This window comes from Cyclopterus lumpus, chromosome 3 (genome assembly GCF_009769545.1).
Source record: "Cyclopterus lumpus isolate fCycLum1 chromosome 3, fCycLum1.pri, whole genome shotgun sequence".
Lineage (NCBI taxonomy): Eukaryota > Metazoa > Chordata > Actinopteri > Perciformes > Cyclopteridae > Cyclopterus > Cyclopterus lumpus.
In genome coordinates this window covers 16,931,415-16,982,474 of record NC_046968.1, presented here as the reverse complement: position 1 = coordinate 16,982,474, position 51,060 = coordinate 16,931,415, and the positions used below count along the sequence as shown (strand labels likewise).

The following is a 51,060-nucleotide window of genomic DNA, read 5'->3' as shown; positions in this document are numbered from 1 at the left end:
GACTTGATTTGAATGTGTCAGAAACATTTTGGGGTTTAATTGTCAATCCCTTTGTTTATAAAATCTCAGAAAATCCCCCCCCAAAATGTTGACATTATACAGATGGCAGCTATGAATTATAGACTGTTAAAATGTGCAAACCTCACATTTGTAAAAGGGGAAAGTGGAACCATTTTTGTTTGAATAAATATTGTGACGATTAATTGATCAACAAACTTGTGGATTCATTTTCTGCCAATCAAATAATGGAGCAATTTACTCAGCATGTATGCTTCACAGAAAAATATATAACAATTTTAACATTTTTATGCCACAACTTAATTTCAACCGTGCAAACCACATTGGCTGATACCTATTTTTTGATAGGACCTCAAGAACCGCTGCTTTAACTGACAACTTCTCAATTGAATAAGATGGATGATTTATAGCCCGCAGTGTCCACCAAAAAGACTTCTTGTCAAATGGGGGTTGTCTTGTTTTCTACATCGCCACAAACTTATGAGCCCACTCCCGGCCCGCAGCGCTGTTTCCGAGTCAGTGCTGCCATCTTGTGGCGGAAAGGAGGAGGTAGCCTACAATAGTCCCGCTCTCCACAGTAGCAGGTTCGCTACACAAGCAGATGTGCGTGCAGCGGTGCAGCACCGGACACATCGTCGGCCTCAGTGGAGGGGAACCCGACTCTAAATTGTCCCTTCTGAATACAGGGCCGAGGCTGAATCCACCGTGTGCGGGAAGAAGGAATATGTAGCCGGCTTCACATGGAGGTCTGCCCGGCTTCATTCACCCAGCAGAGGTCGTCCTACAGACTGCTCGCCTCTGCTCTCCCGACAATTAACAGCAGAGAGGATCATTCTCTCAGTTTGACCAGAGGGGTGTTTGACTGTAAATCAAAAGACTGCAGCTTCCATATCCTTTAGATCTGTGGTGAAAGGTCCCCCCAGCAGACCCACATGTCTGTCATCCATCTTGAGCAGGTCTGTGCGAGGCGCTTTACCGCCAGCAGCTGAATGTCAAACCTTTGGCAAAGTGTGCGCGCCTCCCTGCGCCACTCGGTGATGATGGGTGGACCGAGCGGAGCGGAGCGGAGCGATAGGGCGGATTTCTAAATTTCCTTTCCACGCCGCTTCCCAACCCCCCCTCACACACACACACACACAGCCCCCCTCCAGCCCCGGACACAACGGCGAGACCGTGGGACCGCTGCGTTTCCCGTTCGCGCACGAGGATTGATCCGATGTATTATTTACGAGCGAAACTTCAGCAACTTATCCACAGGATATGGCTCCCGGTTTGAAGGGTCACCTCGGAGCCGGCCGAGCGGACCCCCGCGGGCGTCCGGCGCGGAGGACGCACGCCGGACGAGAAGTGATGTGCTCGGGCACCGGGAGGCGAGCCGCAACGGCGGGGATGCTCGCCCACTGTCTGCTGTCTGCGGGGATGCTTTCGCTTCTTGTCCGGGGCGCTGTGGCCGCAGAGGGTGAGCACGCACGCACGCACGCACACGCACGCACACCGAGCTATCCGCTGCAACGAAACACACGCCGATGTGTTGCAGCAGCGTTTGTCACAAGCACATTGCGAGTGATGAGTTGGGAACAGATAGGGTGGGAAATGGGTCTTTTGTTTCAAACAGACAGCGTTTTGTATTCTGCACATTTAACGCTGCTGTGTGCACGAGTCACGTACATGCTGTGTGCACGGCTCAGCAGCTGGCTACGTTTTTAGAAAAGCCCAAAAACGTGATCCGGCATCTTTAAGCCGTGTTGCGTTCGCTGTGACATGCAGAAGCTGTTATTGCGTTGGAATGTGCGCAGTCGGGGATCGTGTCTAACCGGCTATTATTCAGGATCCATTCCCTCCGCTGGCCGCTCTGAGAGAGATGGTGCTGATGCTGGACTGGGCAGGGTTTGCGTGTATTTGATGTCACTCCGTTACCTACTCATCTTTTCACCTGAGCCTGCCGCTAGTCAACTCTTGTGTCTCTCTCGTCACATTGCACTGCACATAGCTTGAACCAGCTGTTTCTCCTCCGCAGCTGGACTCATTATGAGCGGTCTTGACCTCAACTTTGTCTCCCATCTAAACTTCACTTCCCATTTGCAATGGGCATTTCATTTTGGTTGCATTTCCACGAGAGAGGTTACTAAACGTTGCTATTCGGTGTAATAAGCTTCAGGGAGTTTTATTCTGGGAGTGCAATGCAGTCACAGGACAGTCCGTGTTTCAGAGCATCTGGGTCAGCACTAATGACACACACACACACACACACACACACACACACTGGAGCCCACTGGAGGTCTGTGTGAGAGGCAGCTGGGGTAAGATTGGCCGACATAGCTGCCCTTCAACCGTGGGCGCTTGAACGAGGCTCTGCTTGTGCACTGCTTTGGCCTTTCTTTCTCCTTTATGTGACTCTTTACACCACCTCAGTGTGGATGGCTTTAAACCACTCAGGCGTTGGAATCAGAACAAAACAAGATGTGTAATGCAAGTGTTAAGTGTGTGTATCTAACAGTAGTCCCATCACCTCCCTCCAGTCTGCAAACTGTGATGTAGTGGCTGAAGTCTCACCTCTGCTGATGCACTGCTACAGTAGCAGCGTCTCCTCCTCCCTCCCACCTCCCTCTTCACAGTCAGCACATCCATTCTTAAACACATGATCCCAGCAGCAACGGCAGCACCACCTGTGCTGTATGTTACATATTCGTGACAGGCATAGGAGTACTTTTAGTATTTACCTATGCAGAGACAAGACGCAAGAAGCTGTGCATGATGTTGTCTTTTGTATAGCTATATACTATCTGTGGCCTTTTCGCCTGGTTGTCTGAATGTTTACATTGATCTGTATGCTGTCTTTCAGTGGTCTTACTGGTTTGAAACATGGAGTATGTAGTTTGTCGCAATGTGGCTCTTTTTTTGCATCTGGTAAGGTATAGCTGCTCTTGACTGAGCACACATGGACATTTTCTTTGAATTAAATTGTGTATACAGTTCAGTTATTATTTTAATTTTATTTAAAATCTTTGGTTTATGCCAAATCTCCACCTTCCATGGTTCCTTATGGATCTTTAATGGGATACATTATTCATTGAATTAAGGATGCACCCATTCCAATGCACCGGATTGGTATTGCTGCAGATACTGACCTTATTAAGTGGATCAAATATTGATTATGATGTAACTGATGCACATTAATAACTCTTTCTCTGTCACCGCTTATGTTTGACATTCAGTGACGGTGGGCCATGCAGTGAGTTATACATATTTCACATTTGGGAAAAAAGAGAGCAGGAGTATTGGATTGATACTTAGGGATAAGAATAAACATAATGATGACCAGAAGGTCTTCTTCTAATATTGATCACATCAACATATGCCTTTGGTGGGGAAAGTTTCATTTCAGGCTGTCCAGTTGATGTCCATCATATTGGATTTAAGGGCTTCAGGCTTAACAAAATGACCACAGTAGACAATACATCAGAAATGATGAATAATACATTACAAAGTTTAAGTTTACACTGCTCATCCATGTCTCTTCACAATGTTATTAAAATACAGTCAGGCATTGGCTTTTAATCTCACGTCGGCTGCTCCTGAACTACTAAATACTAGTAGGCCTACCGGCCTCGAAAAGTGTGTGTGTGTGTGTGTGTGTGTGTGTGTGTGTGTGTGTGTGTGTGTGTGTGTGTGTGTGTGTGTGTGTGTGTGTGTGTGTGTGTGTGTGTGTGTGTGTGTGTGTGTGTGTGTGTGTGTGTGTGTGTGTGTGTACGGTTTTAGTGAATGAAAAACATCCTCAGTCACATGAGCTGGTAATATCCTGACTAACAGCTTCCTCCCCTTAATGTGTAAAGCCAGTACAACATGTCGTTACTATGGGAACGCCAATCTTTTGTCCAACAAAAAACATTTCCCGCCATTAAACCCTTCGACAGCCAGTAAAGTAGAGGGCAGTGCAGGGTGCCGAGTGTCCTGAGTAATGTGGCTGCTAAAGATGAGGCCTTTTCATGCAGATTGATCTTGATTGTGCTTGCAGGATTTCTTGTCTCGGTTATGGCTTTCTTATTAACACAGCTGGTTAAATTATGCTCAGCAGCAGCACGAGGGCACGCAGAAGAGCGATCCAAGCAAAGGCCCCGTTGGTCCTTCCACAACCATTTGACTTTCTTTTGATGTCAGCTGTGTTTACTCCTACTACCACAGCCCATCCATTGCTTATGAATGCTGACAGCTCGGTTTTGACAGGGGTTAACCTTGCAGACCTCTTGCTGTATGAGATTTAATCCCTGAGCTGTTGCCAGTCATCACTTTCTGCTAAAAAATTCATTGAAAAGAGACATAACATTCAAAGTCATTTCCTATTTGCAATGCCGTGTGGTGCTTTTAGCCATAAAATGACTGATAACTATTTAACAAGGAGCTGCACATCACACGTTACCTCCGTTTCTTGTTTTGTGTGGTTCAGCATCTTGTTGTTTTCTGTCCCTTTGCCTAGATTAGCCTTTTAAAAGGCTGTCACAATGTTTAATGTTAAAATGACTTCCGAGAAATTGGTTTTAAAAACCACAACAATGTCTCACCATTGGTCTGATGACCTGTCTGCGTGAGTGCTGAGTTTTCAGAAGCAAATAGAGGACACGATTTCACTGTTTATTTCCCTCGTTTCACCTCATTGCAGTGATTTAATGGACAGCAGTTAATTATGTTGTGGGTAAAGCATGTCAGGAGGGCTTAAGATGTGTGTGTGTGTGTGTGTGTGTGTGTGTGTACAATCAAGACAGATGATGTCTATTCGGCTGAGTCTTTCATTTGATTTGTATTCAGTTGTGGTGCAAACATTTGTCTTTGTAAACAAACACTAAGATATCAAATTGAAAAGGAAAGTTACAAAAGAGAATTGTTTGTATTCCACTTACAGACATCCATCTGATTTATTTTGTATGTTATGCTGATGTTTTGACTGGGAAACCATGTGAGTTTTGTTCAACATTATATTATAGAATATATATCATTTTCTCACAGGGCTATTTTGTGTCTGTTCGCGTCAGATCTTGAAGAAAGTCAAAAGGTTTGCAGTCTTTTCTCCTTCACTGCTGTAAACAAAGCAGGAATCACTAATAAAACACACAGATGTAATGAAATGACAGCACTGAACTATACACGGGATAATGCTAGGCAGATGGTCCAAGATACTAATTAGAAGCCTGTTTGGCAATCAGGGAATTGTGTGTGTGTGTGTGTGTTTCCCTCTAGTATCTCTCTGTACCTTTGCGCCTCTCAGTTTCTTTCATCTGTCTCTCTCTGTTTTGGCTGTTTGGTGCAGGTTGATGGCAGACAAAGACTTGGCTGTGCTGCTGCTTGAGAAGGGAAAGCAGGCAATTTACGGGGACACACTGGATAATACACCACACTGCTCCTCACAAGGCCGTCGTTCATCACGCCACAGCACATGGTACCATGGCAGAAGACGGCCTTAAAGGCCCGATTTTCTGTGCAATTTAGGATTGACCTCATCTTTTTGGATGAATACATAACACATTTTGCGTCTATACTGAATCTCTCAAGAAGGCGGACCGAAGTAACCAATATATAAAGGCAGTAATTATAAAATTGCTATCTGTCTGTTTGGAAGTGTAAATCCACTAAAATAAAACTATATCAAAAAACAAACCCAAACCTTAGAATAAATTGGGATCATTGTCAGTAGCCTTAAGGGACTTCCCTCCCGAGAATATCATTCAGTACAGTTATGGGACTAGCTCTATTAACGGTTTACTTTGTGCAAAGAGATACAACAATAACAAGGAACATAAGGACAAAACTGGTACATTTGGTTAATAGCACTGTCTTAACTCCAGGCTGACTATATTTCTGTTCAGGTGGAAGGTGGGCAGAGCTACACTGGATGTCACCAGACTTCATGTAGCAGTAAGGTTGATAACAGTGTTATTTGTCTCATCATAAGGGTCAGGTTATGCTCCAACAGGGGTGTGTAGCGCATATAAAAGTTATTTAACATTGTATTTAAAGTGTAATTCATAGGACATGGCCCTATCTAGTGTCATCCTCTGTAACTTTGAGTGATTCTATTGGGAAAGTGAAAGATGTGCATGTTAAAAATTGAAGAACATTTTTACGAGTGGTGGATGAGGATCAGACCAGGAATTAGGTCTATGGTGAGAGAGAGAGACATTGTATCATATTGAGTTTTTATTATTGTTATAGATTGAAATGATAAGTGTAATGTAGCTGTAGGCTTTGCATTGCCTCTGTGGACTGTGACATTCCAGCTAATCCCTTTGAACCGCTGGAGGAGGGAATTTGAGACCACTGACACATACAAACTCATTTATTACACTGAGCCTCCAAATTGTTACATGCTTAGCAGCAATGTGTGCACTCGTGCACTCAAAAGAAATAACACTGACAGCATGATAACGTTAAAATGGTGCAGAAGTTTACACGCCTGCTAGCTTGTTTTACCTGCAAAGATTTAACGTTTTTGATTCAAATCTGACGAGCAGCAATGGTTTCAAATGTGTGGTTGGCATTGTTGAGAGATTTAAGGTAGATAGTAATGAATGGGAAGTTGGGGGCTTTGTTAGAGGCAGTTAATTATACTAGCAATCTTGACTATATTTCAAACGTAAATTTTGGTTTGTAAAGTTTAGTCTAGATTTGTATGTAGGAAACATTGTGAACCAGTCCCACAAAAGCTAAATCATCAGTGAACATTTTCTGGAAAACTCCTGGATCTTATTAATGCCTACAAACAGCATTTGTCTCTTTATACACTAATATACACTGTAAAACAAACAAAAAAACCTTTAGCTAAACTAAGCTAAAAAGCTGTCAGAGGTTGTACGTTTTTATCTGCAGCTAACTCCTACACATTTCATGTAGTCATCTGTAGAAAATACCAATGAATGGTACATTGTTAGTCTGTGAACCCTTTTTTCAGCGTCAGAATTCTCATGGCCACAACTTTCAGAGCATTTTTTATATTGTCATGTAAATATGAGTATGCCCCTCTTTTGTGTGCTCTAATTGGATTGTATAGAAATTGGTAATTGCCGGCAAAGAATTAATTATCCATCGACCTACAAGAGTTTGTGTGTAACATGTAAAATGTTTTGTTGTTCTGATTTAATGTAACAGTGTACATTTTATTATCACACTTTATATGCAATATTACATGCAATGCCATATAGTTTATTCACAACTATTAATATCAGATACATTTTCAATATTGTAAAATTAGTTTCAGAATGTATTCATAACAACCAACAACATCAGTCTGGGACACAACTGATTCAGCAGTGACCCCATGTCGTGCCCCCCAGCCCCAGGCAGAGAGCGGTATCTGTAGTATATTATGTCTCTGAAACATCAGAGTTCCACCAGCAGCACATAGAGAAGCCTCTGATTTTAAATCCCAGTGACATCACAGATTCAGGGACTCGCTCTGTGATTTCTAGCTTCAGTGAGGCAAGTTTAGAGTGGAGGCAAAGATGACAGCGTCAGTGAAGCATCAAGAGTACTGAGGAGGGCTAAGCTGAACTCTGAGAGCATTAAACAGTTTTAGAAGCCTATCTGATTAATCAGTAATCAAGCTGTCTTAGGAATTTACTGTACTGACAGAGGACAGAAGTGGTTTTAGTGATTACTTATCACATTTGGGGTAATTAGAATGACTTGCACAAACTAATTTAGGGTATCTTGTCAAACTTATATTTTAATAAAGATAATTCCTTATAATGCGTCATCAATTTTCAAACACGCCCAGTTCAAAACAGGTTTTAAGAGGAAGAGGAGAAGAGGAAAATGTTTGTGTAGCCCTACAATGACACACACATACACACACATTCACTCACACACACACACACACACACACACACACACACACACACACACACACGCACACACACACACACACACACTTAGTAATGCACTCACTTTTCAGCACATTTATAAATCTATACCATGAAGCATTTGGATGATTTATGCCCTTTAATGTGCTGAAGTCACCCCTCTTTAAATAAGACATGCGGTTCCCCACAGGCTAATTTATTACTGGGATAATCCAAGTTTGTGGTTCCACTACCGCTGGAAGGCCAACCCTTTGCATTCACAAAAACAAGTCCTTTGCACACGCACATGGTCCTGCTCGTAGCCATTTGTAGCAAATGTCTATGAAAGCCTTTGAGTTTGGATACCTTATCTGTCCTCAGAGACTGTCCCTGCAAGTGCAAATTCATGTGTATGTTTGTAGAATTTGTGTCACAACTTGTCACTCATCACTTTATATACTGCTGCAGAGAGGGAGCATTACTTTTGTTGCAATATTCAACATTTAAAGATGATTGCGGCATAAATATAGTGGACGTTCAATTTGTCTAATAACTTCTGCATTTCCCAACCTGGACCACATTTTCCCATGTTCTTGTGTCTAAGTGACTATTAGGGACAACAATTGTTATAATTGGTCGAGGATTGAGGGAGAACATTACAGAACGCAGCCGCTCTCCCTCAATACCGTCCAATTCAAAAACAGTTGTCCCGATTAGTCACATTGACATGGGAAAATAGGGTCCAGGTTAAAAACTGCCAGTTACCCTTTAACATCAATTGTAGTGTGTCAATATATTTGAAGCTGGAATACAGTACGGCACAATATCTGATTTATTGCAGAGGAGCCCTAGAAATCAATAATTAAATTACAAAACGTAATGTTTCTCATCTATCAAGCAAACATGCAAACCAAATTTACAATTTTACTCCAGAGACTGTGTGTGTTTCTGACGGGGTGGCACTATGTGCCCCGTGAAGGTCAAGGGCGTGTCTGTAGGATTGGATCATGGCACCTCATGGTCGTATACATACATCTCATTAATGGTATTACCTAGGAGACGGGCCTCTCCTTGACAGTGGACGACATTTCGAGTCATGGATGGCACCCATTATGTCATGTGTGCTTAACATTGTCATAGCAAGAATTTAGATTGCAAGAATGACAGAATATCCAATTAAAGAAGTGAATCTGGACAGAGGACAACGTATGGAGCGTATAGGTTTGATACAAACAGGCACACACTCTTTGGAGTAAGAGGTAGATTCAAAATAATGGAAGAAAACGTTGGATCTTTCACTCATCAAAAAATTAAGAATAGTTTTGTTATTTAAAACTGTGCATCAAAAATCTAAAAATCAAGGCACTTTTTCTTGTTTGCTTGTATTCTATCTTATAAAGATTAATCTTACGAGATCACAAGTGGCCATGAAATAAATTGCACACAATTACCAATTAACAAGACAAAAAAAATTGAGCGAGACCACAGAGAAAATGATATATTATTTATAGTTATTTCCATCCGTTTTCAGAAAAGAAACATAAACAAAAAAACTGCATCTCACCTTTTTATGCATACACTTTAATTCATATGATACACCAGAAAAATGTCCCCATTTTGATGTGTACTGATCTGTCCTATTTCTCATTCTGAAAGAAGTGGGCTCAAAGGAGGCTTCCTTGCCTTGCTGGGTAAACCATTCCTGAAAAGATGGCTCCCGTGGGGGCGTCCATCCTTTTAATAGTACCTGTCTGCTGGCCATTAAACTTGTCGAAAATAAATCTGCAGCACTTCAGTCAGCTACAGTGACATACATACATACATACATATTCAATTTAAATCAAAAAATCAAAATGAGGTAATCATATTTATTTTTGTAATTTTCTGCCGAAGAAAATGTAAAGAAGATGGCCTCTTCTGTACTTTTACTTTTCCAACTGTTTGCGTTATTTGTCCGCCCACATCTTGACTGGTACCTTGAAGTAGTTTTTTGTATTTTGAAAAATGTCTTTGGCTCACTGCAATAGGCACTTTCACTAAGAGTCTCTGAGAGCTGAATTATCTGGCAAAGTGAGGAAAGAAACCATTACATAATATATTGAATTCCTTATAGGTACTTGTGAACTTTGAGACTCAGTCCAAAAGTGTTGACATGGAGTTCTGCTTAACCTCACACAACTTGCGGAGCAGAGTCTTAGCTGTCCATGTCTTAGCTTTAGGGAAGTTATCTCTCAGAAGATTTACCTTTTCCACTTGCAACAACGGGTTTCAGTCCTTTTAAATCCTCATACAAAAAGAGAGGACTCCATTTCCAACCCCGTACTTCAAAAGAAGTGGAGCTTTGACTGTATTTTTTGGGGGTAGGCTTTCTTCTGATAAGCACTAGTCTGAATCAAGATATGTACTTCTACTTCCTAAGAGGCTTTTTAAAGAGACCATGCAGCCCAATCACGCTCTTGTGCATGGTCTGTTTGACCAGTGTTGTGTCACTTGACGATGTTACATACACAGGAAGTGCCATATTGATGGAAGAAGTGCAGTAGTTGTAATGTGATTATTATTTGCCTGTACCCATTTAGTCATTATGATGATAATTGATCAAATTGAACTGTCCTCTTTCTTATCTAAATTCTTAATTCACTTATATAAGCCAGCCTTTGCAAAGCCAGGCTCATCCCTGTCTGTCGTACCAGTTAGATCATCACTAAAAAGCTTCCTGGAAAAGTCACCGTACATAGTTCATAAGATCTGATTCTCTTTAAAACAGTTAAACACTGCTGGGGACACAAGTGTGTTGTACTGAACACTAATAAAAACATTTATTCTCCACATTGTAACATCAATCAATACATCAATGCATTTCCTATGTAGTATGTTGCTCTGAAAAATCAGAACAGAGCATATTCTAAACATATAGTACATCCACAGCAAATCATGGAGACGCATTTCTTTTAATTAATTTTTTAAACCACGCTTCTCGCTGCTATGTTGGCTTAGTAGTAATGTACTATTTGTAGTAAGTAAAAACAATGGAATGGCCTTTGCAACTTATCAAGTCATGTATAGTTACTCACATATCACCTGCTGTGAATACCTGCACATGAGCACAGACTCAATACAAACATGGCCGTCGTCTTATGTGGAAACATCGCAGCTGTGGCCGCAGTGTGACAGCCGTCTGCCTGGTGGTGGTTTGGTGTATTGAGGATATAGGCGAGGCCTTTGTTTGAGCGTCCATCCATCATGTCGGAGTCGCTGGTGATCTCTGTGTTTGCTTTGACTCTGTGAAGTTTCAAGGTCAGAGGTTTGATTGCTGTGATGTGAAGCATGAACGACAGGGTTGTAGCTGCTCAAAGATGTTTCTGCACGCTCTATCTGAACAATTTCTCCGTTCTTGTTGTCTGTGTCTCCAAATGTGCCCAAAACATGAAGTACAGTCAACCTGTTATATTACCTTTATTTATTATTCTCAAGAGAAACAGCTGGATATATTTCAGTGATATATCTTTGGGCTATTGACTTTATAATATTTCTCTCTGACTCACTGATAACAACAATAACCAGTGTCCAAATTATTGGATAGTGGCTTAGTGTGGACAGAGATGAGGTAGGGCTGCCCTTTACGATTATTTTCATGATTGGCCAATTGTTTTTTTGAATAATTGATTAGTTGTTTCTTTAAAATATTATACAACTGTGTGAAATGCCCATCACTATTACCAAGTGCCCAAGTAGGCTCATGTGAATAGTTTCATTTGTCAACGATATTCAGTTTACAACAGCAGAAGGCAAAATCAGCAAATCTTACTTACTCTGCCGATTAGCCCTAGTAATGATTTACAGTTATGCTATAGCAGTAACTGTCTAAAAACTGAATAGCATAACATTGTATTTCAGCCGCTATATGGAGTCCTATGTTTACCATCAACATAAATTAAAAAAATGCTTATGTGTGATACAGTACAAAATAATAGTCCTCCTAAAAATCCTTTTTAAAAACTGTCACTTGTTAAAACACGAGCAACTTAATTTGTGGCCTGCTGCTTGTTGTGACCCCAGATTATAGAGCATTGTGATTGCATTACATGCATTTTGACATTCTTGTGCTTGACTCAAATGTGGATTTCAGAGGGGATCCTGGCAGCTTAACAGGCTTATCCCTCCTCGTTATCCCTCATTGTCCTCCTGCCTCCGCTAACCTCTACTGCATTTGTGAATCTTTGTGTTTGCATTTGTGAGTCTCTCTGTGTGCATTTGCAATTATTGAGACTGATCTGACCCCATACTACTGCACTGTGGCCAGGGTCATCTGCTCCGTTTCATATTGGTTTCCATGTGGTTTCTGTTTGGTTGAGCTCCTCACCACTCTGCATGTACGATCAAGTGAGGGTTTCATGGCCATTGTTAGTGCGGTGGATAGGTGGACATCTGCAGCAATGTGTCTTTGTTATGTCACTTCAGAGCCTTTTCTGCATCATGTTTATGTCAGATTTCTATGTTTGCTCAGGAGGAGAGTTGTGGTTCAAATATTCAATTGCAACAAACAGAGTTTTTCAAAGGAGTCAAAGTTGTCTTTCTGTTTAATAAGCTTGCAAGCTGGAAAAGGGTTCAACAGACACGTATCTCAGTGAGCTGCGGAAATCTCTTCGTCGATACATTGTGTTACACTGGGATTTATACAAGCATATGCACCCCTCCTTCATAGCCCCAACCAAATGACGACACAAAAAGCAAAACACGTGTGAACGTCTTGGATAAGGAACTGATAGCAGAACAAAGAGGAGAGTGTCTTGGTTTCAACAAGACATAAAACAAGGTAGGTCAGGTTTTGGTCATCTGTCCTCCCATCTCTACATTCCGCTCTTCCTCTGCCCTCGAACCAGTCCATACAATAACACATATTTTTACCGTCACACAATACACTCAAATAGCAATTTGGTTTGACATGAAAGGCATGAATTATGTATCGCTGTGACCGAATCAGAGTCACTTTATTCACTAAGTAAATGCAGAGACTTTCTGCCTTGATGACAATGATGTCAACAACTAGAGGTGCAAGAAATTAATTGTAATTAAGAGTAGAACATTTTTGGTTTGTTAGTATTATTACTATAAACATATTAGACTATTAGGAGGTTTTTGGTTGCCTGCATTTATAAAGATGTTCTTTAGGATCGGACTTTTGCGAGACATTTAAACAAAACTATTAGGCCTTCAGCACACAAAACAAGCTCATGAGCTATTGATGTTATTCATAAAGTTTATGTGTTGTTAGTAGCTCTTATACTTCCTCTACAAAGCAGTCACACAAAGAGGAATGCCAAGAAAAAAACAGGTTGCAAGAAATGTATGGATAATATGATTTCATTTTGATAAATAGCAGTTGAATTATATTAAAATACTGCAATTAGTTGGCCAATAATATTGAAAATTAAAAAATGCTACATATTGTACATTTGAGTATATCGCTGTGGGAATAGAAATACCTCACATGTGCAGGAGGTTACAATATAGCACAGGACATTCAACGTTGTGTCAACCAGATGAGCTTTAGCATCCTCTAAAGTCTCTGAGGGCCCAATTACAAAGTCGGAGGCAGAGCCATGTGATTTCCCCAACAGTGATACCAGAGTGCTTTTGTGGAGTCGACTGCCACAGGTGACCAAGCCATTACTTCACCTAACCTACCTGTAATGCACAGTATTGGTCTTTGAAAAGCAGACTGGAGACCCTTCAAGGTCACTCTGCAGAGAATACAATGTTTCTATTCTTTTTTTAGTGCTCTTTAGTTTGTAGTACTGTATTATGTGAGGCTTGCATGAAGGTACATCTGGACATCCCATCTTGTGCCTACCCCTTTTCAGCATTTCTCCGATTATTTCCCAAACAGACTATTACAGAGTCTACATAAAGATAAAGATCAGCAATGCTTGTTTGTGAAAGTGAATCTCTCTCAGCTGGCCACTGATCAGCCCCAATTTGTGAAAATAGGCCCTTGACATTCTGTTCCCATACTTTTCTAATTTAGGTTGAGTATAATCATACATCATGAGCCCATACGGAAACAGCTGCAGCATATAACATTTCTATTGGGCTCGATCGCTGAGCAGTATCAAACAGCATTCAACTTCACGGATACTATTTTCTTTCCTACAAAACTAGAGGACATTTGTTGTCTCTAGATGTCAAGATTTGTCTCGTTAAAGGTAACCTGTTGAGTTTTCTGTTACTCACCCAAATTAATTGTGGATATCCTTGAGCCCTTAGAAATGTGTTGAATGAATTTCCTTTCTCATAAAACATTAGCAAAGTATTTTTAAATCTTGTCATGTTGACGTTCATGTTTACTAGGTTACAATCTTTCCTTTGCTGCTTTAAGTATTACTGCCACCCATGTTGAATAGTGTGAAGCCCAGGGCAGGACTGTGTATAATGTCACATGCATGCATGCACCTGCACGTGCATCATTGTGACACAAAACTGGGACCCACTCATATAAAAACCCCTCCATGGTGCTACTAGAGGTCCAAAACTCCTCAGGGAACCTTTGCTTCTGTTTGTCATTCAAACTTTAAGTGAAAAAAATGCCCTCTTAATTTGAGCTTTATGTTTAAGCAGAGCCACTACATAACTCAGGATGAGACCTCCATGTTCACCCGGTACATAGCTGCCAGGTATGTCACTATCTGATTCCCACCGTTGACCACTACTTGTCATTTCACACCCACAGCCTGCCATGTCAAATGGCTTTTGTAATCCCCAAGCCCATCAGAGCGCCAGCGTGCTAAATTCCTCCAGTCATCCCCTGCCTGCTCACATATGCACGGCCCCAGGAGACCGCCTGGAGCTTTGGTTTGATACAGTCTCTTTTCTCTCAATGTATGTATATGAGGTCATACCAGGAAAAGAGAGCCTTATTTGAAGAGGAAGTGATTATATGTATGAGTCCCTGAAATATGGGTTTTCTAAGAAAATCAGAAATCATATGTTTGTTTTGTAAATATACTGTAATTGTACAATTTGTGTTGAGAAACATGCATGTAATCATTGTATTTTGCTTGTATGATCCCTTCATGTATTTATCGTAGCTGTTATCTCGGCCACTGGTACATGCTTTCTGCTTTCAACCTGATGGTGACTCCACCGTTGCCTCTGGGCTCGGAGCTGAAGTGAAAGATGATTTACTTTGTGCTCTTCTTAATGGGCCTGCAACTGCCTGCAGAGCCCTACCTGAGCTGTCTTACTTCCAGTGACCCTGTCTGCCCCATACAAGTTATCCATGCATCAAAGGAATATTTCACCTTTAAAATATTCTTACATTTTTATGTACTATTCATCTGTAATGATCAGTGCATGCGGAATGTTATTTTGTGATGAAATGTACCCAGTTTTCCTCGATTTAACCTGTCTATTTCTAATTCAGGAAATAATTATTCACAGGTTATAGAGTAACATTTTTTAATTATTGCAGAAAACACACCAGTTTAATCATTAATATAACTAATGAGTGCGCTCCATTAAGGAGAGCGGGCTATTGTTCATGTTGACTACTGGGACATTTATTGGAGTTGAGCCATGGTTAATGTTATTAATTCCACCTGTGCTTTTCTTTCCACAAGTCACAAAATCTGCTATGTAAAAAGCAATTAAGATATATGTGAAAAATATGTGACTTCCAGAGCAACGAATTGCTGTCGTACCAACTATACATCATCACTGGAAATGACTTGTAAAGGTCCTGGAACAGTATCTGAATTTTAAAATAGTACCATTAATACTGACTGATCTATAAACGTATTATTATGCATGCTAACTAACATTACTGAGAAATCTTGCATTTGGCTTTTCAACTGAATCTTGTGCTTTTGTTTTTGGTAAAGTTATAAGATTTAAGAGTTTTTTCTCTTGCAATTTACTCTCAACACTAAAGTACATTGCAATACAAAGGGTTAAGTAAATTGAACTTCTTTTCAGCCATCAGCACAGGAACCATTGGTAATTCATTCTCCTCTGCTAGAAGTGTAAAACAGCTCCATATTTTATTTCACCGCTCTGCTGCTGATATATTAATATTAAATCAGCCACCCAACCATTGCATTGCCTTCTTCAGAATATCTTTCATCACAGCTACGAATACATGCAGAATTTATTTAGTCTGTTCACTTCTAGAAATGTTATTTGAAACTGCTTAAAGAGTGTTACTTTTAGCATTATTTGTCAGTCTTTTATTGGTCTGACTTTTTAAATATAAATCATCGAGGACGAGTGCCCCCTTGTTTCTGTCAGATGAATAATATAAATTATAAAAAAAGAATGCATTTCACTGACTAAAAAGTAATTTATGCTTTTACATATTCTATTTCCAACCATGGATGCCTTACTGCTGATACAGTAGTTATTGATGTGAAGTTTATTATAGGGACCCCACTGTCACAAAAAAAAATGCTTCTGAATATAGTGTTATTGTGCTATCATTAAAATATCCCCATAAATGTTTATAAGTTGCTATGCCCCGTCTTAGTATACGTTTCATTGTGAAACCACAATAGATAATAGTTAATTATCACAGTGTTTGAGTGTTTTTGCTCGTGGAGCATGCAGTATAACATAGTCAGCACTTTAAAAGTATTTAAGTAAAGAAGTTTGAAGACACTCAGTCAGTTCGGGCCAGTTAGAGGAAAACAATTAACAAATGTGGCTTGATGATAAGCACATTTCTGAATGATATTAACATACGGTCATTTATTTAGTAGCATAATTGTTATTATTTGCTTATTTAGAGTTATAAATTCAGCACATTTGGTTCCAGAATTTAGGCACTTAATCATTTGACGTTTGCACATAATTTTGGAAACTTTTTGTATCGATCATTTATATAATTCAGCAATATTACAGTGTTGAATATTTTCACATTATATCAAAAGATGTCAGCAGTACTGTGTCTATATCATTTATTCACTGAATTGTTGCTGCACCTTAACTTCTGACTTTACATAATGAGGCTCAAAAATCCGTTAAGTTGGTCCGCTGTTGGTCAGTTTTCTGCAAAAGTGTTTGAGCCAGCAGATATATGATATGTCATGTGGGAGTGGGGCAATGTGTCCCCTGTCACCTTCCAAAAAGCTTGCTGAAGGGCCTAAATAATGTCTCTCTGATGTGTCTAACTGAGCCAGTGCCTGCACTGGAAAACACAGAGACCCTTGATGGGAACATTATCACTATTGCTAATGTATAGTGTTAGACATTTCAATGTACAGTATCTTTTCTTACACAAATCGCTATAATGTCACCGCATAATGTCATATCACCAAATCTTAAATGAGGATAGCTCAAACAAAGGACAGTGGAGTGCAGCCTGAGCAGTAATACGAGTGGACAGAGTGCAACAACATAAGCCATGACTACAGCGTGCTGGGCTGAATCAGGACAGAAGTCAGTGTGTCGACACGTCGAGCTGAAAAAGACCAAGAGCCTTAGCGTCAGAGGATAGGCTGACTTTTATTTGGAGAGAGAGACATAGACGAGGACAGAGAAAAATAGGTGGCGGCAAAGAACTTCTCTTCCCAAGTGTCAGTGGATTTGCTTTTTTCCTTCAGTATTTGTTTCCTGTCAGTTTATCAATGAAAAGGGAGAGACCACTGGTGTTAATCCGAGGGCAGTCTTAACATGATTGATTGAAATGTTTGATATGGTAATTGTTAGATGTGCGCTTTTGGATGATAGCGCACAACCCCCAGATTTACACTCAGTGCATGGAGCGCATTCCTCGACCAAGGCAACACGATCTGAAGAATTTGTTATTTTAGGGAACAACAATAAGTCTTTAGATGTCTGCTAATATACATTGTTAAAGACAGTCAACTCAATGTGGTCCTTGTTGAATTGTTGAAAATGAATTTATTACAATCTTAGGAAATACTTAAAAGTGAGTCTATGCAACATTTGCTGAACAGCGCCCCATGTACAAACAGTACATGCTGAAATGTTGTGTATACATATAGCAAAGTCATAGTTAGAAAACTGCCTCAGTAATATCAATAACACAACAATATGTATCCAAAGTTAGCTAATATTATCTAATATTTGCCACCATGAGCTACTGTTCATACCAGACCAAGTAGGGTTGTTACACACATGTTAGTGTGTTGAATAGAGCAAGGGTGTTTTATTTGCTTATAAGTAAAGTCATCCTTCTTTTCGAAGAACAGTTCGTTGTTTCTTCTTTCAAAACTTACTTCAAACTATTCTTGGCATCACTCCACAAACACATTATATGGTCTCCTAGGCCTCAGACAAACAGTCAAGCTGGACCAAAAACAGGAGTAACAAATGAGTGAATGAATGAATGGATCTCTTTTAATACCATGTACACTTTTCTGCATGGTTGCAGGGTTAAGTGTTAGCTGGGCTGTGGTCCAGACAACTCATGTGTGGCTCAGCCTGCTGAAAAAAAAAGCATGGTGCTGGGTGTGTGTGACATCCCCCCTCCCATCCATACTGTCACCTCAGCAGGGCTTGGCATCACTAGCGTATCCTCCTCCAGCTCTGAACAGACACAATTCCTCTATACACAGACAAAAGACACAGAATGTATGTGCAATATATGTTAAGATACTCTTTTTAAAAACAATTATAATTCTCTCCTCCCAGACGTTCCTCCACCTCCAATACTGAAATTCTTAATTCTAATTTTGATAGAAAAACAACAGCTCCAAGCCGTCGCATGTATCCTGCCGCCTTCCATAAACAGCCAAAACATAGGAGGGACTTCTGAGGCACTAGCTCAGAGGCAGTTGACCCGGCTTCTTACGATTGTTTCTCTGCTCCTAGGGTTCCATCTACCTCACTATTGAATTATACCCTCTTGTTTACCATGTTCCTCACACAAGAGAACACAAACAGCTCAGAGCAAAAGGAGAAGCAGTGTATAATAAGAGTGGAGCAGCGGGAGCCCAGCAGTGTCATGTCTGTGTCCTGGTAGCTCAGATTGTACTTGCTGCAGAGGGGACAACATGAGTGTGGAAATGAGGTCTGAGGTTTGTGTGTGCTGGTTGCAGAAGGTTTGAGAGACAAGTCACGATCACGCAGCTGACTAAAGATGTCATATTTTATTGATCATAGAGGCTTGGAGTATCAATTTCTTACAGGACGTTACCATCTCATGGTTATTTAACCGCATCAGCAATCCATTTTCACCTTTTATTTCTCAAGAATTGGCTTTAAAGTTGGAAATAATCATCTGATTCCATATTGCCTGATATCATTTAAGCCTAAAGCTTTTCTGTATCAGAATAATCCAAGTCTTTGTTCATGCTATATGAAAAATTCAGCCTGACATAATTGGCATCTTTGGAAACATTGAGATTAAAATTGCAAATGAAGGTCTATGGGTTTGAGGAATCAATGTTTGGCTGCAAATCACATGTTTGTAATAAAGACAAACCCACCAGTAGGTCAGTGGGGTTTAAGACGTGAAAGATTATTTTGGTTCGTAAAGCTTTTGTGGCTTGCACAGCAGTAACTGATAATTATTTTCATGATCCATTAATCTTTTTTAAATGATAGAATAAATAGTCAAACAAACACAATTTTTCATAACCCAATGTGCCATCGTAACCAGAATATGTTTGACATTTGCTTCATGAATGAATAAAAAAAACAATTATGATAAAAGAATCATTTTCAATTATTTACTTTTCATTGTTGTGCCATTCCTTCTAAAAATGTAATTCCCGTACTTTTAGTAAGTTAATTACTAATACAAAGTATCACAAAACCTATTATTACTTGTGACGTTGCTTTCAAGGCGGAAGTTTGATAGAATGAAGAATCACAAACGTAAAAAAAGGACCTGCTTGTAGATTGACCTTTCATGGCAGATTAAATAATTTTCACCCTATCACCCAACTGCTGCACTTATTTCTGGTGTTGGTGGGACTTTCTTTTTCCACTGCATACCATTTTCTCATCACTCTCTCCTTCACATCTCCCTCCCTCTCGTCCATTGTTAAAATCCTCCCATATGCTGAGCTCTGTCAGAGCAGGTGGCAAACCACAGGTGGACCCCACACCTCCCTCGGACTGGCCTCCATTCGCGCACCCACATTCATGTTGCCACTGGGCACACTAGGTCGGGAGGGAGGGTGGCCAGGAAGTTCTCTTTCAGTTCGATGGCCAAGTGGTGTTACTTTCTCGTGGCCTTGAAGAAGGACACATATCCTTTTGTTATCTAGCTCTCATGTCCCATCTTCCCACTTTATATTACTGTTTTTTCAAAGAATGGATTAAAAATGGTGGTATAGCAATTTCACTAATCACATTTGAGCACATAAGTGATTTATTGAATAAAAGGAATTATGCGGTATCACAAATACAGCATAAAAGGGCTGTCTTTAAGTAGTGAATGGTCCTGGTTAATGAAATTCAGAGATTTATTTCTCGGAAAATACATTATTATAAGCATTGTGCCAGTTCTCTGGGATATTGGTGACATTTAATAATTCATTCAGAGTTAGTGACCTGGGACATGTATTGATTTTGTCTCGTATCTAGTGGATCCCATTACAGTTTACATTTAATGGTTAGGAAATAAATACAAAATATGTTCAGATAGCTTTACAGTGCCAGCGTGTGAGTACACACTGCCTCAGGCTAATCATCGTATGTAATTTAGAAAACTTGGACTCCATGGCCTCAGCAATTTCCACAGCTGGACAGTTCTGAGAAATGTACAGTATATTATGTTCAGGGTGTTTTCATTCAATCAAACTTGAACAAAAGTATAAGTATAAATGACAATCTTTTTGCAATCCAGGTACATGTTTGTCATCAAAAGGCTCCCTCAACACTAAAGCACTTGTACGGAGTGCTAGCTGGGTGCACTTCAACAAGAGAAACATGCTGAGGGGTGGAAGGTGTGACAGGACTGCAAAGCTTTACAAATGGATAAAAGAACCCCTCTGTGGATATGTCGAGGATGTGCTGAGAATAAAAGGAGAGAAGAGGACAGGGTCAGATGAGACAACTCTGTGTCTGTCGTCTTGGCGAATTAATCACCTCCCACATCTTCATGATCGTTACTTTAATACAAACCTCTCCTCTCTCTTTCTTCCTTTTATTGAGGCATACTTTCTGCAAAGCCACAACACACTGTAACATGAGTCTATGTGTTATCTTAGTTATACCTGAGCACACAGCTGCCATCTCTTGAATAAGCTTTTTCTATTTGTTCCACTGTGTCTCTCGTTCTTTCTTTTGGGAATAAATGTCCGCCCTTGGGGTACAGAACTCTTTGTGACTATTAGAACGATGTGTGTGTGTACCTCTATAACTAGCGAGTGATTTTATGTTTACTTGTCACTCAACCGTCAGTTAATATATATTCGGCTCAAAGGTCAATATATTATTTCTATGTTCTTTTTTATCTGACACATGGATCCCTACAACTCCAGCCATCTAGTAAACGCGTACTGTTTGAATCTGGTGTCTTACATTGTGTGGTACCTGGATATTTGTCATGGCTTCTTCATCTGTTATGTTTAGATCCGGTCATTTTGTGCTGACAGACAAACGGCAAATAGGCTGTTAGGTGTTACAAGCTGCCAGTTAATAGAGCAGAGCATCACTGTCATTTTATACAGGTGTTGGCTTATGGCAGGCAAGAATGTGGTACCACTTTCTAACAAACAACAAATACAACTGGTATAGGTTTATAAATAATGGCTTTAATAAAACATTCAGTAATGCTTTCTAGATCCATTCTGAGCCGTTGATAAGAATAGCTTTTTGCTTGTCGGCTTGTAGAAAAATCCTTTGGCTGGTGTTTATCCTTTTCTTGAACGACATCTGCTTTTTTTTTGGGAATAGCTATTAGGAAGAACCTCCAAGGGCTATTTCAATATGTACCTTGTGGAAAATTGCTGCAGAGCCTTTGAAACAAAAGACTGTAGACTGGATGGATTAAATAACCTCCCTTAGTGATGACTTACTAATAATAAATAATAATACTAGCTTACAGTTTTCTAGCACCTTTCAAGGGACCCAAGGACGCTTTGAACATATGAAGGCAGAATAGATAAGACATAAACAAAAAATGCATGTAGATGGTAAAGAGGAGAGGTCTAAGTACAGAGTATGGGGGATGTAGGCCTTCTGTAACATTAACAATATTAACCTGTCTTTTACCTTTATTTTCTGTTCACAGAAAAATCCACCTATGATGCTTCCGGCTCCTCATCTTTACCAGTCACAGCTGCTCCTGCTCATCCATTGGCTGACCTGTCGGTGGCGGAGGAGGTGCCTTTCTCAGTCGTCCATTCAGATGGTGTCTCTGAGTCTGAGGGGGAAGGTTTATCAGGGCAGCCTGCCTTTTCTTCTGTCTTGACCGTCATGGCAGGAACTGTCAAACATCCAGTGAGCCTTGATCAAAGTAGAACCTCGCCTACCATCACCAGGGACGAGACCCACACCACCCAATGGCCTTCACATAGTTCCAGCCACGGCTCAGAGATGTCCTCCTCATCTTTGTCTGTGGGAGACGGGATCACCCTCGCCAGCTCAGGTCTGACTTCCAGCATGTATCACCAACACACCACACCCCTTTCAGCTGTTACCATGACATCGACTGTCTCTAGGCCATCACATGTGACAGGATTATCTTCTTCATTTTCATCATCAATGTCTTCATCAGCTCCATCCACTTCCTATGTATTACCCTATGTAGTGTCTCTATTTTCTCTATCATCTTCTGTTGGGTGGATAAACAAAGCTGCTTCATCTCAAGGTCAAAGGATTGTGTCCAGCCCTGCCCCTCAGACCACATCACCAGCAGACTCTGCGGGTTGGACTGACAGTCTAACAACCGCACACTCCACTAATTATTCAGGTGTTGACCTACTAGCTGTTACACAGGGACTACCAAGCACAACAACCAAACCATCACAGTTCCCAAGTGAAAGTAGCATTGAAAAGAGCACTGAAGTGACAAAACAGTCATCGTACTCATTAGAAGATAGCATCTATGGAGTGAGTGGAGCATACATAAGGATTGAAATGCACAAAAGTGATCAAGACACCAGCAACCAGCACGTACACATCATACTCTGCTCATAACCATGGAAAACATCTTTTTAAGATTTTACACAAAACTACTCAGACCCAGAACTCAGCCAGGATATCAGCCAGTAATATTGAAATTAGCACCTCATTTCCCTCCAATCAAGAGAAAAAAGTTGTTCAAAGTCAGCAGGGAGCTTTACAAAATCCCACATCAGCACTGCTGTCTGCCCGTCCTAAAGGCTATTCAGTCATGTCACACAGCAGATGTTAAATCCATCAGCATATGCGGAAAAGGAAAACAAGACAGCGGAAGATATTCAGACTTCTGTTCACAAAAGCGTTGGAGAAACAGTTATGTCGCTTCTGATTTCCATGTAAAACCAACTGTATCACCAGCAATGACACTCAGACCCACTGAGATTCCACCAGGTAAAACGCCTCTCTCTGAAACTGCAATCACTGAGCTAACACCAAACCACTCTGGCATGGTGTCCTCAGAGCATGCATCTAATCCTGGTGATTTACTGATGGCAGTTAGGCACGGCGGCCCCAGAGGTCCTGCCATCAATATATATTTCAACCAAGGAAAGATAGCAGCAGCGGAGCTCAAATCCATGTCCACTCAAGCTTACCCAAATAACTCACTTTCACTCATAGGGTCGAGGCCGGAGTCCAAAACTGGTTCCATCCTCAGTTCAATCACCAGAACTGGAACAGCTTTCTTCCCATCAGAGTCAGATTTGCTTCCGTTGCCAAGTAATATAGTCATAAACATTCAGGAATTTGTAGCACAAACCGAATCACCTAAGTTCATAACTCTGGAGCGTAGAGGACGGACGATGCCAAAAATGATATTTGCCTCCAACAGTAGGACAGAGCCTCTTTCTGATTCAGCGTTGCCAGTTAGGTTTACAAAAGATCTGACCTATAAAACCATGTACGAAAGTCGCTCTCACCCCACTCGGCTTACGTACTTATTGCCTTTGTTTCTCAGCCGCAGCCCAAACAACACTGATGATAACACTGGTCTGTCTGCAAATAGTGACGTTCATTTTGCAGACCAACCCAAAGCCTCACTATCATTACAGATTACCCCCTCACAAAGACCTTTTCAAACAAGGTCTTTACTTACGTCTTTCCACAAGTTTTATACAACTCAACCTCTTAATAAATCTCATCAGAGAGTGTTTTCAGCTGAAATCTTTGCGCATGTTATAAATTCCGAGAGAGCTAGTCGCAGTACACCTTTTGAGGTGGAAACACACACAAGCAGTTTTAAACGGCCTTCTCTTTCCTCCTGGTCTGAAATGACCCTGATACCAATGACACACTCAGTGTATCGCTCTAAGGGACCAATCACCAGTATGAGAAGTGATGGATCAAGTTTGTATTTAGGCAGACAAAGAACCATTCTCTCCGCTGCTTCCTCTGCTGCAACTACTTCTTTCAGTGATGGACAAAACAGCAGTGGATCTTTTAGTGCTATTTTCAGCTTTGGCACAAAACTAATAGCACCATATACAAAGTGGAAAACCACCAAGCCTGTGTCTTTTCAAAGCACTGCCTTAGTAGATTAGTAGATACATCTATTGGCTTTGATAGGGCAAATTCTAATTTCCAAGCAGATGGCCCGTTGTATGAACATCCAAAGCTGGAAGATGGACAAGAGGGTAATGGGCATATCTTGAATACAACTGTAGTTACCAGTGATCCAAATGTTACACATGTTAAGGGCACATCACAATATAAAAAAGAGAAACTGAATTTATCCCCAGCTAATCTCAGATCTGCGTTGACTGTCAATGTACAGCAAGGAGCCACTGTAAACACTGCATTGGGTTCAGATGGCTTTCTGCCCCTCTCTCATACAACTACTGACTCCATAACATCTTCAAAAGCTTCTTCTCTTGCATCGGTGTATAAGAGCAAGCACAGCCCCCCTCTGGCAGATGTTGACTCTCTTGAATATGCTGCTGTCACACTTTCAAACAGCCCTGCACTCAATTTATCTGGCACTGACAATATCAATAACACAAGGGATTCAATACTGAAGGGGTTAACCCTTCCAACAGAGCTGCGGCCATCATCCTTTTCCTTTCATTCATTATCATCAGAGAATTCATCATCATCATCATCATTATCAGAGAGGTCCCCACTATCATACAGTAGTAGAAACAAAGCCTCTCATCCATCCCCCTTACATATGATTCCTCCCTCCTCAGTGTCTTATAAACCATCATTGGCATCATCAACGTTACGTACAGCTGGTAAGATATGGTCAATAAAACCAACCATGCACAGACACTGCATCATCATCCATGTTTGTAAAAGCTACATTTCCATCCTCTTTACCAAGTTTGACCTTATCAATAGATCCTGATCGTTCAGAGGAAGTGACTGAGATGTTTGTTGTCCATACAGAGGCGGGGTCAGATGAGTTAACTGCTGGAACATCCAGAGCAGTTGCCCACACTTTCCCCAAAGAAAAAGCAACCAGTTTAGCCCCCTCTCACTCAGTCAGAATCCCCATTTCTGCTGGGCCCACCGAGAGGACATCTCAGGTATCACCTCTGCACCCTCGACAGGAACTTACCACCACAACTGTAGCTTCAACTACCAAAACTAAACACCCCACCACTACCACGCCTTCCCTAAGAGTCACCATCGTAAACACACAGTCTATCACCACGACCACACTACAGCCTGCACCTGTGACCAGGAGAACGACCACCACAACAACGAGGACTCAAACCAGCAGGAGAACATTCACACCAACTTTTCCCAGAACAAACCCTCCCAGGGAGACCTCTGGCATCTTTGTATCCCCTTTTACCACCACCACAGAGGCTCCACCACAGCAGTGTAACATCACAGAGAGATTGTGGGTGAAAACAGGTAAACAATACTTCTGCCACAGTCTGAGCAAAATTATTTGAATTATAAAATCGTATTATTTCTCAAACCTGTTTTGTCTGCTGTATGTCTTGGTTTCTCCCACTTTTGTCTCTGTCTCTATATCCTTCTTAGTTGTTTCCATTTATGTGAGAAGAAACAGGCTGGACAGCATTCAGAGGCAAAACCTGCGAAGGGGACTAAGTCAGGGCCTCCGGAAAGCTCTGAATGATACTTCTGCTCAAGCACAGGTCAGACTGTAATAATACAAATACCGCTTCTGCAAGGAATAGATATACACTTAACATCCATATGTCTCTAGACTCAAACTGTTGAGTCTTAACAAACAGAATCACATGTACATTTAATGTTTCTCAGCTAAGCACATTGTATGTGTACTTGAAGCCAAGTGAATGTGTTGAATGCATTACCTTACACTACCAATTGTTGATTAGTGCAATAGTGTGAAACCAGGACTGTGTATCCTATGCTCTTCACGCATGCACGAGATACCAAAAAATCTGACACTATTAAAAACTCGACAGCCCTTTTAGTGGTCAAAAACTCCACAAGGTGCCTTTTAATATGTGTTAACTTCACAAATGTATAAATGAGTATAGCTGTGTAGCAACTCTGATACTGATAATGTCACTAAAGGGACTTTGAGCTGAAGGACTTCTCTTAAACTAAGGGCAGTTTTCGCGTAGCATCCATAGTTTACATACAAATATTGTAACCGTTCCATACTTGACATAAACATTTTTTTTATTTTCTCTTCAGCATTAATACACAAACGCAGATTGAACAGTTTGACCAGTTACCTACAATCTAAAAAACTAACACTGTCATTTATAGGTTAGAATACAAATTAATGCAATTCACAGCTGCTAATCTGAATATAATGAACAGAACGAACTGTTGCTTGATCATGGCTGAATAAGCAAGCTGTTTTCTAACACTGGTGAACAGTGAATGGTTCTTAATTGTGTCCTCACCAGAAATCTGGTTTATTAGCGTGAAGTGAATTAGACACTTGTAGCAAGGACCCTCATGTAGGCTATGTGAGAAGAGATGAGGACTAATATAGAAATTAGGTTGACTGAATGTGTCCCAGAAGGCAGTGGGTGATGTCACATATTTGAGTAACTGTACCAACACTAAAACAAGATGTAGATTAGGACTGTAGCAGAGCTGGAGATGAGAACTGTTGCTCCAATTTCCTCATATTTATTTATTTACAACCAGAGTCGTCAGAATCAAGTCACATTTCAGCAAAAGGCAATCTTACCCCAGCAGTGGACACACTAGATTTTGTTTGAACAAAAACTCAGAAAGAAACCAACCGTAGCATTTTGGAGTGCCTTCTGAGTGTTGCAATTTTGAGCAAGTGTTAAGTACTTCTGTGTATGCATGTTTCTGTGTGTGTGTGTGCGTGTTGTATATCCGCAATCTGGTGAAAGGGCTTGGCGTGTTGTATTTCTCAAACTGGAAGTATCAAATAATCAAGAGTGAGGCCTGTGTTCTGTCCATGTAAAGGTCAAAGCTCTCATATGTTCACCCTCACCCTCACCCTCTCTCACTCTCTCTCTTTGTAGTCTCTGAAGGTGTCTTGCTTCAGTGCACTCCTTTCACCCATTTCAACATAGCTTGGGTTCCTTTTAGTAGCACTGCTCTCTCATCCAATGGGAAGCAAGCTGTCGGCAAGGGAAATTGCTTCTGTGTTTAATTATAGGTTATAAATGGTTGGGAGGAGAGCGATGTGAAGGGCTGATGCTAAAAAGATGATGAGAAATAGACTAAATTAATTGAACCACAAGGCTAAAACCATTTTGAAGCTTGAATAAATATGTAAAAGTAAACTATTTTTGTGTCTTGTACTTAAGGCTCTCCAGTGACTTAAAACATTTAGAAAACTGACGAGGTCTGTCGGGTTAATCTGCTGGCAGTCTTTTGCACTCTTTGACAGAGTAAGCGGAAGCATTACCAATCTCTTAATAACACCTTCACATGGGTGAAGCCTGAGAGGATGACGTGATAATATAGGGCTCTTTTCACAGAGCTCTTAACAAGGCTGAATTGTGAGGAGGCAGAGTGGTGACTCCGCAGCTCCAGAGAAGATAGGCCCTCAGTGTTTTAGCCAGTGGATCTCCTTGTCAGCGCAGGCTTTTAGATGAGTTTAGATAACTGCCCTGAAGGGTTCACCTCACCGACACACACACACGCATAGTTTTGCTACATCTGTCATCAGTTCTTTTCCGGTTTCCATTTACATCCACCAAAAAGTCAAACTGACTGACAAACACGTGCATTTGTTTTACTTTCCACACAGTTATAAAACACTCACATTTCACCTGTGTTTTTCAGTGATACCTGGCCTCGGTTTGAAGTGAAGGAACATACGCCTCTTTGTCCCAAACTCCCTATTTAACAGTCTCTCCCATGTCTGGCTCATCTATAGTCTCCTCTTTATCTCTCCCCAGAAGCCCTCCAGCCCCTCCTGGTTTTCTCTCCACATATCTGTATTCCATAATCACTCTCTCGCTCCTGTTGCCTTCATTAGCGAGTGGTTAGAATACACTTAAAGTGCTCCATCAATCTGATACAGGTCAATATCCTGTCATTCAGCTCACTTGCTAATATGACTGATTTACTCTACCTTCTGATCCTGCCTAAAGGATCATAACAGGAATATGTTTTTGGTGATTAACTATAAATATTTTACATCACGGTTTCTTCCAAAGAATGCTCAACATTTTGGAATGATTTTTTCAACCAGTGAGGGTGTTATGACGTTGTGAGTCATAGCGTATAATGTTGTTATTGTCACATTATGAGTGTGACTGATGTTTGTGCTATTTTACCTCCCTGCCTAAAGGTGGTGCAATTCACCCTGTTTCTGTGTTTTCAGTGTGTTGCAGGTGATCGAACTGGAGATTGTTAGTGCCTGATTTAAAATGGGACCTGATGCTCTTTCTTCTCCCTGGCTCCAAACCAGTCTGTGCTGCACTGCTAAGTGGGACTTTGATCCTAGGGTGTACTGATCTGGTGTACAACTATAAAATGGCGTCTAAAAAGCAATCCTGGTAGCTGTAGGTGTGATAAACCCCTTTTGTTCACTTTGTTCTTTTTACTGTTTATTAGTGTAGGGTAGGTAAGCGTCCAGTATTTTCCTTTGTTTTATTTTGGTACGTTTATTGTCTTGGGCCAGCTCACCCTGAATAAATCAATACTGTGGACTGAATGGCAGTCGTACTGGTCATTCTTGGGACCGGGGGAAAGAGGGAGTCACTGTTTAATGCTGCGCTCAGGTTTCCCCGAGGCTGCAGTAACAGGGGCAGTGAAACCAGTGCTGAGTTACTCTTTAATATTGCCCACTCATTGTGCAATTAATTTGCTAACGTCGTACAAACTACCTATATGGTTCTTTAACGACATCTAATTCTCTTCTCTACTTTACCCTCTCAGGTGGAGACAGTATTTGGTTCTCCCAACATGACAGTGGCTTATCACGTGACTGGAGGGGACATGGTTTACCCTCCCTCTGTAGTGCTTGAAGGCTTGGACTCTTATGGCCGTGATAAGCTGATTTCAGACCTGCGACAGTACCTCCCCATGGTAACAGCCCTGCCCCTCCCAGTTGCATTATGGAGATCTAGCCCAGCCACTGGCTTCCAGCTAAAAACAGGTCAGGATGAAAGAAAAAATAAATAAGTCAGAGATCAGCATGAGGCTTGCTGTTATTTGTCCATGCTGTGCATGTGCACTGGGACAATTTCAGTGGAAACTAGGTTTAAGAAGTAATAAAATAAAATAAATCTTGAAATATCTTACAATATTTCACGTGTACTCAGAATTTCAGGTACATAAGAACTAAAATAAGTCTTCCCAATATATACAAAAAACACAATGTTTTAGCATCCTGAAGAATTCATAGTGTTGCCAGTGTACAGTTTTGTGAGCTCATTTTGTTTTTATGTTCTAGTGCTACAGTTTGTGGGAGCAGGCGATGATCCTCGGTCCTGTCGGTTCTCTCAAATGATGGAACAGAGGCTCGAGAGAGTGTTTTCTGAAGCTCAGGCCAAAGTGCTCAACAGCAACAACAGACTCTCTGTTCAGGTACTGTAGTGTCATAGTCGTGGAGCACTTTATATATGTCCGCTTACTGTTACAGTGGTAATGCTGTGATTTGTACCATAATGCCAGTGTTGAAACTTGTGTAGCGTTAAGGTGTTCATTGTACCTCAATAGATCAAAACAATCCGAGTCTGACTTTTGATATAGATCTGATGTAACCTTTTTTTGGACAATGACGTGTCTACAGAACCATCCAGCCACCCAACTAGAAGTTAAGCTAGATGGGGAATACTTGAGTTTGTTAAATATATGCAAGTTCAACAGTTTTGTCCCCTATTACATATCAATATTATCATGTGGTTTTGGTGATTTGGCAGCAACAAATAGATACAAACTCTGTGCATTTTATTCAAAATTGACAGGCAAATTAATAATGTTCAAGGAGGCAATGTTGGTATTCATTTTAATGAGCCGCAACATTAAAGTGCACCCTATATTAATGCTAATTTGACAATTATGCATGGTGGAAAAAATTAACACTCCAATATCTTTGCACTCTTTTAATGCCTCGCCAATTTTTCATCCGTTGTGTTTCTTGAGGATTTTCCTATTTGTTGAGCCAAGAAAACAACAACTATTTCATTTTGTTTGATAAGATGTGTGCTAATCTTTTATTACACATTACACATTACAGTAATGTAATCCCAAGCATTGTATGTATTCATGCTTATGTATGTCTGTATCATTTTCTGACTCTAAACCTGAACTCTTCCTGTTCTTTCCCTCCCAGATGCTGAATGTGTCCCAGGCAGCAGGTTCTCCTGCTGTGTCATTGGACTACACTGTGAGAAATGGGACTGTCTATCTTAATGGCACCACTGCCTCAAACCTCCTTGGTCAGCTGTCAGCTGAGCTGGTGGGCTACTTCCTCTTCTATCCACCACTTATGATTGCTGAGCGTAAGTTACAATTTGTACTCAAAAATACGTCTGTTAGTCAGGAGTAATTCAACATCCATACGAGAAGACATCAGAAGTAGTTCTCGTGTTCTCTTGGGATTGATTTGTTCTCCAAAAATAAATTAGATTCAACAACAAAAAACCAAGTGCTCTGCTTTTACTTGTTTTTTCTTTATGTTGAAACCTACAAAGAGGTTCTATATACACTTTTCAGACTGTGTCTCACGAAGCATGTTGTTCTCATATTTTTTTTGTTGTTGATACTATATTGAGTGACTACACTAGTAGAAACCAAGACTGAATTTAACCGTAGAAGCTGGTTGATTTAATGTAGTGAAAGTCGTGGTTTTCTGAGCATTGTTTTGCATTCACAGGGACCGGTTTATCTCAGAAGGTCTATCTAGACGATGGTAGAACTCAGGATCATCACTAAGCCTGACTGACATCCAGATCCTCAGTAATTGGTCGTTTGGGACTGTTCTTCTGCTTTTACGATCAATGTTGTTTTTTAATGATTGAGTCACTTAAAGATAGTTAGATGCAAGGACACAACTAAGCCCATGCCTTTCATTTTTGCCTTCTTTTGAGGGCATACTCAGCCAAGTGCTCCATCTTTGTGAGAGTTGTGCTCAGAGAAAAACAAATGAAGAGTGACAGGGAATCAGCGGGAGTCCAAACAGCAATCTTAGTAGAGTCCCAATGTGTAGCTTCTTTCGAATGTAAACTGCTCAACAGAGAGAGATATAGCAGATTCAGAACTCTGAGATATAATTGAGACATCACCTTTATGGAACTTCATTGATCCCTGAAGGAGAGATTCAATGTATTGTTTGACCTTGTTTGCAGTACATTAAAAAATATAGATTCAGCAAAGAAAAACAATCCGCCTAGCGCTGATATAGGCATTTAAGCTCCTTTAACACGCACAGTTTCACACCAGTATACCGCAACGCATTTATTTTGATCAACACAAGTCTATTTTCTTTCATTTTACACTTCTAACTGCAGTGATTTTGTTTTGGTGCTGCCAAAACGCAGAGGACCTACAATGCAATGTGCCTAAACGTATACTTTGTAGACACTGACAGAGGACTGAACTGCTTCTCTTCTAATGTGCTGCTCACACTTCGCAACATCAGTAGCATCTTAACATTAAACATTTGACATATGGGAAACATTGTCCATCAACTTTGACTATGCTGGAGCATCAAGCGTCATTGTAAACATAGATTCCCCCTCCTCTCGTCCCACCAGAGTCCTGCACTTTAAAGTGCAGCCTGATCTGGGATGCAACGACGGAGTCAGGTCTCTGTAAAGATGTGTGGCACAACAGTCTCCAGTTTTAGATGGCGTTTGGTCCGGCTTGTCTGGCTGACTGGTTGGAAGATGCTGTAGGCGTTGATTGTCTCAAGATCATCATGTTTCCTTTTCTGATGATGAGTATATCTCTGTAATATAGGTTATCAATAAACATGCTACAACGGAGGCTGATGGGAATGCCATTAGTTCTCCAGACTCATATACTGTATATATGTGCAAAAGGAGCATCAGTGTCTCACCTTAAGTAATCTCTGCCTTACCAAGCTCAAGGAGGTCTGGTGAAAATCTATATAAAGACATATTGTTCAAGCGGACTTTGAAAATCTAGAGGCAGGCACTGAAATGGTCCATGCCTGGAAATTACACCCCTGGTTAGGCTTCGGTTCATGCCAAAATAAGTCTCACTTGCTTCATTGTAATGGCTCCAGCGCTTACATTTATCCAGACTTTGGTCCGTTTAACAAGACAGAGCTTTGGATCCTGCTCAGGTTCATAGCAGAGTTGATGCTTGAGTCAGGAATGAAGTCAGGGGCTTCATTGTATTACCATCTAGCTGTGTCCAATCAAAGCACCTTTTTTTTCTTTCTTTTTCTTCTTTGATGAGGCCAGTGGGGAAATGGGCTACAGATCTTCTCTGACTTCCAAGAATGTACCAGGCTGGACCATATTTAGAAGAATTGTGAACCACATTTTATGTTCAGTCATTGGCTGTTAAGATTGGAGTACATTAGATAAAGTCTGTATTGGAAAGACACATTGTTTTCCAATCCAGGGGCTGGACTGTGCTTCCCTCCTCAATTAGACGTTGAACTACAAAGAGACCAAAACGAATGTTGTGTCAGTGCACTCTAATACCCTGTGAACTGGTATTAGAGATAAATGGATGTCCAGGCTACTTACAAGATCAAACAGTGGAGATCTGTGCCTCGCCACCATTATTTACCTCCTGCAGTGCTTTTTCACTTGTCCAAATGTGATCTATTTTAATGTGACCGATGACCAGCTGAACCAAATACCTGGTAGATAAAACTGGGTCATGTAATATTTCATGACTTCACGAGTTTATGTGGGCAACCTCAATGACCTATCACATAATCAACCAGCCTGCAATGGATTATGGGATACTGAGGGCCACAGCAGATACAGCTATACGATTTACAATATAAAGGTTGTCTTCCTCTTTCCGGGGTTGCATCCCTTAAATCCAATCTTCGAAGGATGCAGCTTCTGAATTTGCCTAGAATCGTCCAGCTCTGATTTGTGTCCGACAACTATACGGTTCTGCTCCATAGACTCATGCAAATGTATCAGGCTGATTTTGTGGATTTTGGCACAGGTTGTGCATCATCACTGTCACTGAGGGCAGTTTAGATTTGCAAGCATTACATTAAAACTCTCGTTGTGTTGCCATTGCATTTAGTTAGAAAGTGTTAGTTACCCACGGGCAGGATGATGCAGTTAAGGAACAGAGAAAGAGAGGCAGCCAACTAAATACCAAGAGAGCATACATTGCCACAGATAAAAATCCAGGAAGTCCGCAGAGTAAAAGAATGAGTGTGTGAGAGTGATTTTGCTCTGTTTGTTTAGCATGCTCGCCATTAGTGGTATTACACTGTTCACAGGAGGTGTGAGCATATGCTGACAGTGGCTGCCGCCTCACTTCAAAAGCAATTACTGCAGTAAAAAATTAATAGTGGGGGATTCTCATACCACCTTGGGCTTTGCGCTGACAGAAAAGGCCAGGGATCTCACACCACTCTGCAGTGTCTGTCTGTAACACAGAGGACTGTGTTGTTCCTGTGGCGCTTGTGTAGGTTGGACGGCTGCACTCAGCTGTTTTACTCCCTCTCTGGTCTTCAACAATTTCTCTCAAGTGGAATATTAGTGGAGCTGTTTGCAAAATGTTTTATGTCATTAGACCATAATACTCATGCAGAACTATAACCGCTGATGTAAAATATGCAATATACTTTTATTAATAGCTTTCTGTCTTGGAATTGTCCATGTTGTCCTCCTTTAGGAATGACTTATGAATGCTGGACAAATGTATCTCCCAGGTTCTCGTCACACAACAGCACAGGCTCATGTAAAACCTCCTCGCCGACTAATATTCCACTTATGGAGAGACAATGTTGACAGCCCCGCAGCCCTCTCCATAAGCAATGCTGAAGTCCTTACTGTTCCTTTCACTCTGCTCCCCCAGCACCCCTCTCTCCTGTCATGCCTGAGTGTACATTTCTGTAGTAAGCCTGCTTTTACAGGCCAGTGGTACAGCCTTCGCCCCCAGCCTCCAGCACAAGAGCTTAATTAGGCAGGACATAGATGTAAAAAAGAGAGACAACCAGAGTTCAGACAGCTGAAATATGTCTTTGCTTCTGTATTTGTCTGACATGTAGTGGTAATGAGGATTTAAACTCAGATTTCAACCACACCAAACTGTTCCCCCTCTCCACAAGGAAGTTCAGATGCTTTTATACATTTAGCCCAGGTTTATGAGCACTGATTAGTCATATAACACATTTCTGGCATTGATAACAGTTGTAGCGGTGGAAATAAAATGATTGTTCTTGATGTTCTCTTTGTATTTTTTGAGACTGATTGCGGTGACTGATAGAAAGGCTGCAGCTCTTTGTTGACATGCTTCTTAAAATTTGAAAAGACATATGTAAACAAAACTGAAGTGTGAGAAGAGAATCCTGGATTTGGAATACATTGTGCTTTCAGTTTGCAGTTTCATTTTTTTTTTTTCAATTTCACTTTGTAACAATATGTTTTTTATGATATTCTCTCGCTACAATACAAATAAAACAATTTCATTTGAATATTGAATGAAAATTTCTCCAGACAATATAATTCAAGGAAATATAACAGTTTTGTGAGGATTGGAAGTCAAGTTTTAAGTCATGGAGATTAATTATCAGGGAAACATTATTATGTTTTATGTCCTTGCAGCACTGGAGTATCACAATCTGAACACCTCCATTGCTACGAGAGACCTCTGGGTTATTACAGGTAGGTGCATCATTGTTTCTTGTTTTTTTACTTCATAATAATAAACACAACTTCTTCTGGGGAAACTTATGTGTGTTATGTTGTATGATGCACACATTGTAATGCTGCAGTTAGTCGTTAGTTTATCAAGTTGTTCTGGCTTATAACAACTTGTCATCAGACACAGAACAACATGAGCGTCCCATAAGGCTCTTACAGCCTATTGTAGAGCTACTGCTTAGTTGGATGGCATAGGTGACATGTACCTATTATTTTACATTAAATGGGGACCATATACTAGAATATGAAAACGGAGGATGCTCAAATGGGTTTTCGTCTCACACACGCACATCTTCTAATTTTGCCTCCAGCTTTTCTTTCCTTGTATGACTCTTTCCTCCCAGACAATGTATGTTCTCTCTTAACAACCATATGGCCATCCTCTTTCTTTTGTATATGTTTGCAGTGATCCAGGATGTGGATAACGCCAGCCTGGAGGGACAGTACCAAAGCTTTGCCAGTCTAATGGAGCAGCGGCTGGCAGAGCTGTTTGTGTTGGCAGGTCAGCAGGGCACTCGTTTCAGACGAGCCACGGCTGTAGGCAGCTACACTGTTCAGGTAAGAAACTGGCACGGCAGTCCATGAGGAATGCCAAGTCTAACTTTCTCTGGAAGACCAAATAGTCTGCGATGCTAAAGGTTAAAGAGTGAAAACAGGAAATCAATCTTTTTCATTCTTTGCCCGAGCGCCCTGGCTTGTTCATCAGAAGTCTAATGAACGCATTCATCCAATAGTTTTGTTGGCTTATTTCTTACAGTATACATATTTCATGAGATCTGCACACACTTGCATGATTACTTTTGGTCAGCCCTTCTTAATTAGGGAGCTTCTCAGCTCATTATCTGCTAATTGCTCATCAAAACAAGCCAGAGAGTGAATGTTTTACTAAACAAGTGCTCTCTTCGGTCCATGTAGCTTTTCCTCTCATGAGACTCCACTCCTAAATGCACAGTTTTGCTTTTGTTTTCTGAAATGTAAGCCTCTTCATAACAATGAAAGTAGTCATTCAATAACAGCTGATATTGACTTCTTATCTAATCAGATGGTGAGTATCCGTAAGTTGTCAGTGTTGAAGAATCCAGCAGAGATGACCTACTATGTCCAGCACAATGGCGTTCCTTTATCGGGCACGTCAGCTGCCAAGGCCCTGAACACAGTGGATTCTCAGACAATGGCGCTCACCCTGGGCTACTTTGTCCAGCTGCAAGCAGAACGTAAGCACTGAATCCTTCCAGCATTTCACAAGGAGGCAAATAGACAACAATGACAGACAGACATGCAAATAAAACACATGACCGGGGTGAGGGCAGAAGAAGAAAACGTTGAGAACGCTCTTTGCTCTCTGATCTCTCGAAGTGCTCGAGGCAGGACCCTGTTTGTTTGGGCTGCAGTCTGCTCGCTGCTAAGAGAAAGGGAGAGAGGGAGAAAGGGGCGAGACAGAGCTGCTCAGGAGAGAGGGAGGGAAAGAAAGAGGGTGTGCCGCATTCTCTTATAGATGATTGCCTACAATAGCTGGATCAGGCGCATGTATATCAGGTTGAGTTGTTTGCAGTGTCACTAATGTGTGTGTGCATGTGCATGTGTGTGACAGATGCTTCTGCGTCTATTATCAGGACAATTGTGCTGTGTATTATACTTCCAAATGGATTAACTGTTATCATGTAGTGTTACTGGATATGTAATGAAGTGATGATGGTGAGAAAGTATTTCTGTTTTCAGCTGTGGTCAAGAACCCTCCTAATAACCTTTGGATAATCGCTGCAGTGTTGGCTCCCATCGCCGTAGTAACACTCATTATCATCATCATCACAGCTGTGCTGTGCCGGAAGAATAAAAATGACTTTAAAGCTGATGCCATCGGCAACCTAAATCCCCGAGCTAAGGTATGTTGCTAATATGAAGGTCTTATTACCTATTAACTTGTGCTTAACAATTATAACAGGGACCTTAAAATAAAGGGGGAAGGATGTTATAGCTCCAGTGTGAAAACTGTGGTTCCGTATGTGTCAGTGAGTGATGAAGATCTGCTATGATGAATGTGCAAATGACCTTTGTATACATCATTTGTGTTGTATTATTTTGTTGTGTTGTATTCTGTTTTTTTCTACATAATGCCATCTGTGTGACATGTATTAACGCATTGGTAGAATCCTGAAACACACACTGTTTAAAACATTTTCTTTTCTTTTCAGATGGCATATCGGAGAGATGTGGGCTATTTTCACCAGGTATCTCCCTTTCTGTATTTCTTGTCATTACCGGTCTGTGTTTTCATCTTCAGGGTTTAACTGTGCCAACAGTGGGATTTGAACATGATTCTGGGCAGACATCACCTATGATACATTTCAATAAATCCTGCTGTGCCGATGGAAACTAAGGAGTAACAAACCTTTCACAATGAGATTTCCTTGGCTGAAAGGCTAGTGTGGCCTATCTTCCTGTAGCAGACACATATAGAAAGTAAAGCCTTTCTTTGGATCCAGTTTGCTCAGTAACTAAAGGTGCTATTGTAGCTGGCCTCAAAAGTGGAAACTCTAACAAGGGTGTGTGAAAGTGTTTGGTTTACAGACAGTGAATGTAATATAGACGAGGCAATGCAAGAGCCTCATTTACATTTTTAGCAGTTACTCTTTGAAAACTATCTTTGAGCATCTCAATAATTTCTCCTTAGCTTTTACTTATTGGGAAGAATTGGCTAGATTTTTGCCTATAATCTGAAGGTTTGTCAGAAGCAACCCAATCATATGTTATATATAATTAAATGACCCTTAAAAATGAAATTAAGATTTTAGATTTTGTGTAGTAATAACTGCTCAGAAAGTATCACTGAAGTGGCTTACACAGCTTAATATAGAAGATTGTAATACTTTCTCTCAAATTAAATGCCATAAATAAAGGATGTGCCAAGTGTTATACTTTGCATTTCCCCTTATCTATATTGATGTCTAACAGTGCACAGAACGGCTGGGTAGAAAAAAACAACAACAGGTTGAGAGAACTTTGATTCGGACATTGTGATGAAATCCTTGATGCAATAATGGTGGAAACTGTTTTCAATCTACAAATAACAGACAAGTGACGGTCCACACAAACTCATTCTGCTTTAAAAACAATCTCCATTATAACCATTCTCTGTAAAGCTTAGCCGTTTGCTATCTGGAGACTACTATAAGAGAGAGGATGTTCTTCAGTCGGGGGAGCATCACATATTGATTTTGCACCATGGCCTATCTGCACTGAGGTTGTGATGTATGTCTGACAATTTATGACACTGCAATGAGAGTGGCCTTAAATGTTTCATTGTGTGTGTGTGTATTATGACTGTGTCTCAGTGGTGGGCAGGGTTGTCCTTCAATCAGAAGGCTAGCGGAGCCGGGGATAGCTTTCTGATTGAAGGACCCATGTCGATATCTCATTGGGCAAGACACTTAACCCCAAATGGCTCCCGTAGCTGTGCCTATGGAGTATGAATGTGTGTATGAATGTGTGTATGAATGTGTGTTACTCCTGGTGGGCAAGTGGTACCTTAGCCACTGCCATCAGTGTATACATGGATGTGAATGGGTGAATGATGACAAGTATTGTTAAAGTGCTTTGAGTCATCAGAAGACTAGAAAAGCATTATATAAGTACAGGGCCATTTATTAGTTTGGGGGTTTTAACTCCTTTGGCCTTTTCGGTACACTCACTGTAACACTTTGACTCGTCTTCCATCTTCTTCTTCCTCCCTCTTATCCTCAAATGTTTAACTTCACTACAATATTTCTGTGACAGTCTGTAGATCTTATCTTGTCATCACCCACTGCGAGTTATTTATTTGACAAGAATTTGGATGAAAATGACAGCCTGTGTTGAATCTGTGCTTATCTATTTAAAGGCACAGTAGAGCAGTTTGAGCTATTTTGAGACGTCTGTCTCCGTAACCCTTCTGGTTGGCAAATGTAGATGTCTTTGTTTCTCCTCTCAACTTTATTGCACTGCAGGTATGTGAATATAAATTAATCTTAGATAAAACTGTCTCCTTTGTCTTTCTCTATTTTTACTCAACACTTCTTCATCAGCCGGTCCAGGGTTTTGACTATGCCAAGCAGCACTTGGGCCAACAGGGAGGAGATGAGGAGACCCTGCCTGCCAGTCAGGATACCTTAGAAATGTCTCTACAGATCCGGGACACACCACTTTCACTAGAAAAGGCCTTGCAGCAAGACGGAACTGCCAACAAGAAAAGCCTCAGCTCTGACAAACACAAGAGGTATCATTTTATCTACACATACTGACTTTTTCATGTTGGAATTTGTGTCGCCAAAACGTTCAAAATTGTGAACTTAACTAACCACAACACATTTCATATTTTAAGGGACAAAATACTTAAATGGAGATCAAAAATACAATACTGGTAAAAAAAATATCTCGACATTATTTCGATGATGTTGGCCTCAGAATAAAGATTAAATGTGAGTATCTGGATGTACGAGTGAAGCAATAACATTATGATATTCAGTCAAACAGAGGCTGTGATTAGTTCTATTTTGGTGGGAAGATGTCTGCATGTTCTCCCTGTGTCAGCGGGGATTGTCTTTCCAAAGATGGGTCAATTGGATGTGCGCGTGAATGGTGGTCTGTCTCTGTATATCAGCCCTCCGAGAGTCTGGCGACCTTTACAGGGTGTATAATGTCAGCTGGGATTGGCTCCAGCCCCCTGCGACACTAAACACGATTACGATTACGGATAATGCTATCAAGGATGCAAAACACATTAAAACACAAGGAGACAGTTTGAATACATACTGTATGTGCATTTGTGTGTGTGTGTGTGTGTGTGTGTGTGTATGTGTGTGTGTTTACTTGTGCACACGGAGAGTTCCATTGCAAATATCACCCAAAAGTAGATTTGTTTTCAAAGTTAGCATACTGAAACTAATGGTTGAAAGGAAATTTGTATTTGCCTCATTTTATGTGTAAGAAAAATATATATACTATAATAATACTGCAGGCATTGTGCATAATTAGGATAAACAATTTTTTTTTACATATCTGTAAAAAACAATTGTTGCTTGAAGATGTGCTGTGCACTACTGAATGTAAAACGGTCTATTCTATGAACGATGATACACAACAATTTTCATCTCTTTAATGGTCCACATATCATTAGCTATCATCTACTAGCTATTTAAGACAACATTCATAATAATAAAGAGCACCAAGCAGCTAACTGGGAAGCTGCGAACATCTGAATATAAATAATCCCAACATTCATTTTCTAACCTGGCATCATTGTTCCCTTTCATAACATTATCTTCTGCAATGCTTGAGATTTGAATGGATTCATGAATAAAAGATTTTAGAAAACTTAAATCCTTTAACGTGAGGGTGGCACAGAGGTAAAGCCATGTTTTTACTGAAATCAAAAGTATTTATCCTCAGCAATTAGGATATCTCAACCTCAGTTTACCAGGCTCAGCTAAGATTTTCATGCTCAGTTGTCATGAGTCATTTCAAAGTTTATCCTTCAGGCAAACATCCTCCCAAATAGCAGTACATGCTTACTGTGTGTGTGTGTGTGTGTGTGTGTGTTATCCCAACAATTGCACCACTGCTCCGTCAGAAAGCTCTCGGGTCGCATAGAGAGAGGCAGGACGATAAAACTCCAGCCCTATTGTTTGTCCTCATTCTACCCTGATGCTGAGTGATAGGCGGTAATTAACAGAGCTCTCTGTGAGCAGGTGAAATGGACCATTTTCCTTATCTGACAGTCAGTAGCGCTGTTTCAAGAATGAATTGCCATGTTAAATCATGCTAAATTATTCGAGGAACGCAAAAGGGCGTACTTTTTTAAAGCCATGTTGGATAATGAGATCAAATTAAATGTATGTGACAGAAGAGGAAATCTTTATACTGGAGGTCCTGCAGTAATGATTTTGCAGAGCCCCGAGGCAGCAACAGTTTTTTAATGTGTTATTCATCAAACTGTTGGTCCTAAAGGTTCTCTTCTTGTTATGAGATCAAGTCTCAAGTCATCATTCATTCGTTTATCCGGTTTTCAACCAGCCATGTGCTATTATCCCAGGACACAGCAGGCGTGTTCTTTTTCCCCTGATCTTTCAGAAAGCACACAGAGAGTAACATCGTAAATGAAAAACAAGTTGGAAGTTAGATATTTGGCAACATAGTATGTAGTACAAGCAAATCATTTAATCTGGTGTGGGCTCACAGTTGTTGTTGACATTATAGTGAAGGTGTGACCTCATCCAAAATGCCTGTTGAGTACTGCAGGACAAGCCAATCTTGTGGGATCATGCCGTGAGGTTACATTTTCATAAGTTAGTTTCATTTATCTTCAAAAATATTTAGAAAGGATGACTTATGAATTCAGGGCGAGAATGCTGGTATGCATGTTGGATACAAACACATTTCAAAACATGTATGCAGGTATTCTGTACACAAGCTAGTCTAATTCTGCTTCTTCCTCTCGGAAATCCCTTCAGTTTTACACACAGGTCACACATCTGTTAGACTCTAAACAACAACAACTGGATCAAACATACAATGCTCTGAAAGAGCCAACGTAAATGTAGCATTCTGTACACCTCAATTAATTATTACCCGTAACACGTCTTTGGCTGGAGCCAATGCAGCTAGCACTCTGCAGCGCTGCCTCAACGAGTGCAGGGAGGGCAGCCGCTGTTCCTCTGTCTCATTCTGTTATCATTTTTAACAGACAATTAGGGGATAGACCACGGTGCTTTGATGTCACTGTCAGCCTTGTGGTCCTCTGAGCCGCTGCTTGATCAGCTCTAATTCCAACTACAGTACAGCTTTTGAAGCTAGTGAAACAAAAATTGGATAAAGAAATTGTTTCTCCAATTAATAGTCTTGCTTCACACTAGACATGAACGCATACTGGTTTTGAAACATGCATGACACATACGTAAGAATACAAAATGTAGTAGAGACATATACACATGAACATTTTTTATGAATGAAGACATGCAGGGAAATGTACAAAATACACACATAAATGGGAGGGAGAGGGGAAGGTGAGGTTGTTTAAGGGAGGGATGACATAACCTGGCTGAAAGCCCAGCTTCCGGAGAGCTCACCGCCTTTTTCTGTTGCTATGGTTACTTGCAGCAAATTGCCGAGTGAGGATGGTTCCGTCATCAGCAACAAATCAGAGAAGCTGAATTCCAGCAGGAGCTTGACGGGGCTGAAAGTCACAGCACAGCAGAAACTGACAAAGGAGGAGATGTGCAAGAGGGACGGTGAGAGTCACACAATGATGAAAACACAAATATCTTTTCCTCCAGCTCCTCTGCAGACAAGGTCAGGTGTTTCACAAATGCAGAGAAAGCTCTCCCCATTCTCTGTGTGTGAAGCCTTTCCCATCTTTGTTTATCATGCACACAGGTACCCTAAGAGAAATGCACTGCAGCTATTTTTTTTTACAGCCAGGAATGTATGCACTCAGCAGTAAGCAGAAATGGTATCGATGAATATGCATAAGACAAACCCTCTGCTGACATGATACAGTATGTCAGATTAGTTGATGCTGTGACACTCACTCACACATTCACTAATGAAAGAAAGCAAAAAGATCATATGACGTTAAACGTCTTGTGCACTTCTGAGATGCAAAAGCAGTTTAAGGAAAAGCCGTTCAGCTGTTCAACTATTCACTGTTTCATTCTTGTTCACTGTCACTAAATGTTCCACATGTGTTGGGTGTGAGTTGTTAATGTATATAGCCTACTTGTAAATTGGATCGAACTTGCTAGATTAGGATTTTCTTGATGGATGGATTTGAATAATTCATCAGCTGAGTTAAGGGAAACTAGAATTGAATCCAGTTTGTCTGATGTCGGATAAGAAATGAAAGTGCAAAGTCTGTTCCTTTCATCTATCACAGAGATAAGACATCTCTATCTTTGTGATCTATCCTTTCCGTCCACTACTTAATTTGCTGACACAGACGATGGATGTTTGACATAACTCCACATTGTCAGCCACAGAGAGACATGTTGATAAGAGGGGAGGGGGGGAGCAGATCAGACAGAGAGACAAAGAGGGAGTGTGACAGTGTGTTCCTCATTTGACTGACAGTGCAATGATGTATTTGTAGTCTTTTTGTCAGTGAACTCCCTCTCTGTTCTTCAGATCCATATGACACCTCCTCTGGCTCCCTGCAGCTCATCTCCATAAAGCCAGTGGCGGCTCAGCCTCACTACACACACCCTGCATCCTCTGACCGCAGCCAGGACTCAGCCATCGTCAATGGAGAGGTGATGCACGTGCACAAATCCATTTAGAGCGATACACAGACTTACTTGAGCTTGTGCCATTGTATGATTTCATCTGATGAAGCGCTGACCTCTAATGACCACAAAGGAATCCAATCAGATGTTTAAAAAGTCTCAAAATGGACATTTCCTTGCGGTACTGTAATTATAAGCATATTCATATAGTTTCCTTATTTAACAAATCTAATCTTTTTTTATATATTATAAGCTCCTTCAAGTATTTATCTCCAAAAAAATATATAAAATAGTACAGTAAAGTGACTGTGACTGTATCAATACGCAACTGTAAACAATTTACTCAATAAACAAACAAAGTAATAAACATGGGAAATAACAATAGTTCTGCCTGTGATTACTGTGAACAGTTTCATTTCCAGGGCTTTTTTTTCATGTGAACCCTCTGATCGTTCACATCCCTTTTCAGACTTTGCAGAATTATACCACATGCTGCAAAAAGAACCAGGTGCCTGTTTGTGTTCTGACCTCCTCGTGTTTCATTGCATCCTGCACTTTTTCTCTCTGCAGGTGAACTTGGCTCTGAAGCAGAAGTCAGACATTGAGCACTACAGAAACAAGCTGAGACTGAAGGCTAAGAGGAAGGGCTATTATGACTTCCCCTCCACAGACGGCAGCAGCAGTGGTCGAGCTGTGGTGCAGAGACAGCGGCACGGCCATGAGAGGGCAGCCGGTGAGCATGGCAGACCACTGGAGCCTGATGATGAGCGAGGTTCCACTTATGTCAAGTCTCACAGGAGGTGAGGGGAGAGGGGGAAAAAGCAAGTGGAACCTGGGTTTGGCTGAGGGTAAACACAAGACTGTGAGGATACAATTTGAGCAATCACAAAGAGATGCAAGTGACATGACAGTTCATATTGGTGTGTTGGGTTTCAATCCATGGCCAGTTATCCATCCCGGCCCGCCCCCTTGCTGTGCCTATTTAACGTATAGATATGTAACTCTGTCTCCTCTTATGATGTCATTATCCTGCCTTAATCGGCAGTGAGCGACACCTCAGGCTTTTCTGATTAATATGATCCAAGTTCTGAGCTTCCATAATGGAGATAAGAGGATTGGCATGGTGTTGGATGGTCCTAACTGCTGGTTCTGTCCTGCTTCTGCTTCACAGATGCACATACAAATGGAAAGAGTCTTTGGTTATTAGACTCAGATCAACATATAGCTGCAATAGCTGCCATCAGAGTGGAAAGCAAGATTTGAATGTTGGCACATGTGTTGACTCAGAGTAGCGAAGGGTTGAGAGGGTATTTTTATATCCCACCACGGTGAGCAAGATAAAGATTTAAGCATCTATTTGCTGTTGAACATAGTGTGTGGCTGATCACTTACACCAACATGCTTTGCCTAATTAAGTAATCATTTCAAAGCAGGTTTGCTGAAATGCATCTTGTCCTCTGTCATTGATTGTACATTGTAGTTTTGTTTTACTAGATGCTTTATCAGTATTGAATTTGCTTTGCAACAACTCACGGATATCCTTATACCTGGCATATGGTGTACATTATTATTTAAACTGTTGATTCAGCTCTCTTACTTGATGTCCTTATGAGATATCCCAACATGTTGTGTGTATTTGGTCTGCACAGCAATTTGATGTACCTTTTTTGATAACAGGGAATCAGTCAAATACATTCCCCCACTCTGTTCTCCACCCCCTCCTCTCACACTTTCCTTTCACTGGCACCCTGAAACTATGGCTGAAAAGTAAGAAAGCTGAATTAAAATAATATCAAATTATAATAACTATACCCCAAGTCTGATTTGTATAAAATCCACCCTTCACTCGAATTGACAGGCACTCCCAAGTAGGGCAGCCGGCCTATCGCAGCAGACAGAGTCTGAGCAGTCCCAGTCCTGGAGGAACAGAGATGGACCTGCTTGTTATGAGGGAGAGACCTAGGAGAGGCATCCGCAACAGCGGCTACGATGTGAGTCACATGTCGTCACCAGCTGACCCTGCCTCCCAACAGGATGCAGTTTAACTTCATGTTTACCCATTTAAAAACATAGCACCCACTACTAAGTGATTGACAGAGACCACCTTGTTGGTACTTTTTAAATAATATTAGGTAACATTAGATTAGTTAAGAACTTATTATCAAATATGAAAAATGTGCTAGGTATACTATTCAAATACAACTATATGTATATGTTTGTACCAAATTCAGATGAAAAAAAATGCCATGGTTCTAAATCTAGTATGATGGAATTTAAAAATAGAAAAGATCATTATCAGTCAGAGCTTGTCAGCTCTAAATCTGTGCCTTATTGCCCTATTTAAGTCACTGTGCAGACACTGAGCTAGAAATCAAACATATTCTAGTCAGGTGTGATAAAAAGTATGCAGGGAAGTGGTCCATTCATAATTAAGAGTTAAGATTTATACGGTCCTGTCATTCTGATATGCAATGCGTCTTAGGATGGCTGGTTTATGCCTTTTTTTTTTCATTGTTCCATTAGGGCTCTGTGTATGGCTCTCTCTGTCATGAAGCCAGAATACTATTATGTGAGCTCCTGAGAGTAATCGAGCAGACCGTTTTTCAAAAGTGTTTTCATTCTGAGCTGTCCTTTTGTAAAAAATATGAGCAGAGGTAGAAATATTTCACTGAACTGCCACTGACCTGCCAGACATTTTGACTAGTCACAGCAGAAAAACCACATGTCTGGCTCTGGTATTGTTGTGCTGGCTCATTGGCATGGAGAATAGATACGTTATTACATGGACCCGTGCTTATACTATTGTATACTATGTCTGCTGTGAAAATGTAGTGCATTTGATACAAATGTGTCAGACTCCTGGGATGACATGGTGGTGCCATGAGCAAAAGGCCACATGTTTAAACATGACAAACTTCAGAATGATATTACAGCAGTCTTGATAAATTGCTCTACAAATTGACATTATCCAGACAAATAGTTGTTCCTTGATTCGGACCTCCTATTGTCATGACTCTTGGTCCGTTTGTATATGCTGTAATCTGACTCTGTTAATCCAACTGTTCAGCTCAGTTTAACATATGGCACAATAGCCAGTACAAGCTACAAAGTCCTTTTTCAGAACTCCTGGCCCTGTTGAGTACAATGGGACTAGTGTGGCTGCAGGCCCCATCACTGCAGATGCAAGCCTCTGTCATTCTGTGTTACAGGGCAGGATGATTTATGAGGTGCACTACACTAGGTCTCCTGTGGGTATCCTCTATTCACACAGGAAGTAGGCCAGCCTCAACTTGTATTCATTTATCACTGAATGTAAGGACTGAATAGAATAAGAAGCTGGGAGATGGAGATGGAGAAAGAGAAAGAGTCCAGGTTATGGAAAGATTGAGACTTTTTTAAAATAGTGAGCAAAAAGATGGACAAATGGAATGACATAACAGATAAATAATAAGGGATATGTAATGATTATATATGGGAGACAGAATGGTGTTTATACCCTGTATAATGTAGTGGAGATAAAAAAAGAGAGACAAAAAGGGAATATATAGAATAGCATTAGCACACATATAATAGACCTCCAGCAACTGCTTAAATATTGTTGGACTGCTTATAAGTACAGAATGAACTGCCTGGTTCTGGCTAAACCTACTGTGACCATGCTAGATCAAACTCTTCCAGCTGACTTGTCTTAGAAACTCTGCGCAACATTAAACAGCCTCTTCTAGCTCAGCCATCACTTTGTCAACAACCCACTGAGAGAATGACAGGAGACATTATCAAATGTGTTACTTTCCATGATTCTCAAGGTGCATCTGTTGATATCCTGCTAACTCACTGAGGAGAGGTTTGATATTCTTATTTTGATCCAGGTGTAAATCAGCACATGACTCCCCATGTGGCTGCTGCTCCAGATTTACACACATAAGCCATTACTATAAAACTGCGAGGAAATTTGGGTGCTTTCCTTAAAATATTGTCTTTCTTATTGTATAGAACAAAATGGCTTATACTGTTTCTATGTATTGTGTGTGTTGAGTGTCAATGTCTTTGTATATGTTTTAGACTGAGCCTGAGTTGATTGAGGAGACGAATGTTGACCGGCTAATGGGGCCACGGGGATTTATGTATGGCCAGGGCTTGAAAGGCCACTCGGAGACATCCACTCTGAGCTCACAGCCGTCCATTGATGAAGTGCGACAGCAGATGCACCTGCTGCTGGAGGAGGCGTTCAGCCTGGCTTCAGGGGGGCAGTCCACATCCGGAAGGCACTCCCATCACCAGCACCCACCTCCTGACCACTACAGTCCTGCGGCGCCTCCCCTCCCCTACGCAGACGTGGTGACCAGCGCCCCGGGTACAATGAGCTGTGGACGGGGAGGCTTGCAGTGGGTACCATCCTATGGTGCAGAAATGTATCAATGCAGCCTGCCCAAACCGGTAAGCAGGATGAGATTATTTCCCCTCTCTTAACAACTGTGTTAGAGGTTTTGTAACCTTAAATGCCTTTCACTATCTGTTTAAGGCCTTTCGCTTCACCCAGCTTCCTGAGATGGCCACGGGCTCTCCTCCCCCTTTACCGCCTCGTAATGGACCCCCTCCTGGGACCTCCTTAAGACGGTAAGTCTGAGTCGGTCTCAAACACACACACACACACACACACACACACTGTCTGTAGCATCTCAGCCCAACAAATAGTCAAAATTGTTTCACATTCAAATTCATGTTCAGGGACTAGATATTCACCAGATAATGTGCTGTGGCCAGGATGATTTAAGGCCTTGTTTAAATTAGAATGTCAAACTTGTGCAATGAGAGATGGCAAGAATGTTAATAAGGTACTGACTTTTCCACATAGAGTGTGTCTGCCATCTAGTGGTAATAACCAAGTATTTTAGTGACTATGTTTGTCCAATCTCTGTCCAATTTAGTTCATCTTCTGATTTGGGGCCTAAAGCAAGGAGCTCAACGACTTCTGTCACTGAAATGCAGAGTCAACATGACAACAACCCATATGGGCCGACAACTAGAGCGGCACTTCCATCTATCACTGCAGAGCAGCCTGTGTCCAACTACTCAGGTAAGCATATGAGGAGATAATAATAGTCATTTACTTTATTTGTACACCTTTCATACAAGAAAAGCCGCACAAAGTGCTTGACCATAAAGCAAATAGACATATAACAAACATAAAAACAGGGATAGAATTCCATTATTAATGGAAAATATAACACGTGTGATGAAATAGGATAAAAAAATAACATGAAAGAGAATACATATAATGCATAATATGGAAAATAAAACCCAAATATAATATAATAATTATAATAGTATGAAGACTATTCCCCTCATGTGCAGCATTCATAAACACCAATAAACACTACAGCAGCATTAATTTTACAGCACCATTTTCTTCTACTTTTTCAGTGGTGGTGATTTTATTTTTTAGGGACAAAACTCAAGTTCACTCCCTACCATTTGGCATCAAGACCTCTGAGAATGAATGAATAAACACAAAAAAACAACCTTTCCCGACGGACTCACGAGGGGTCTTGACTTTGCATTTTAAAAGAAACCCACAATGGGTTTTGCTTCCATGCCAACATACATTTTTCAAGAATAGTAATAAATGCATCCCCTAAAGTACATTCACCAGTGAATGTCAGCCTCTCTTCTTTTCTCCGTAGGAAACCCAATAACAGCCGTCTATGCCATCCCAGCCACCAGGACCGGCTACTCAGAGTACTTTGTCTCCACACCAACCACCTCCTACCACAGTCCCTCCTGGATGTCCTATCCACCTGAACCTGAGGATGTGCCGCCACAGTGGGCAGACTCTGTAAGGAAGCCTATTTTGCCCAATCCCAATAAAAAAATATATAGATACATAATTGAAAGGTAACACGGCCAGATGTCTTGATTAAACTATAACAGTTACATTTTTGAAGCATTCATCCCCGTGGACCGACAACTCTTTGCACTAATAATGAAACGTCATAAAATAAACTGCTCTTAGTCAATATTGTGAAAGGTCTTGCAGAAATAGAAGTAGAAGAGGATGAACAGGTTAAAAAAAGTGTTCCAAACAGAAAATATGTTATTGTCGTAGGATTAGACTCAATCCGTAAGAAAGTCTTTTAGCGTGTTATTGAAATACCACACCCTTACCTCCTGGTTGTCAGGCTATATTTCTCATAACTTCTGCTCACCCCATGGAGCCAGAAAGTGTGCTACATCACTGCAACAGCCAGGGCTAGAAAATAATAATTACTCTGAAAAATCAGTCGGGAAATATATCTGTCATGGTGAGATTGCTCTCTGTATTTAAACACAGTCTTTTGCGGATCATCTCACCAAGGCACTGAACCAAGTATGTTTGTGCTCATGTTCCTATCTACCATCAAACAGGACTCAGCCTCATTAAATAATAATCCTCCTACCTCCTCTTCTGTTTTTCATTAAAATAAGACGGGTTCCATTCATCCATTCTGTTATAACCCATGTGTAACCCCGTTTCAACCAGATGCCTTCACGTGGTGTCTTTTTGCATAACCAGTGTCATTTAGAAACCATTTGCTGAACTGAATTTAAGGCTGGCGTTGAGTGGACACAACAAACTACCGGGGTAGTTGAGCACATTTCCTAAATGAACACCAATTGTAATTGTTTTTAAAATGTCTTGTTATTGAAATCTGACCCTTGAAGATTTGAACATTCACAAGTAGTCCATTTTGGAGTTCAAACACTTTGAACCAAAGTCCATTTCAGTATTACACACTCACTCACACAGTAGATCTCCACATTTATTACTTTCCCCGTTATTTCTTCTCATTCATAAAGATTTTTACGAGACACAATGGTGTATATTTTCATTCATATCCATTTAAATCTGTATACAATAGTGGTGCAAGAGAAAATGTTCACTCAGCAAAATAAAATAAAAAATAGTTGGATACACCGTATCTTTCTAATTAACTAATTGGCAGCCATCATTTCCGTGAGTAGTAATGTTATGAAGTCGCTTTATTACTGATTTCCCATCTTCCCTGTCTTCCAGGTTCCCCTGCCTGGATATTTCGAGGCTTTTCCTCATCCTCGCTACCCACAGGGGAGCCCCACCAGGCTGCCCCTGCAGTACAACCAGGCGCTGGAGCAGCCACCCACTTCCTCGAGCCCAGCATCCCAGCAAAGGCTGCCTCAGGTGGTGAAGGACATGGACAGCATGCCCCTGAGCAGCCTCTCCACATCGGCACTCGTGCAGGCCATCCGGCTGGAGGTGGCCAAGCTGGCAAAGAAGCAGAACGACGTGTTTGAGTTTTAGTTTTATTTCTCCCCTCTTGTATGCAAGCTAGGGTTAACTGTGCATTGGTCTTCAACAGAGGTACACAAAGGCAGTGCTCCTGCAGACGGTGTTTTGACGTTTAAAAATTATTGATTGATTTTTGGTCACACACCCTTGGTGTATCGCAGCTCCTGAAAAGATTGTTTTACTTTTAGAAGAAAAAATGCCATCCTCTATCGATGATGTCCAAAGTAACTACATGCATTTATTCTTTGTAGATATGTCAATAGGATACACTTAATATGGAGAATATCATTTTTGTGTGAATC

At 40.9% G+C, this 51,060-nt stretch overlaps 1 protein-coding gene across 1 annotated transcript; it reads left to right on the top strand.

Moving 5' to 3' along the window:
* The first annotated feature begins 1,278 nt into the window (after positions 1-1,278).
* Positions 1,279-50,770, top strand: kiaa1549lb (KIAA1549-like b). The gene is made up of 22 exons (XM_034563553.1): positions 1,279-1,477; positions 22,051-22,407; positions 25,326-25,799; positions 25,932-26,047; positions 29,262-29,481; positions 29,779-29,912; positions 30,661-30,829; positions 35,102-35,161; positions 35,607-35,758; positions 36,243-36,414; positions 36,920-37,083; positions 37,393-37,428; positions 39,262-39,452; positions 42,332-42,462; positions 43,355-43,479; positions 44,023-44,252; positions 45,311-45,443; positions 47,515-47,889; positions 47,975-48,069; positions 48,381-48,529; positions 49,137-49,288; positions 50,507-50,770. The coding sequence occupies exons 1-22, from the start codon at positions 1,279-1,281 to the stop codon at positions 50,768-50,770; spliced, it is 4,098 nt and encodes a 1,365-aa protein (XP_034419444.1).
* Positions 50,771-51,060: the final 290 nt, after the last annotated feature.

Bases quoted from the DNA above. Each gene is read 5' to 3' on its own strand.
- kiaa1549lb (XM_034563553.1), top strand. From the start codon at position 1,279: ATGGCTCCCGGTTTGAAGGGTCACCTCGGAGCCGGCCGAGCGGACCCC. The intron at 45,444-47,514 runs GTGAGTCACATG...TATATGTTTTAG, and splicing joins TCCGCAACAGCGGCTACGAT to ACTGAGCCTGAGTTGATTGA. The intron at 47,890-47,974 runs GTAAGCAGGATG...TATCTGTTTAAG, and splicing joins AATGCAGCCTGCCCAAACCG to GCCTTTCGCTTCACCCAGCT.